General features: G+C 43.1%; 1 protein-coding gene across 1 annotated transcript; it reads right to left on the bottom strand.

The window, feature by feature from the left end:
- Positions 1–22,907: 22,907 nt before the first annotated feature.
- THBS2 (thrombospondin 2) lies at positions 22,908–68,129 on the bottom strand. The gene is made up of 22 exons (XM_081904747.1): positions 67,800–68,129; positions 65,132–65,206; positions 63,174–63,730; positions 59,292–59,376; positions 54,887–55,080; positions 52,915–53,058; positions 51,684–51,780; positions 50,087–50,257; positions 49,424–49,600; positions 47,531–47,704; positions 46,671–46,798; positions 46,373–46,525; positions 44,065–44,283; positions 42,656–42,763; positions 42,000–42,159; positions 39,715–39,833; positions 36,674–36,908; positions 33,184–33,411; positions 32,121–32,392; positions 31,126–31,223; positions 27,673–27,812; positions 22,908–26,425 (listed from the first exon to the last, which is right to left on the bottom strand). Exons 2-22 carry the CDS (start codon positions 65,199–65,201, stop codon positions 26,418–26,420), a joined length of 3,537 nt encoding a protein of 1,178 aa, XP_081760873.1. The 5' UTR covers positions 65,202–65,206; positions 67,800–68,129; the 3' UTR covers positions 22,908–26,417.
- Between the last annotated feature and the right edge of the window lie 3,960 nt (positions 68,130–72,089).

Here is a 72,089-nt window from a genome sequence, read left to right as displayed (position 1 = left end):
GCTTTGGGATAATGGTGATGGCTAAATCAGATTTTGAAGAGCTACTTGCAAAGGAAATCTGGGATGGAAAAATTAATTTCAAGCGTTGTCAAATATTGTAGCTTACAAAAAAAACAGCAAGCCACCATTCCTATTGGAAACAGGTTATTTTAATTACAGTAAGATTTGCCTTTGTGGAGTTCAAGGGATTTCCAGTGTAAGACTGTAAGAACAGCACTGCTGGGTTAGATCAAGGCCCAAGTAATCTGGCATTCTTTTGTCACTAGCAGCCAAGCCCATCCTTCCAGAAGCTCAGCAGCAGGCTCCCAAATGTGATGGCCCTTCTCCTGTTGTTTCAGACCCTCCAAGTGTCCCTATTTAGTGAAGCCATCTCAGTTTCTGATCTGATCCCAGAATGTCCCACTTTTCCTTAGGATGTCCCTAATTTCATTGGAGAAATATTGGAGGGCATGGAGTTATCTGACCCCCGAACCATCCGAAGGCAACCCTGTTTTTAAAAAAATGTTTAATGTTTTATTATGTTTTTATATATTTTGGAAGCTGCCCAGAGTGGCTGGGGCAAACCAGTAAGATGTGTGAGGTATAAATAGTAAAATAGTAAAATTATCAGTATGGAATGGGACGTTCCCATTTTCATCGGAGAAATGTTGGAGGGTATGCAGATCCCCTCTAGTCCTCCTCCTCAGACTTCTGATCTGGGAAGACGGGGATGGATAAAGAGAGGCTCCAGCCTTGGGGGAGTCCCAAAGACCAGATAGAGAGGGCTTTAAGGCCACATGTGGCCTCCAGCCTGTGGTTCCCTACTCCTGTTCTAGCTAGATTTTGTTACCACAGAATCAGCAGTCTGGAACTCAGTTGTGCATGCATGGTGGAATTCCTCTCTCAACCTATGAACTGATCGGGACCCTGCAATCATCATTTGGGGCCTTTCTTTTCCAGCTATGCTTCTAAGAATTTCTGGCGTGGAAGTAGAAGGGAGTTTTTGTTTTGTTTTTTGCTTTTGATCCCTCAGATTTGGACAAAACCAGAAAACTGCACAAGCAAATTCGCAGTTTGCAAATTGTGTGCTGTTGCACATTTCTTGTGTGGTGAAATGTTTTTCCTTTTTTAAAAAATCTATCTACATGAATTAAGCCTGTACTTAATTAGCACAATAAAATCATCAAATTAGAAGGCAGGGACAAATACAAAATGGTACACCTTCTGGTATGAATGACAAAGGCCATACAGTGGTACCTCTGGTTACGAACTTAATTTGTTCCTGAAGTCTGTTCTTAACCTGAAACCGTTCTTAACCTGAGGTATCACTTTAGCTAATGGGGCCTCCTGCTGCTGCCGCATCGCCAGCTCACGATTTCTATTCTCATCCTGAGGTAAAGTTCTTAACCCAAGGTACTACTTCTGGCTTAGCGGAGTCCGGTGTTTGTAATCCAAGGTACCACTGTAGTTTCTCTCCATATACAAATTCAAATACATGCAGGTGTGGACTACTCTAGTCTAATTTGAACAGGAAAAAGTGGATTAGCAACTAAATGATGCTCAAATGCGGACAAGTTCTATATCAGGGGTCTTTCTTCTGCCGCATCTCACAGGGCAAACTCAATCCTCCTGTCTCTTGGTCTGGGCAGTGGCGTAGCGTGGGTTGTCAGCACCCGGGGCAAGGCAAGTAATTTGCGCCCCCTAACCCATGGATTTGCGCCCCCTAACCCTAACCCCCAGATGTTGTGCCCAGTGCGGCCTGCACCCCCTGCACCCCCCACGCTACGCCACTGGGTCTGGGTCCCACAGATACAGGAAACGTCTTTTAGAAGAAGAAAGGGGGGGGGAGAAATGATTCTGGGAACCTCACTTCATTTTTTTAAAAAAATGAAAAACTAAGTGGGGAAAATTAAATCAGTTACATAGTTGCATTCTTTGGCACAATTTTTCTTCTCCTTCGCTAGTTCCTCCATGTGTGGAAAGAGAAGTGTTTATTTAATGTCTAATAATAATTTAAGAACATTTTCTTTCAGAAAGCTTCTGCCATCCTTAAATGTTCCACAGTGCCAATTTCAGCTGAAACGTGGAGGAGAGCAGTTTATTGCCATATTGCCTTCTGCATCTCTAGGATTATTAGGAAATGAGAGGTTGGTTATAACCCTGCAGGCTCACCTGCTTGCTCTCCTTATCCCTTGACTAGAATTGCCAAAGAAATTGGAAAAAGAAAATGTTTGGGGATATCCAGAACACATTAGAGGGCTATGAAGTTAATGCAGCAGGTGACATGGGCAAAATATGCTTGCATTGCAGCAAGGTGGAATTCTATGATTCTATGAAAGGCCACAAGCCTTAGTAAGCACACATGGAAGTAAACCCCATGGAAACAATGGAAGTTATTTCCAAGTAAGAATGGTTAGGAGTTATTGTGTGTACATGACAAAGGGAAAGGTGAGAGAACCGCAAATTAAATATCATTCCACAATATGCAAATTTATTTTATTATTATTATTATTATTATTATTATTATTATTATTATTATTATTATTCCCTGCCTTTTTCCCAGATGGGCATCTTAAAGATAAAGTAAAAGCAACTCTTGGCACCAGTGGGCTTCCTTTGGTCACCTACAGCCCACTGCCATTGTCTATCTCTCAGTCTACCCAACCTCACAAGGTTGTCGTGAGAAATGGAGGGAGGGGACACAAAGTATGCCACCCTGAGCTCCTTGGAGGTAGGGTAGGCTAAAAATAATAATGAACAGATGATGTTTTATTTTGGCTCTGTTTTTCTCTGGTAGCAACAAGGGACTTAAGCAGATTAAGCTACAGGGAAGGCATTCTACGTCATCAGGTCACAACATGAATTTTGTCAGGCAGCTCAGGAGTGATCTGGCTCCATAACTGGCACCGCACAGCAGTTAGCCTGACTACAGCATAGGCATGATTGAGGACAGTGATGCTGCACGACATGTGAGCTTAAACTGAGGTAATAATAGCAGAGTGGTACCTTGGGTTACAAACACTTCGGGTTACAAACTCTGCTAACCCAGAAATAGTACCTCGGGTTGAGAACTTTGCCTCAGGATGAGAATGGAAATCGTGCACCGGCGGTATCAGCGGGAGGTCCCATTAGTGAAAGCACGCCTCAGGTTAAGAACGTTTTTGGGTTAAGAACGAACCTCTGGAGCAAATTAAGTTCTTAACCTGAGGTACCACTCTACCCTCAATCTGGGATGGGGGTATATCTGGTGCTTATTCCACATGACTACAATTAAGGATTATCAGTATACAAGCTGAATTCTTGATAGGGAGCCCTAACATTGTAAGAAGGTTCTGCTAGTAACACCAAGCAGCAGCTCCAAAAGACACTATAATTACTTTCAGTTCAATGTCAGGAGGTGTGTGTGTGTGTGGGGGGGGTGATCAGTAAAATGTATATTGTGTTATTTTCTTTCCCTCCTTTTTGTGTTGGATGGGTATAACACCCAAGAAGGGGTCTGGCTTGTTCTCTCTGGCATTAGAAGGCAGAGGAAATGAGAATGAAATCCATTTCCAAGCTGACATGAATTACAGATCCTGGAAGAGCATTAGAGAGTGACAGAAAGCACACAACAACAATGAGGAGATCCTCAGGGGATATTGGAATGATATAATTCCATTACTTTGACTTTTTATGGTGCTTCGTCACCATCAAGGGCCTGGAGGCAGCACTGTAACAAGAACCTAAAACAAGTGCAGGAAAAAAAATATCCCGCTTCAGCATATCCAAGTAAATAAGACGATCGGCAAAGCAAAAGAGGAGAGATGCCAAAATACCCCACACGCTGCACCCTCTAATACACAATAAATAACAGTCAACTGCACGTTCAGAGTACCACACATCCATGGCCCAGTCTGAAATTGGCAACACACCTCGTCTCACCATTACTATAAAATATTTCACACTGAGTCCTGGATTTAAATTTTCAAAGCCTGATATGTTTTCCTGGCTTCTCAGCCCAGCCAAACTAATGGATTTAATTGAAAGATACAGCTGGGAGGAAAATCATCTTTCAGTGAGAAAGAAGGATTTCTGACAGTGCCACAGAATGTTCCGGAGAGGGTGCCATTTGCCTTCTTCCACAGTCTTCACCTTTGTGTGCCATGAAGAAAAATGAGCCCCTGCTCCAGTCCAGAACAGGCGGTATTCGTCCTGACTTTTTGCATCAGGCATAGCAAGGTTTGGAGGTGTTTACAGAAAGCTCAGATGACGCTCTGTGTGTGTGTCCATATGCCGAATTATATCCTGCTGTTTGACAACCAGTTCCCCAAGGAATCATAGTTCTGTGAGGCGTAAAGCATGGTTCTTTGAGGGAAGCAATGCACTTTGAATGTGCTTTACATGTATGGTGAATATGCAGCCAGAGAAACAAGGGGATAGAAGGTGTATTCATTGTTGTCATGGTAAATGCAAGAAGAGGCAGAACGGGCCTTTTCCCAGCCATGGCAAGGCTTTGCCAGGCAAGGATTGCTGGAGAAATGGGTTGGAAGGTAGTGACAGGCACCCAAAGCTGAGAACTCCAAAGGCTAGTCAGAACAAAATGGAGGCAAGCTGGTGCCTTCTGGCAACTGTATTGAGAGGAAAGACTCCAAATGATAGTTTGTCCTACCTGAGCCAATAGGGTGTGTGTGTGTTTGCCATAATCTCTTTATACATGCGCAGGGAGACTGATGGTGCACACTTTTCTGGTCCTAGCCCTACAATCCAGCTATTCAGCACAGCATCTGTAAAGGGGAGCCTGTGACTGGACTACAAAATGAGCATGACTTCTAATTTTCAGATATTGTCATTTGTGGTGGGGCCAGCAGAGCCCATTGGCATGATCCCACATTCACTGCATGTGGACAATGGGCAGTCCGCTCTGGTCTCATCCCTTCTTCTGAATCTACAAGGTGGGATTGATTTTTCTCATTGGATAGAAGAGGTGGAACACAGATAACTCACCTTCATTGTGGACTCACGTTGTTGCTTTACATATATTCTAAGGATTAAAAAAACCCAAAAGCCCCTTGATATGGTAGACCTGCCTCAGCACAGGCCATAACCCTGAAGAGCCATTTTGGTGTAACTGTGGTTGAAGACTTTCCATATCGTTCATTCTGTGGTTATGCAAAGTGTTTGGCTGCCTCGAGGGCTCAGAATGTGAATCTGGATCATCTGTTAATTAATTCACAGCTAATTCACTGCAGAAATTGTTGACTCCAACAGTTTTGGGGTGAGGTTTCTGCCTGGTGAGCACAATCTTGCCGGCTGGAACTCTGCACAATGAAGAGCTTTTAATAATGTCTATTTTTCCATTCTCCGTATTTAGAAATGTGCTCATGGCCAATTCTTTAACAATCTCCTTTAAACATATTGGATTAGAACCTTATCCACTCCAAATACTGACAAAGTGGATTGTTTATTCTTTTTTCTGGTTCTCATTATTTGCCTTCTATTTTGCCTTGGGTGAGAACGAAACGGTCTTTTGTCGTCTTCTTGGAGCTGTTTTCAATCGCACACGTTTCCATAACGGCCAGAAGATTCTGAAGCACCTGATCTCTTTTAAAACCTCAGCTAAAAGGCTAACATTTTACAAGAAGTTTCAGGGGAAATCTATTGTCTTTCAGCGGAATTCACATTAGGTATTTGGCTATTGATTTTCAGCTGTGTCCAACTCCAAGAGAAGGGCTCAAGTCCTATGGGGAGAACAATGCCCCTTTGAGGGGGAAGGACTCTTAGGGAAGAAGCCATAGATCAAGCAGTAGTGTACATGTTATGAAGTCTCAGGCATAGCTGACAGCTGCATCTCCAGGTAACAGGGCTATAAGAGGCTGGTGAGTTACATCCTTTAGATAGCCTGCCTTAGTATGTGACAGTTCCATAAATCATGTCCTCCAAATCATGGAGAGCCACGTGTTGTGGTGAAATCACCAAACTGCCTTCTTGTTTTGGTTTTTATGGAAGCCGCCCAGAGTGGCTGGGGAGGCCCAGCCAGATGGGCGGGGTATAAATAATAAATTGTTGTTGTTGTTGTTGTTGTTGTTGTTGTTTTGTTGTTGTTGTTGCTGGGGTGGACTCATTTGGATGACCTCCTTGCCCCATTGTTCGCCCCTGTGTTACTGGGGCAGATTTCTTTCAGTTGGGGTTTGATTGACACATAAGGGGCTATTTAAGGGGCTGCACGTGGCAAAGTACTTCCTCTTTCGCAGCAGATCTCCCGCCCTCCCTCCCTTTAATTTTAGGTTGTGTTTTTGACCTTGCTATTCCTGTCTAGGTATCATCTGTTTTTGGAGCAGGGGCCCAGTAGGAATTTTGCCACTTGGCTGATTGGCTGGTACCATTTGGTTTCTGCCTACAGTGTAGCAAATCGTCACAACTTTGTAAGGTTGGCGGTTAGGCATTGGTTCATTCTTTGGTGGAGGGGATTATGGATTGGCTGTGCCTGCCCCTCAATTTGGTTGCTGCTGCTAGGGAATTCCATTAAAGAAATCCAGGGGCTCAATTTGCTCTGTCCGATCCCCTCTCAGGGGTAGGGCCATGCCAGAGTTCCTGGGAACATCTGGGGTGAACTAAGAGGCAGAAATCCGCCTCTGTGCTCCCCCAGTATGTTTTCCCTTACTGACCTCTGGAGGTTCCAGTTGTCAGTCCTGTTCCTGCCAGCGCAGGTTCAGGTAGTCTGAACCAATGCCTAAGCAACCACTCACATGCTGTAAACAATAGTGACCAAATTAATGCCAAAAATCCTAAACAAATCTTCTGTTTCCTGTGTGATTTATTTTGGAGGGGGTTTGAGGGTCTTCACATGCAAGTTCAGCAACTTCTTCAGTTTACTACATTTTAAATCACAATTATAAGTGGCCTGTGCTTTAGAAGCTGCCAAAAAGAGTGAATGCATACGTGCTGACATTTGCAGGCAACAAGAGCACCTTTTTGATTTTCAGCCTGCAAATCTCTCATATATGTTCCATTTTAAAATTAAGGCACATCTGAAATCTCTCCCTCTCCCTCCTTCCCCCAAGATTCTTCTTTCGCATATTAATATTGTCAGTGTGGGAGATAATGCAGAAGGAAAACTGAATCTGCATTCCAAGCAAGGAAGATTCTGATCTGTCTTGGAATGTAAACATCGCTAAACTTGCATCGCTCCACTGTTCTGCCGAGTTTCCTTCAAGCACACAGACACAAAAATGATGGTGAATAGCATTTGCACCAAATGCTTTAATTGGAAACATAGTTGTGGTACATTTAATTAGTGCTGTTCTCCATCTGAAACAGTCTCCATTTCTTTCCTTTTTTAAAAAGGAAAGTGTTTCTATGTAAACATTGAGTGCCAAACCAAAAACTTCTATTTTGCTTCTTTTCTTCCAAATACAATTAAATCAAGTATGCTATATAGTCTAGTTAATTTGCATGCATATGCTGGCCTTCTCATTAGAATAGCTTTACGTTTCTCTTACATAACATACTTTCCTTTTTGCTCTTTTCCTTGTATTGCGGAGGCTTTCTGTGCATATGTATCTATCCATCTGCCCAACCACATCCTAAGGGACCCAGGGAGAGAGACAGAGACAGAGGGAGAGAATCTGTTTTATGTCTGTGCAAGTTGTTCCACATCTTCTCTTCCCAGTCCCGCAGTGTAACTGAAAACCTATTAATTTATGTTCTGCAGCATGTATTCCGATCCACACTAATTAAGAATGCCCTTCTCCTCATCCTTGACCACATGCCTGCAGGGCTATAGAAGCGGAAGCAATGAGGTTCCCTTTTTTGGCACATCCCTCCCTTTCTCTGAGGTTCTCTGCACATTTGGGACCCTCTGTGGTTATCTCAACAATTTTGACAAGGATGTTTGTGGCCGGAGTTTCATAGCTTGAAGGTGACAAAATGAGTAAAAAATAAATCTGTTCACAAATATTTTTAAGCAAGCTGTGAAACGATCCATTTTATAATTACGTTTTCCTTCACAGAAGAATTTTCCAGTAACAGCTAAATTTATCTTTAGCAACCTTTTCCTCCCTTTCCCCCATTTTCAGGCGGTCAAGGGTTTTCATGTGGCTGAATTATACATGTAAGCTAGCCCAAAGGCCCTTTTAAAACTGGAAGCGTCATTTGGGGAGGGACAGCTGAGATCAGAGAAGCAGCAGTGGAGAGAAGAAGTAGATAATAGATGAGATTCTAGTGCAGTGAGATGGGGAGCCAGGTACCAGCCAAGGCAACAAGAATTATTTAAATCCTCTAAGGAGCCATCCTAGATCTCATAGTCATTTATTGCCCTTACTTGAGATGGCACATTCTTTCCATTTGTATATTTATTTGAAAGCTTATAGAATGGGCTAGCAGTGAGGCTCTTTAGAACTTTAGTAAGATTGCATATGCACAGACTGGGGAGAGACAGAAGGTCTTTGTTCAATCCCCAGTACAGTGGAACCTCAGGTTATGTACCATCCTCCTTACCAATGTGTCAGGTAATGAGCTCCGCTAACCCAGAAGTAGATGCTCCTGGTAGCGAACTTTGCCCCAGGATGCGAGTGGAAGTGGCGCACTGGTGGCGCGGGTGCAGCAGGAGGTCCCATTAGTGAAAGCGTGCCTCAGGATAAGAACGGTTTCGGCTTAAGAATGGACCTCCAGAACGAATTAAGTTTGTAATCGGAGGTACCACAGTATCTTGAATTTTTAGGAAGGAAGGAAGGAGGTGATTTGAAATACCTCTGATAGAGACTCCAGAAAGCTTCTGCCTGTCAGAGTAGACAACACTGGAGTAGATGGAGTCTGACCTAGTACAAGGCAACTTCCTACCTACTCAAATTGCTCAGTTTGTAGAGCATGATCCTCTTAATCTTAAGATTGTGAGTGCAAGCCCCACATTGGGCAAAAGATTCCTGCCTTGCAGGGGGTTGGACTAGATGACCCTCGAGGTTCCTTCCAACTCTTCCAGTCTATGATTCTATGATTAAAAGGAAGCAACCCACATTTGCCTCTTTGCACCAGACCAGACCAAGGCACTGTTGGAATATTTTCCTATAAATGCATCTTGGAATCTAGGGCACTAGGGAGCGGCAGCTGCTGTTAAGAACCATGACTGGCAGTAGGAACCAGCAGCTGCTGGGTTCATCCATAACCTCCAACATTTCTCCACTGAAAATAGGGACAACCTAAGGAATTAATCTGATTTGAATTAATTTTGTAATGAAATGATTTTAGAATGTTGTATTTATTTTACTGTTGTTAGCCGCTCTGAGCCCGGCTTTGGCTGGGGAGGGAGGAATATAAATAAAATTTGATGATGATGATGATGATGATGATGATGATGATGATTAATATTAATGGAGGGAGTGGGACATTTCAGGTTCAAATCAGAAACCGGGACAGCTTCTGTAAATCCAGGACTGTCCCTGGAAAATAGGGACATTTTGTGCCTATATATATCTGTCCCTAATCAGAACATACTTTTCTTCTGACAAGGGATGGTGAGTTGGGATCCTGTGATGCTTGAAGATGCAACTAGATGTAAGAGAGACCCGACTGCATATTTTAGTTGGGTTTAATAGTTTATAACATACAAAAAAGACAAAGGTGCTTCGTCCAAATAGCAGCATTAAACAGTAATGTTTTCAGCAGGCCAAATAAGCTACATGACTATTCAAAGCAAGCTTAGACCACAAAAAGAAACAGACTCAGGAAGAAAAAGCTGGAACCTAAAACCTGAAAAATGATCTGGGGGAGAAGGCACTGCAAGAAGACATATTTCATTTTCAGAGAAGAACATTTTGGGAGTAAACATTATTCATACCTTCCCAGAATCACTACAGAGAGAAGGGATGAGGGAAAGGATGAAAAAGAACAGGAGCTGTTATATGTAAATACCTCAGATGTTCTCTGAGCAAGTTTGTATAAATTTGCAGAATTAAATGATCGCGGGTTTTGTGTTCTGCTTACTAGTCCCTTCTTTCTTCATCGGCCTCAGTCAATTCTCACTTCAAATTAATCCTAGTGCTTCCGCAAGTCCCCCCCCCACACCTTAAGCAAAATAAATGTTTTTCCCCATTCCAACCTATATCAACATTTCAGTAGACATGCTTTCATTTAAAAAACACCTTTTGGCTTTCAACAAAATGAGCACAGAATTCGTCCCCCAAAGTGTCACCATTTTGTGTGCATAGTTTGTGTTCCCAGATCTTGTCATGACCATGGTGAGCCCTTGGAGAAGCTGGGTTTGAACTAAATGCGTTTTACTTCAAAAGGGAGCACACTTGCTACTGGGCCACACAAGTGTCCATTTGGCATAGAAATCCATTCTATATAGATCAAATGTCAGATATACACACTCAGCACATCTTAAATAACTTGTACAGAGTTCCACACAGGAGTCCAACTGACTCTAATAAAGTGTTTGACATGTGGAAGACTTGCAAGATCAAGTCAATGATATCTGATATTGGAAATTTTGTTTTATAAGCCCATAGCAGACTTTTCCCCCCATGGCTTGGCTTTGAGAATAATTGAAAAAGTGCTCAACAATTATTTTAAAAAGCTCTCACAAAAGGAAAAAGCACAGCTGTTCAATAAAAAAATATTTATGATTGGCAATTTTGAAGTGTTCTATAATTTACATTTTAGCAGAATTTCCAAAGGCAAACTAACAACATTTTCTATTACTATTATTATTACTACTATTATTATTACTATTATTATTATTATTATTAAAATCTGTGCCAAGTATGTGTTTCCATCATCTCAATTCAAGCACAACATGGTTTTTTGGGTGAGGACACAGATGAAAAATCCAAAACAAAACCCAAAGCAAGTTCAACCCTTGATAGCATGGAACGGAAAAGTTAACCTACATTTGACTTGTTATTTTATCAATTTTGGTGCACCTGAAATGGATGCAAAAAGCCAGTGGCAGAGCAGAGTTTAAGACACAAGAATGAACAGTATCAGAGTCCATAGAAGGCATTTGAGTGCCAGGCACTGGAATGGGCGAATGCCGCCAACATTAACAATAATTTTTACATTAATTTGTTGTATTTCTATTCCATTAAGTGGAAAATATGTATAAACCATTAAAGCAGCCCAATGCTTTAAATTAAATAGCTGGAGCTAATCTTCAGCCCAGGTATAGCATGTTATTTCAAGCACTGACTCAATACCACTCCTGAAATATTGGTTCACTATTTTCAGCTTGTGGCCTTATATCATAATAATGGTGGGCAGTCCTTTCACATGCCTAAGAAGAACCTTTAGTTCATCTCTGTGGGAAATAATGCAGTTAGTAACAGGGCGCACATTGTTTGCAGCCTTCTGTTGGCTGTTTTAAAAGTTCCACTTTGGAAACTGGAAACAGTATTTATTGGGATACAGGCTGCCGTGTGTATGTGCATATACAATTCATCTATGGAAGGTATGCATGTGCTCGTTCCTCCTGGTAGCTTCACATCTCTGCTCTTATAAAACCGTCAGTTTTTCTATTGAAGACCTGCCTGTTTTCCTAGAATTTCTCAGGAATGTTCCTCAGTGGCTGCGTTTATTGTTGAGATGGAATATGTGCTACATTTGGTTATATGCTGCAATCGGGGTTTTTTCCTGTGGGTTTGCTTTTGAATTACAGTGTGCTTTTAAAGTATTAAAGGGAGCTCTGGTTTGCAGCTACTTCTGAAATAAGGCCACCATGTGTGAGGGGCCCATATGGCTGTTATTCTAAAGCACCAATGCTGCAGCAAGCAAAGGCTATAGCAGCCAAGTCTGCTGCTTGTGGCTGGAAAGCCAAACAGGAAGTTTGTGACTGTTGCCATGGGAACAAAGGGGCAGTCCATTCTGTACTGAGCACCGGATGTTAGCTCAGTGGGTTTGTCATATGACCTGTACAGGATGTACATGGGTGGAGCTGGAGTTTCTCTCTGTTTGTTGAAGAGAGCAGACATCTTTACTGTATGACTGCTAAAAGACACAAATAAAGACATGTAGATACGTTTCTGTCTGTGTCTGATTCCCCTCCCTGGGGATATGCAGGGAGGAGGAGAAGCAGTTGGTGTGTTTTCCTCACAGCCTGAGGAAAATCGCCGGAACGGACCTCGAGTATGTTGTTTCCTGCCGGGAGTCGCCGGAGGGAGGTCTAAAGAATTCAGCCGGTGCCTGAACAGATAGGCACATACCTCTGAGACGGGCTAGAATTCTAACAGTGGTAGCAGACGCCGGTTGCTGTTTTCATCGACCTCTGCATCAAGAAGTGGCCTCCATGGAAGCCTGAGGTGAGAAGGCTGATTCTCTGCAGCCAGACGCTGACCAGAAGAATCTGAAAGCCAAGCAACGGAGCCCAGGTATGCGATTTTCGGGCTTAGAAGTGTGAATGCAGATTGATTCATTCTCTGCTTCGAGGGAGAAACGTTTGGGAAAAACAGCTCTGAGAAACAGGAGAGCTCTGCATTCCAAACATTCCTGTGGTTTCCTGTTCAAGGGAAGGAATGTTGTTGCTTAGCAACGAAGGCCAGTTTCACGAGAGGGCTGGACAAGTCAGGCTTTTGCCTCGGAGAGGCAAAAACAAGGTTTTGTTATGACTTAGGCCCAATCAAACAAACTGTTGGAAAGGGACTTTCCAAAGCAGCCAGCGTTGAGAGCTGCCAGGTGGCACAGAGTGTAAACAAGCCAGCTATTGGATTTTAGAGGCTTGTGTTTGAGAGTCAATGCAAGGACTCAAAATGGATGCCAAGAGGGGGGGAGGCCTGCCTGCTCCAGACCTCCTAACCAGTGACAATTATGCATCCTGGTCTATTAAGATGAAGGCCCTGCTGCAGAATCAGAGACTGTTTGAGGTGATTGAGAACCCCATCCCTGCAGCACCAACGCGTGCTTGGGAGTCACAGAATGTGAAGGCCAGAACGGCTATAATTCTGTGCGTGTCAGATTCGCAGCTGATTCATATACAGGCTTTAGACCACGCGAAAGATGTTTGGGACACGCTGAGAAGGACACATCAGAGAGATGCAGGTTCTTCAGCGTTGCTGTATTTTGAGAAGCTGACCAACCTGAGGCTTGCGCCTGATGGAGATGTTCAAGCGCACCTGACAGAAATGAAATTTCTGCGTCAACAGATGGTGGAACGTAACTTCCGTCTGCAGGAGGAAGTGTTTTGCTTCATGGTGATCAACAGTCTGAATCGGACTTACAAAACGGTTGCCAGTCAGCTGAGGTCTCTCCCAGCAGCGGATCTCACATCGGAGAGGGTCTTTGCCGTCGTGCTGAATGAACATGACAGACTTGCCGCCCTGGAAGTGAAGGACAGGGGGAGACAAGAACGGAGTTCTGACACCCCCACTGCTGTTGCTACTGGAGAAAATGCTGTAGCTTTAAACGTTGTCCGATGCTACAATTGTGACCAAACTGGGCATCTTCAGCGGTACTGCAAGAAGCCACGTCAGAACAGAGGAGCCAAGGCGAGCTCCACAAAGTCTGAGGCGTCAGACAAAAGTCACACCAAGCCAAAGGCAAAGACTGCAAAAGCTTTGATGTCGCTAAAAGCCACACCAGAGGTGGGAAACTTCTTTGTCCTAGACACGGGCGCGACGGTTCACATGACAGGACACAGAGGACTATTTTCTACGTTTGAGAAGCAAAGCTTCGCTGTGCAACTAGCCAACGGTCAAGAGCTGGAAGCCACCGGGATTGGAACTGTGTATCTTAAAAGTCTGAACTTGACTATAAACAATGTTTATTTGGTTCCAGAGTTGAAGTTTAATCTGCTCAGTGTTTCGCAGATTGCCAAGAAGGGACTAAAACTGTCCTATGATGATGAGAACTGCGAGATCTACAAAGATGGAGAGCTGTATCTTTCTGCCAAAGAGAAAGATGGACTGTATTTGTTGACTTTTGATCAAAGTGATTACATGGAATGTAATTCTAGTGATTCTAACATGATCTCTTTTACAGGTGTAGCCAAGGAAAACGCCAAGCAGGTCACCTCGAGGGTCAACAAGGCATTTCAGCGGGTGTATGCTGATGTGATTGGTCCTTTAGCACCGTCTAGAGGCAAAGCAAAGTATTACCTAATATGTGTTGATTCTTTTACAGGTTTTGTCTGGATTTATCTTTTGGAGAGACCGAAAGAAGCCTTAGAAAGGTTTAAAGAGTTTTGTGACAAGGTTAAAAATATGCATGATGCTGACATAGATTGTCTTTGCACAGATGAGAAGCCAATTTTTCTTTTACAGGTTTTCCAGAGGTTCCTGAAGAAGAAAGGGATAAGACACAAAATTGCTAGTTCCGAAGAAGCTTGGAACAGATGTGTTTGTGTTAAGGTGAACAAAGAATTGCAAAAGGGAATGGAAGCGCAATTGCTTAGTTCACATCTGCCACATGAGTACTGGGCTGAATCGCTAATGTCATTTTGTTACACGTGGTTGAGAAAGTTTTCAAAAGAGTTGGGATGTTCTCCTTTTGAGAAACTGTTCCACAGAAAACCTTCTGTTGCCCATTTCAAGGTTTTTGGGTCTCATGTGAGAACAGAAGCTCCGGGTGGAGTAAAGAATGCCAGAGGCATTTTTGTGGGTTATGAAAAGGGTCTCTACAGAGTAATTTTGTCTGAATCTGGTCAGGTGATTCTCACAAAATTTCTAGAGAGTGCTCCTGAACAGGAGAGAGTGATTGTTCAAACATTTCCCACAGGTGATGATGATTCTGATGATGATGATGATGAGTTTGATCTTATTGAGTTCAGTACTACTGATGATGACAGCGATAGCTCAGACAGCTCAGTTGTCACGGTCGTTGAGAGGAAATCTCAGATAATGACTAGACCCTCAGAAGAGGAGGATGAACCACTGATTAAGCTTAGTACTGGTTCTCCAGAGAGTTCAGAGGCTGGACCAGAAAGCAAGGGAGAGCAGCACCTCTTACGTAGGTCTGAGAGAGCAACGAAGGGTGTACCACCCAAGAGGTATTCACAAGAGTTTGCTAACTTAGCTGTTGCTGTTGTAAACGACCAAGGTCAAATTGAAGCTGTGTCTAAGTCAGAGACAAAGGCACAACAGAGAGTTGCTAACCAAGGTAATGCAGAAGCACTCATTCCTTGGAAGTCACACAACCAGAGAGGTACATTGGTAAAACCAGTGGCGGGTAGTTCCAAGGGTGGAACTGAAACAACAGGGGAATGTTATAAGTATAACAACTGTTTGTTTTCTTCTCTGGATGACGCTTTGCTCGCAGCACGCATTGATACTTTAGGGGGAGTATGTTATTCTAAAGCACCAATGCTGCAGCAAGCAAAGGCTATAGCAGCCAAGTCTGCTGCTTGTGGCTGGAAAGCCAAACAGGAAGTTTGTGACTGTTGCCATGGGAACAAAGGGGCAGTCCATTCTGTACTGAGCACCGGATGTTAGCTCAGTGGGTTTGTCATATGACCTGTACAGGATGTACATGGGTGGAGCTGGAGTTTCTCTCTGTTTGTTGAAGAGAGCAGACATCTTTACTGTATGACTGCTAAAAGACACAAATAAAGACATGTAGGTACGTTTCTGTCTGTGTCTGATTCCCCTCCCTGGGGATATGCAGGGAGGAGGAGAAGCAGTTGGTGTGTTTTCCTCACAGCCTGAGGAAAATCGCCGGAACGGACCTCGAGTATGTTGTTTCCTGCCGGGAGTCGCCGGAGGGAGGTCTAAAGAATTCAGCCGGTGCCTGAACAGATAGGCACATACCTCTGAGACGGGCTAGAATTCTAACAATGGCAGCTTGCAGGACTCCTGTCTTGACAGATGGAGTGGAAACCAAGGCAAGCAGGAATTTGATGGGCTACTGTACTTCTCCTGGCAACAGAGCCTTTGTTGCTTCCTGTGGGTCAGACTTAAGCCCACGGAGAACTTCAGCATTTCTGTCCTTTTCCACTGAAGACAAGGGACACCTGCAAGGTGGTCACTCAGAAATAGGAAACAAGGACATTTATATGCTTCCATTGAATACTAATCTACTGGTGCCAGATCTGTCCCACCATTTGGCGCTACCAGTTGCTATGGACTGAAGCTACTTTTCTACCAAACCAGTTTGCAAAGTATATGCCTGCTAATATCCTCCCTGCTTCATCAGTACAGTGGTACCTCAGTTGTTGAACGTAATCCATTCTGGAAGACAGTCCAACTTCTGAAACGTTCGACAACCGAGGCACAAAGGGTTGGTTGCAATGTCAGTGGAGAAAATTGGGGGGAAACGCAGCGGAAGCTGTTCGACTTCCGAGGCACGTTCAAAAACTGAAGCAATTACTTCTGGGTTTTTGGGATTTGAAAACCAAAACGTTCAGCTTCCGAGATGCTCGAAAACCGAGGTAAAAAAGGCAAAGGTAAAGGGACCCTGTATTAACTTCTGTGTTTTAGGAGCTGAGGGGGTAGAATCTGGAAAATTCCCAGTTCAATCACTCTGTTTCATCTGAATTGGGCAAAGTGGTTCAGGTGCTAGCCTAGTGCTTGAAAGTGGTGGCAGGCTGGATGTGAAAAAATAGTTTTTATTTAAATTTATATACTGCCCTTCATCCAAAAATCACTTCCGGGATAGCGCGAACGGGTAATGGCGGATTCCCTCCGAGCTCCGGAGGGAATCGGCTCCGCCAAGGACGGGTCTTGCCGTGCCGGCGACACGGGGACCCTTAGAAACCGCAGGCGCGGAAGCCTGCGGACATGGTGACTCGGTGGGCACCTTAAGCGCCCTCTCTGACCCGCGAAGAGCCTTTTTAAAGGCTACGGAGTGGACCGGAGAGTGGTGTGGTGCTGAGAGTCGATCGCTGCCTTGGCGGAGCGGAGCCGCGAGCCATGACCGGAGAGCGCTATCTTTTTTCCTGAAATTCGGACTGAAACAAAGAACCCGTGAGTAGAAGGAAATTTTGGCACTAAAAGCTTTATACCTAAAATTGAGTACGATCGGGGGTGTGTTAAAAGGAAGTCCGCACTCCCCCCCCCCCCCCACAGAAAGACTCAAAGTAAGGAGAGGAGCACTAAGGCGGAAAAGACTTTGGTGCTTAAATAAATAGCTCTCATGAATTGGATTACAAAGTTACTGTGCTGGAGTGGAAAAGAGTAGAATCTCGGAAAATTTTCTTTTTTTTGGCAATCCCCCCCCCTGGACCCGGGAGTGCCCTGCATGTGAGCCCGAGGAAAAAGAATCAAGAGTTTGACAGCTGTCAAAAGAGCTGTCAAACGAGCGGTAAAGCGGAACTGTGTTGCCAGCATTTCTTTGGATTAAAAGAGCTACATTAAAATTGAACTTTTAGAAACAAAGTGACTGGGTATAACAAAGTGGCTGGAAACAACAGTAACGAATTGTTGGAATAGGATTATGATGGAAATCCCCTGGAGGGAATTAAAGATATTGCAATGGCTGCAGAAGAGAAACTATGGGCAGAGATTGAAAGGATGTTTTTTCTCGTGGGAACTTTACAAAAGCAAAGTACCACAATGAGTAAACAATTGGAGACCTTCGGTTTGGAACTGTGCAACTCTGCTAATGATACAAAGTTGATGGAAAAAAACTCTGCAGCTGCAGAGGATGAGATAACTTTGAAATTGGGGGGAAAGGAAGAGGAAGAAGGAGAGGAATCTCTGATGGAAAAAACCAATCAAAAGCCGATAACCTTTGGGAACAAAGGAAACAAAGAAAATGACAAGTGGACCACAAATCTGCAAAAGGAGGGAAAGAGAAAAGAAGAAGTCCCTGGAATAACTGGAATATTGGACTATATAAGAGTAAACAAACATGATAGGGACTTCTTCATTTGGCTGGAGCATGGGAGAATGAGTGGTCCTGAACAGAAACTGATATTGATTGACTCAGAAGGAGAAAAACATGAGGGGCTGATGACAAAACCTCCCCAAGAAGAGAGGGCCAACAAAATGGACTATCAACAAAACTGGTGGAGAAAGACTAACTGGGGCTTAAGAGCCTCTGACGTAAGAAACCCGGGCTAAAGCAGCCAATCTATTGGGACATCGGTTTGGGAAGGGACAGAAACCGGGGCAGGGGGGGGAGGGGAGAGTAGAATAGTTAATATCTGAGATTTTAGAATTGTTATAATATGATTTTTGGTGTAATATGGGAAGGGAGGAATTCATGGGAGAAAACTTAGGCCGCCCTTAGGGAAATGATTTACTGTGTAAAATTGGACAGGTTAAACTGGGTTAAGTAAAGGAGACAAATATTAAGAAAAGATAAGAAATATTTAAGGGATGAGAGGAAATAACTTGCTGAGATAATTTATGAAATTGGAATGTGGGAGGGAGGGTGCGGGGAAGTCAATGAAAGAAGGTAATGAAAGTAAGGTTATGAAATCATGCATGTTTTGTTCTGTTTTTATATGTTTGTCTGTCTGTTAAAAAAGTTAAAAACCCAATAAAAATTTTATTAAAAAAAAAAAATCACAGGGTGATTTATAGCATAAAAATACAAAATGAAAACACAAGATACATATTATCAGTGGGGGGTTTTCTGGAGGGACACAGGGGTATGCATAACCCTAAACATTTTGTGAATCTAAGTTTAGCCTCATTGAGGGGCAGTATTTCAATGAGAGTACCTCTAAACATTTTTTTAGGGGAAAAAGCACTGCATAATATCATAATGAAACCATAAACAATACCCCCCCAAAAGAAACACATTTGCAAGCTACATTTTCACCTGGCATATCCTTACATATCTTTAGGTGCCAGGAGAGAGCATTCCACAAACAAGGAGCCACCGCAGAGAAGGCCATTCTCATGTTGCCACCCTCAAGACCTCTCATGAGTTCAGGGTCCGGGTTGGTTCGTATGAAGAGAGATGGTCTTGAAGTATTACATTCCTGAGCTGTTAAAGACTTTATAGGTCAAAACCAGCACTTTGAATTTGGCCCAGAAACTCATTGACAGCCAGTGCAGCTGGGTAGTTGGGCCAGGATTGGTTTAATATGCTCAAACCATCTTGCCCCTGTGGGCATCCTGGCTACTGAATTTTGCATCAACAGATGTTTGTGAAGCATTTTCAGAGTCAGCTCCCATGTATAACATGTTGCAGTAATCTATCATAGATAGGCTTGCCACATGTCTGGAAAATTCTGGACATGCCAGGAAATTGGATGCCTAAAATGGCATCCTGGGGAAAATTTTGAATTTTAAGAGATGTCCAGAATTTCCCGTATTTTCTGCTGAGCAGGAAAAGGAACATACCCCCTTATATGGGAGACCCAAAGTGTGCTTGCTTTTTGATAGACCTTGTGGGGATATGCACTGAAAATACAGTGGTACCTCTAGTTACCAACTTAATTCATTCGGAGGTCTGTTCTTAACCTGGAATTGTTCTTAACTAGAGGCGTGCTTTCGCTAATGGGGCCTCTTGCCGCTGCGCCACCAGCACACGATTTCCGTTCTCATCCTGGGGCAAAGTTCTCAACTCAAGGTAACTCTTCCAGGTTAGCGGAGTTCATAACCTGAAGCATTTGTAACCTGAGGCGTTTGTAACTCGAGGTACCACTGTAAATCTTTTCTTCCTGACATGTAGGCTGCCTATGTACAAACCAAATAGAAAAAGATGCATGGGAGGAGCTGAACTTTATCCCATCCTGAATGTAGCTCACAGTAACTCATGCATCAAGAATCCACGTGGCAAAACTGTAATGTTTGCATATTTATTGCCCACTCCAGATTCAGGTAGTGGAACAACATGTGTGACTTTAATTGATGCAACCTCAGCTTCCCATGAATATGGTAGTAGCAACCTACTTCAAAGGTTTCTTGTGATACTTGAAGCTGATAAAAATGGTTAACTCAACCTTTCTCTTTTTGTGTGATATATTGACAATGTCTCAGAGACAAACTATGAGTTGACAAGCCTCTATATATACAGTACGCCAATTTGGCTAGCTCCTCTGCATTTGTTTCATAATGTAAACTTTCATACAGTGAAATGAAAACAGATGTGGGGGGGGGGGGGAATTCCATCACTCAAGTTTCTGAACAGTGACCTTCAAAAATATATATGTAATGATTGTGTATTGGCAAAAGGGGGGGCAAAGGTGCTCTGAGAAAGTTGTTTCTTCTATAATTCTGTGTTAGCGCTCTCCAAAGTTTCATATTTTTTAACAAGGATTACACTACACTGAATTTGTTGTCCCTAATGACCATTAAGAATGATGGAGGTTAGTACTCTACAATCTGAGAGTATGTGAAAATGACTAATACTTGTCATATATCCAAAATTATGCGGGCCAAACATTTGTACACTAACCAATTTGGCAAGTATTTCCAGTAGTAATAACTTTTGCAGTGCCAAGAAACAGCATTACTGTATTCAGTATGTTGTACTTTAAGAATAGTATGCTTGCATTATCAGTTCCTATCCGCATTGTCATAAACTATGCATTTGGATTTCTCTAATGTCATGAGGGACAATTAAGAACACAGCAAAGAAAAGCATATTAATGATTTCCAATGGTGATAGGTCTACACATTGTTCTGATTCTTTTTCAGGCTCCCTCTCTGTGTGCCAAGATTTTTAACATTATAATATATTTTAACAAATATATTCTCATACACAACATACTTAATTATTGTTTGTTTAGACTTTAGGTAACAGTGCTGCCTCAGCTGTTGAACATGTTAGTTATTCTTGGTCACATCTGGAACATCTGCAGAGCGAGTTCCAATGGTTAGAAGATTGCTCATAGTAGAATACTCGTTCATTTAAAAAAAACAGACAGCTGGATATGTGACCACTTCAAGCTCTTTTCAGGTTATCAGTCTAGAGTAACAGGGTTTTCATTTTTATTGTTGAAGCTGAACAAGACTGGCTCTAGAACAGGATGGATGGGAGACTACCTGTTAGCCATTTGTGCTCTCCTAGAATTGAAGTTATAAGTGTGACTGTGCGGGTAGAAGTACAGTGGTACCTCTAGATACGAATGGGATCCGTTCCGGAGCCCTTTCACATCTAGAGGTAAACATAACTAGCGACGGCACGTCTGTGCACGCGTCGCTTTTCCCCGCTTCTGCGCAAGCGCATGACGTCATTTTGAGCATCTGTGCAAAACCTGCGGCGAAACCTGGAAGTAATGCGCTCCGTTACCGAGGAGCACAACTCGAACGCGCTCAACTCGAAGCGTATTTAACCCGAGGTATGACTGTAGCTGTGAGATTGGCTGCTGAATCTTTTCAGGATCAGGTCTATGGCAGTACTGGTCCTACAGTAGAGCCAGAAACCAAGTTTCTGAAAGAAAACAACTTGCTTTGTGGTACAAGGAATCCTGTGGACAAGTCTACCTCCCAGCTCTTTCCACACCCATGTGCAGAGATTGCTGGGAGGCTGAGCCCAGTGAGGCCCAGGCAGTTGCTTCAGTCTTTGGTATAACTCAACTCAGCTTAGTGGGGCAAGAATCATGCATTTCCCTATCCTATGCCAATGGAGAAATTGTTTTGCTTTATCTGGATTTGAGGATTTTTGCAGGGTGGCAGCCAACTCCTGGCTAACCAATACAGTGGTACCTTGGGTTGCATACGCTTCAGGTTACATACACTTCAGGTTACAGACTCCGCTAACCCAGAAATAGTACCTCGGGTTAAGAACTTTGTCTCAGGATGAGAACAGAAATCGTGCTCTGGTGGCATGACAGCAGCAGGAGGCCCCATTAGCTAAAGTGGTGCTTCAGGTTAAGAACAGTTTCAGGTTAAGTACGGACCTCAAGAACAAATTAAGTACTTAACCCAAGGTACCACTGCATATGTTTCGAAAGCATAAGATTTTTCTGTGTCGGGCTGAGTTTAGTTTCTGATAGTGCGTCGACTTTAGTGTTGTGCAGGCATCCTCACAGTGGCGTAGCGTGGGGGTGCAGGGGGGCCGGCCGCACCGGGTGCAACACCTGGGGGGCGCGCTCGCACTCGCAGCTCTCTGCCCCTTCTAAAATGCACGGGTTAGGGGGCGCAAATTACTTGCCTTGCCCCAGGTGCTGACAACCCACGCTACGCCACTGCATCCTCGGCCCTCCAGCTGTTTTGAGACTACAATTCCCATCATCCCTGACCACTGGTCCTGTTAGCTAGGGATAATGGGAGTTGTAGTCCCAAAACAGCTGGCGGGCCAAGTTTGGGGGTGCCTGCTGCAGTGGATTGTGAGGTTAGCAAAGTTGGTTGGAGCATGGTATTGAAAACCACAAGGCTGCAGGTTCGATCCCCATTTATGGACAGCTGCCTATTCCTGCCTGGCAGGGGTTTGGACCAGATGATCTTCACGGTCCCTTCCAACTCTACAATTCTTTGATTCTAGGTCTGGCTAAATGGATTCTGATAAACGTGCACAAATGAGAGCAGTTTTCATACTGTGAACAACAAACCTTAGTCATAGAGAGGAGAGGGTGGGGTGGTGGGGTGGAGCTGCCATTCTGATGCCAGTATCACTGCTGCTTAGCAGGGTCAGACTATGTGAATATACCAGCAAAAGTGCTGTCCTGATTCTGCCAGTACACCCATGCATCCTGAACCTTACCACAGCCCAGCTAGCTGCAGCAATGCCTGTGTCAGAAGGGCAGCTCTATGGCACCATGCCAGCTTCTGGGTATCTGTTCAGAAAAGATGAGCTTAGGGAAGAAATCCATCCATTGTGCAGATGCTGATAAAAAACAACTAAAGCTCTTAATCTTCTGAGCACTGAAAAATAAATAAAGGAAATACTGTCCACCACAAATGTCTCCAGCACGAGTTGCTTCCAAATCCCTGGGGTTCCACGGGAGGATAATTCTGACATTGGTCAATCCTCACTGGATATATAATAGGATCAAACTGAATTCTATTGCTACCAATTCTGGCTGCTTAAGATCATATGTTTGGTTTCAACAATGAATTCCAAAAGAGGGGTTTCTTGGGTTTGGTTGGTTGTGGTATATATATTAAGCTATGTGAAAGTAAAGAGAACACTTTGAATAAAACATTTTTACAGTTTATTGTCTATTATTAAAATGTATAAAAATGAAGATTTGAATAACTGAGGGACATTAAATGGTGAAATTCTATCCGTGCAAACAAATAAATAGTTATTTACAGTCTTTGGCAAAACAGAATGTTAAGTCTTGTTGGCATCTTGTGCTTATCCACATATATTCTTTCTCCCCTCCCCACCATCTCTCTCTAACTCTCTCTCTCTCTCTCTCTCTCTCTCTCTCACACACACACACACACACACACACACACACACACATTCACACATACAAAGGAAAAAGGAAACAGTCATAAATAATTTACATAGTATAGGCAAATATGGTACAATCGAAATATTAACATCTTAGTCCCATCGCTGATGTCTTCTGTTTATTTGAAGGATACAATAAGCATTATTACATGAATGAAATTTCCCTTACTTCTCTCTGGGACTTGGGGCTACACTTTTAGAAATACTAAAAATATGAATTGCAAAAAAACACGCTGAACAAGCTTTTTTTTAAAAAAAAAATCTCATTAAGAGGCCTTTTAAAAAGGTTGTTAATATGGCAAAACTAAGAATGTGCAATAAAGCCAGAAGCACTGGGTTCTTGATAAAGGTATATAACATCAAAATCGATTTAGAAATTGGTTTGAAAACAAGCCTGGCTGTGAGTTCAGCAGCTGAGATGCTAATGTAGAAGCCTCAGCTACAGAAGCTGCCGCATTCATTCTGATGCAGCGGTAGGGACAGCCCTGAGCTTGAATTGCATCCTTTTGCATCCATGTAGACGCTTTGACAATTGTGTGACTGGAAGTACTCATCTGTGGCTGAATTCTTTTGCCACAGTCCTTCTTGAGACATCCACATGCATATCCCTGGCTGGCTGCAAAAGCTTGCACGTGATCCCCCAGCGTCACCAAGCAGCCAGCGCTTTAATACATATCTTAATGTGGATTCCCACATGGCAGCTGTTTTTGACAGAGAATGGATTCTGCACCCTCCTGACTCCAGCCCAAGAGCTGATTGGCAGGTTTCTAGATTCTTCTTTTGCAATCCAGAGATACATGCAGCAGAGTGCACAGAGGACTCAGCAACAAGGCCATTGTTCTCTTCTCTTAGTAATGCTCATCCATGAACAAAACCACACCAGCAAGTTTACCTCATGGGCAAAGTTCATTCAATTTAAAATAACAGAGTGTTAAATATGTGCATACTATTGTATAATGGAATAACTGTTGTATCTGGTTAGGATAAAGGCTGACATACCTTCAGCATTCTTTTCTTTAAAAGTCCTATATACAGCAGACATACGTAAAAATTAATAATACAAAAATGGTGGGCAATAGTAAATATCAAGGTTCCACTTAGAAGGTCTCGAGGGCTACTTAATTATTTGGCAGTTTTCAGAGCAATTTAAGATTATTGTCACATATAATTACATATATAACATATATTCACCGGTTGGACCATTAAAGGCATTATTTAGTTATCTCTTCTGTGAGTTCTTCCATGGCTAATGTGCTCTATGGCATGCTTTCAAATAAATTACTGGAGAACGTAGCTGCGCATCGCAATAAATAAATAGCACCAACGTCCTTATAACTGGAACCGTAATATGTTACCAGATTTTGTTAATGGTAGCATTGCCACCTTATCAGAAACCCGGATCAAAGTTTGGGGTTTCAAAGTGCTTGCTGCAACAGCGTCAGGAAAAAGGTTCCACCTGGCCAGGAACCATTTTCATGGGACACCTTAGGCACGCTGCTGTTCATCAGGTCAATTAGTGCACATTTAAGTTCTCACCATTGCTAATCTTCCTAGACAAAATTCAAAGGGCTGATTATACGCTTTATATGACAGCCACATTTTCTACTTTCCCACCCTCTGGGTTATAAGCAACCAAGTTTTACTCAGAGTAGACCCACTACAATGAATTAGTCATGCCCGTCTATTAATTTCAGAATGTCTGCTCTGACTGTGACTACTAGCATGCATCTCCATGGCTCCCAATGCGCACTCATGGATAAAATGTCTCTAAATGCAATGGCCAAGCACCAGGAATCCCCCCATACAACCTTTCGTAGTACACTGCATGGTATACAATGATATGCTGAGTGTGTCTTTGAGGCAAAGGCTGAATTCATATGGAAAAGTGGTCATCAAGTAGTTGAACCCATTTTATAAAAAAGGAGCATCTACACGTTTTGGCTGACATTCACAACCTCCCTCCCCAATTTATTACAGGGCAGTCCTAAAGTCACAAGAACAGATCCAGAGTATAAGATGCTAAGCTTCATATAATGCCAGTTTCCTCCAGAGTGTAGCATATGAAGATGCCTTGTACTAAATCAGACCATTGGTCCATCTTCATCCGTCTACACTGGCAGGTTGCTCACCAGTGACTCAGATGTCCTACGCAAAGATTCTGGGGCATGAACCTGGGATCTTTTGCATGTAACACACATGCTTTACCTCTGAGCTGCAGCACTTCCACTAGAAGTATTACTTTGGAGACATATGCAAAATAAACATTTAATAATGTTGGGTTGTTGATGCAGCTGCCCTGCTCCACTCCCCACAAAATTATATGTGAGTAGGATACTAGATGCCTGCCAGCTCCTGCTCATGAGGTATCAAGATTCCCTGATAGTAACATACTTTGAATGGGCAACCCTGAAATAACTGGCATTTTAATTTGTATGCCCCCAGGAGAATAATGCCAAATTCACTTCTTTAAAACAGAATTGGATACAAGATCTCAAGAGCCCTATTGGATGTTAAGCTGTCGTCGTTCTCTCTGCAGCCTGCTCACGTGCTAGTATTTGTCATTAGAAGAGAAGCATTATTTTAAACTTCAAGCATGTGGCTTACCTAAAAAGCTGTTAGAAGATTAGTAACATTTGAAGTTTGTGGAGCCATCTTCTTGGGTGGCCGTTGCCTTAGTTTTCCATGGCTTCTTAAATGAGTAGGATATTTAGGGTTTGGTCCTTCTCAGTTTTGATGAACTATATCTCCCAGATTTTGTGTCACCAAGGCCCAGCCCTGATCTGAGCAAGTAATGTGGCCTGAAGAAGTGGTCTTACTTACAACCACTTCCTCCCTCTTGATGTAAGAACACCCCCCTCACATTCTTCCATATCTATATCCATATAAATACATTAAGTAATTACACTTTTACACTTTATATGTAAACGTCATTTTAACAACAACAACAACCCTAAACAAATGACTGAATAAATGTGTCTGCCAAGTTTTCACTCTATACGTCAATCAGTTTTTGCTTCCGTGGTGGGTTTGATGGTCACATTTAGGCCCTGTCAGTCCAAGCTCTTAGAAGGCACTGGGGTGTAGAATCGGAGGGATCTCTCCTGGCTGAAGGGAGGCACAAGGTCTGGGGAACATGCCAGAGTTGAAAAATAAGTGAGGGATTTGGAGTACCAGGATGAACAGAGGTGTCTAGTTGAACGGCATCTACAGTACTTTGCTGGTTTTGCAGCAGCTTTACCTCAGACATCTGCAACAGAAAGAAGCAATTGCTAAGTACAATTCCCACATTTGGATTGCATTGCAGTAAACATGGGGGGGAGGAGTTACTTGTGTTTGGACATTTAAATCCCATCTTTCGAAAAGCAAACTTTATAATGCAATAAATATGTACAGTAAAAATCAGGTAAAAACCAATGGGTTCCAATGGGCTGTTATTTATCCCATTTGCATCTTGCCCTTCTGTCAAGGAATACAGAGCAGCCTGCACAGTATTGTCTCATTATTCTTACAACAATACTGTGATGTAAGTTGAGCTAAGAGATAGTGACTTGCCCAAGGGTCACCCAAATTAATGACTGTACTGAAATTTGAACCCAGGTCTCCCAAGTCTGAGACTCTACTCGCACCACTACATTGTCTCTTGCTACTTGTGTTACTCCAGTCCTTTGGACTATATTGCTAGCTACAGAATATATGGTTGATTCTCTGGTCTTGGGTCGCAGGCGGACCCAAGGTGATCACGACAAGAGCACTACCACCATGCAAGTATTGGGTAAACGATTCAGAAATTGGTCCCCAAATGCATATTTGGGTTAAAGGTGGGTCCTGGGTCTGAAAAGGTTGAGGATGCCTAAGTTAACTGATGGTCAGGGAAAATGCTTAGCCTTATGTCATAGGTCATATTTGCTTGGGGGGGGGGGACATCACATATGAGGAGTGGCACATGCAAGTCAGGTTGCCTATTGCATGGAATCTGGCTCTGATTATGACAATTAATTATGCTCAATGCTTTTTTCGGAGGACAGGGACGCAGGGGTACGCATACCCCTAAACATTTTGTAAGTCTAGGTTTGGCCTCATTGAGGGGCAGTATTTCAATATGAGTAGGAAAATGATAGGGGAAAAATTTTAAGGGGAAAAAAGCACTGATTATGCTTGCTCTCGCCTCAAGCTGGATACACACAATTGCTATTCATTGCTATACACATTTGCTATTAAGAAAGCTGTCCCACTGAATCCATTTTCATTCATAATGTAGATTCATATATATAAGATTGTTTAATAAAAGGAATCAAAGGCACTCAGAGGGTTGCTTCACAAATATATGGCCAACACTTGATACTGCAAAATCGGATGACCTGCAAGTTTGAATGAGTCATAAAAGCCTAAGACCCTCTGGATCAGGTCCATGGTCCCTCCCATTGAAAAAGTCGGCAACCCCCTGCAAACACTAAAGTAGTTATTACCATTATGATGATGAATGCATTAACTTACCTTTGCATTCATACTTGAGGTCAGAGAAGTATACCATCTCTTGTGAAAAGACAAAAAGACCTAATCGCCCACCAGCATAGGTTTTGTCATAGATTGGTCCAGAGTCTGCCATGACCTGCTTTCCTTCGTACACTAAAACCCTTTGAAAGGGGAACAAAGTCTAGATTAGACACCATTCTTGAAATGATACACTTTCTTTCTAGTGGCGGTAAAAGCTCTTATAAGAAAAACAAAGTGACATCAGATTCACACCCAGGTTTGTCTACAACTTCTACCTATCTAACACACAGTCTGCTCAAACACTCCTCACAGAAGTAGTTTTATGGACACATCTGAAAAAGATTTCCCAGTTCTGATTTAGGCCAGCCAAGTCCAATGAAGTGAATCTATACTGAGGAGGGGTAAGATGCATATTGTGTTGGAAGCTGCTCAGAGTGGCTTCCAACATTGTTGTTGTTGTTGTCATGAACACAAGTTGAAGAAACAACTCTATAGTCTTGAGGTCACATTGTGCACTGTGTGATCTCCGACAGCTTATGTTATTGTGCATTTCAGCTGAAAATTGCTAAATATTCCATAATACATTAGCCTGTTTTCATAAAGAAACATTCCCGCTAACCTCAGACAGTTAATGGTTGGCTTATGCAATGAAATAAGTGGTATACGTGTTCTATTTCAAAGCCCTAGGTTTTGCTGAGAACATAATTATTAGGATTTGTTTGTGGCACTGCTTTCTAGATGTGGGAGCATGGGAAAATATAGCTGTCAAAGGAGGGCTAATTGAATGTGAGAGAAACTCACAGATTATATATATATATATATATATGCAGGTTTTGGTGTCCTCGGGTGTCTTCCCGTGTAAAAGTTGGGGTGTCTAGGCGACGTTTCGACGAGGTCTCACTCGTCATCTTCAGGCTGGTGCTTTCGGCTTCTTGTTACTGGAACAGAGCAGGATCTCAGTGTTTGAGTTCCTATAAATACTGTTGAGGGGGTGTGGTGTATAGCCTCCAATGTTCTGGGCAGAGAGGAAGTTCCCAGGCTAGTGTGCCTTTTCTTCTTTTGTTCCTTAATTACTTGAGGGATATCTTGAGTGATTTCTTGAGTGATATCCTGAGTACCACTTAGGTGGGTCATTAGGTGTGGATTAGTTGCTAAAGTCTTTGTGTCTTGACCTCTTGAACTTTGTGAAGAGTTTTTCTGAGAAGATGGCTGTACTGCACTTAGTTGTGCTCTGGCTTGGCTTCGTGTATAGGGGCGAGCTGTGGTTTTGTGGCCTGTGTCAGCCAGATCTGTGTAGGGATTGCAGGGGGGTGCAGCATCCGGAGGTGCCACCATGGTTTGGCTACTGGATGGTGTCTGTAATTTATCTGTGGAGAGGGTCTGGGTTTGGGTCTGGTGTGGTTGATTGGTGATGGCGTTCTGTGTGCCTCTGGATCTGGTGTCAGTTTTTGTGGGGAGGGCTAATTTCCAGATGTCTGGCAAGCGGGATGTGTCGTCACGCTTGTTCATGTTGTGAGGGTGTTTCTCTATCTCGATGGCTTCCATGATTATTCTCTTGTGGTGATGTTCCATGTTAAAGAGCAGAGGCACACAGAACGCCATCACCAATCAACCACACCAGACCCAAACCCAGACCCTCTCCACAGATAAATTACAGACACCATCCAGTAGCCAAACCATGGTGGCACCTCCGGATGCTGCACCCCCCTGCAATCCCTACACAGATCTGGCTGACACAGGCCACAAAACCACAGCTCGCCCCTATACACGAAGCCAAGCCAGAGCACAACTAAGTGCAGTACAGCCATCTTCTCAGAAAAACTCTTCACAAAGTTCAAGAGGTCAAGACACAAAGACTTTAGCAACTAATCCACACCTAATGACCCACCTAAGTGGTACTCAGGATATCACTCAAGAAATCACTCAAGATATCCCTCAAGTAATTAAGGAACAAAAGAAGAAAAGGCACACTAGCCTGGGAACTTCCTCTCTGCCCAGAACATTGGAGGCTATACACCACACCCCCTCAACAGTATTTATAGGAACTCAAACACTGAGATCCTGCTCTGTTCCAGTAACAAGAAGCCGAAAGCACCAGCCTGAAGATGACGAGTGAGACCTCGTCGAAACGTCGCCTAGACACCCCAACTTTTACACGGGAAGACACCCGAGGACACCAAAACCTGCATTCCTGTACCCGTGAAAATCTACGAAAGCATATATATATATATATATATATATATATATATATATATATATATATATATATATATATATATATTCCTGCCAGAGAATGGTTACACCACGACAGACTTTAACACCAACCCAGAGAATGTTACCATGCTTGAGCCACATTAAAAGTCAGCCATGATTAACTTAAGTTTCTCTAACTCCAAAAGGTCAAAAGGATGACAAATTTTCCTGGGAACTGGTTGTCCATACTTGTGTATTCTGGGTGCTGTGTGACTCACGGAGATTGGATGCACATCAGAACGCATCTGGTGTGCATCTGACTTCTGAAAAATGCTCAATTATTCTTAAGAGTCAAATTAGAGTGCAAAAACCTACATGAATTAACAAATGTTACAAGTTTAAAGGTTCTGGATAAGCAACTGTTCAGCAGTGCCAAGAACAGATGGAAGCCTTGCATTTGGCTGTGTCCTTTGGCTAATTAAACAATACATGGCCTTTTAAATGGGGGGGGTGCTATAGTGGTTGTTTGTTACTATGTTATATATTTTTGCGCTTTTATATTGTAAACCACAAAGGCCCAAACTATATACTATTTCTTAAAAACTTGAATTTGCCTAAAGGACCCATGCGACTGACTTTACCAATGACAAGAATGTCTGTTTTATTTACTGAATAGGCATATTGCCTGCACCATTCTCACACAATGTCACATTTGCATGGGAGTCCTGACACTGCAGGCATTTTATCATGAAAAAAAACATGTGAGAATGGGGGTATTTCACTGAAATAATTTGTGTGAATAAATGGCTGCATGTCTGCATTTAAGTTAAGACTGGCTTCAGATGGACAAATCAGAGCTAACATCACAAGTCTACGAAAATATTCAGAGTTGCCTTAATCTCAATTCCCTTTAGTTCTAAGAAGGGGGAAATCAGTTCTTCCAATCTTCATTTTAGCTTTGTTTTGACATTTTTCTCCCCCCCCCCCAAAAAAAAAATTCAGATTAGTACAGAAAAACAGTCCAAAAATTTGGAGGTATCCTTTTTTTATCTAATAATGGCTGTGTTTATATGAGCCATTCGAAGGAAATTGAACACATCTGATGGCGTGGAAAGCTGGGGAACACTCCCAAATCTTCCAGTGCCGAAAGTCTGCCATAAATGAAGTGACAGTGCTGGAATTTGGTTACAAACCACTAAATAAAACCTCATTTATGATCAGATGGAAAAGCAATACAGTGTATTACAAGAAATGTCATACTTTATTAATCCCGTCTTAGGCCTGTGGACCAAATGCCACCTGTAAGCAGTGTAATCTTTCCAGCCGATATTCTTGGGGTCGTGCCACAAGGTACGCACCTGTGGAAGAAGTTAAAAAACAACACTTCAGTGAGTGATTTGCATTAACAAGTGGGGCAAATCCAATTCCTATAAACTCTGTCTTTTCGATAGAAACCACAACCCACATTTTAAATGCGCTGCCATAGTTTCTATGCCCCCCTCCAGTTTGGTCAGTTAATATGAGATGTTCATTCTGCAGCTTTCCCAGCTAAATGCTGTTGTGATTAGACAGGGAGCAGAGGGAGTGTTGCATATTTTGGGTAGCTGTAAAGGGTTCACTGTCTTTCTATACAAAGGGACCCCTGGGCTGCTCAGGGTTGGATAAAAACCCATTTGGCAAAAGTATTCCCAAGCGCAGTACAGTGTTACCTCAGAAGTCGAACGGAATCCATTCCGGAAGTCCGTTCAGCTTCCAAAACGTTCGGAAACCAAAACACAGCTTCCGATTGGCTGCAGGAAACTCCTGCAGCCAATAAGAAGCCGTGGAAGCCACCCGGGACGTTTGTGTTCCAAAAAAAGTTCATAAACCAGAACACTCATTTCCAGGTTTGCGGTGTGTGGGACCCAAAACATTAGACTTGCAAGGCATTCGTGATCCAAGGTACCAAACTGTACTTTCTCCTGCAAAGAGCAAGTGACAACAATTCACTAATATGGGAGAAAATAATTGGACACAGGGTCACTATTGAAGTCAAACCTGGAGGTGGAGGCTTCTTGGGCCTAATCCCGGCCAAAAGTTTCCAAGACAATATCCAATTAAAAAAAAATTGAATGAAATAAAAACTTGGCCATTGATTGATCATTATAATGAAAGATAGGACCAAAACAATGGTTTCCAATGCTATGTCATGATGGTATATGAGAAGGGGACAATTCGAAGAACACTTAGCTGAATGTGACTCATACATCTCTTACCTGTCCAGGTGTGTTTCCTGTATGCCAAAGGGCATTTCTCAAATGTTCGCCAGTGCCAGTTGTAGAGTTCACTACTTTAAGTGATACCCCTGAGTAGCCATAAGCTCTGGTGGGCTTGTCCTCCCAATATGTCTGGGAAATTTGTTTCCACATCAGGACATAGAAGCGACTGCTGGACTGGTAGCCAAAGACAAACCCAGCATAGTCATCATCCCGGTCTGTGTTGACATAGAACGTACCACTGAAGTCAACAGAACTGAACTCATCATAACCTGGAGGAGGGTAGAAAATGTACGGTAGGTGTTCAGTTCCCAAAGGGATTGCTGAGAATTTGGGCAGAAACAAGCTAGACATTTAGTCTCAGGCACTTGCCATTACTTTCTATTTTGATGCTATTTGATTTGGTTCACCCCTTCTTTCTCCAATCATATTATCAGTTCTTTTTCTAGGCTTTATCAATTACACCCTTTCTGTTACTTCATACTTGCTTTATAATGAAATCATTTTTAAATAGGCATATTTATTGATGCACATATGGACCTTGATATAGGAAGGACCTTCACATTTTTCAGTTCAGTTCTACAGCCATGAAAAACAAAACTTCAAAATATTTAAAAAGAAAAAAGTGACAATTACAGAATGATTTTGAAATGCTTGTATACCACATGCAAGAGCAATATTATGGGTTATGTCCTACAGCCTTATGCAGAAAGATTAATACATTCCATCCAGTCACACACACACACACACACACTCCAATGTAAATCATCTATGAATGCTAACTTGTTATTAGGCAGCTTTTTATTATTGCCAAACATTCCTCAGAAGTTATCTGTGCTTCCAACTTTTCCAAATCCATTTCAGAATGTTAAGTTTAAAAGAGATTCTTAAACTGAACATATAAACTGCCTCATAATATGCTATGAGGGTCTGTTTCAAGAAAACAAAGTCCAAAAAGCTACTGGGTTCATGGAAGCCCTTGTGAAACACTAAACTCTGTCCTCTTGGTGTAATTCTGTTCATATCATCAATTAATCAATTGATTAATTTGAATCATACTCACCTACAGCTATGCCAGGATCTGAGTTAGCCGTCTGTACCAGTTCTTTGCCCTGATGTCGAATAACCCAATTTGGGTCAATCTGAGCTGTTCCTTTAGGATCCAATGGGACCATCTGGAACTTTCTGAAATCAGTTTCACTAATGGCATCATTTTCAGGACAAACATCAAAAATATCTGGGACTTTGTCATTGTCAAAGTCATCTTTGCAGATGTCACCTCGGCCATCACCTAAAATGCACACAAAACATTGAATGATTTTCACGTTATATTCACACATCTCTCTTTCTGTAGGAAGAAGCCATGTTTGACAGGAAGGAAGGAAGCAGCCATGCCACCTTCTTAGACAACAGAATTAAATTTAAGGGAAGAAGGGCTACCATCTTCCATTCCAGGGGAATGGAATGGATAGCGCAGTGGGTGAGTTGCAAGGGACCTTGGTGGGTGACTACTCCAACCTTCTGTGCAAGATGGGATCTGCAGAGCAGACAGGACTGTGCAAATCTGGGGATGGGCCCAGGCCATCTGGGAAATCAGTTGCTGACAAAAACAAATGACTCCCTTATAACCTAACAAGCCAGGAGAACCACAATATTAAAAAGGAGCTTTGGAATTTTAAAACTCCATATTATCTCCATGTCATCAGATGCCTTCAGCATTGTTCTGTCATGAATACTTAAGACTGTGACCATGTACTTTTGTCACATCTGTAGCAAATGAGTGAAGAAGGCATTACAGTAAATCATATTAAAACAGCTCTTGGCTACTCTTTATTTATGAGAGACTGTGAGAGAGGGAGGGAGGGAGAGCAGTGATAAGCTATGGGATAAATAATAATTCCCCCCCAAAAAAACTTGGAATGTGGCTATAATGAAATCTTGAGTGATTAATGTGGTGTTTAAGACAGAGTCATTCAAGTGAACAGAGACTGCAACCACCAGATCTGTTATAAGGAAGCCCTGATGTTGGCAATGTGGTAAATAATTTGCAAGCTGTGTGTACTAGAATGTTATATTTATACTGGTTTGGGTTAAACAGTTATTTGGGTTGAAGAACAGTTGACATTCAAATAAATGTCAAAACAACAAAACTGAAATGTCACAAATATGTTTTCTGTGTTCACAGACAACATGCAAATCCTGTTCCACAAGTCCTTTTTAAAGGCGCGCACACACATTCTACAACATTTTCCCCAAACTTTTTTCTTTGATAAGGAAATACAATTCCTGTGTTTCTCTCCAATCATGAGGACACTAAACTGGGGGGGGGGGGAATGATGAGAATCTCAGCCAATTATGTTTATGCAGATTCCCTTATTGTTGTCTGCATTCATTTCTCTTATCAATAGAGACTCATACCACATGTTTCGCAGGCATGTTTCATTAGAACACTGTCTCTCTACTCCAATCTTCTATTCTAATCCTCAAGGACAGACTTTGTTATGGAACTGCCAAAAAAGTTTTTTTTTAAAAAAATACAGAGTCAAGCATCTCAGATGCTTTTTGTAGTTCATTCTGTGAGAAAATGGCTCCACATTCCACGGACTGACTGGCTGGCTGGTTGCCAAGTTGAACTCCAAATTCTGACCAGCTGTATGCTCCTGAACGTGTTTATCTTTACACTTAAGGGGGAAAGTGTATGTTCCCAGTTTTATTCTCTTGCCAACATCAAAGAAGCAATTTCTTTGTCCAAATGAGGTTTTAATTTTTCACCACATATGTTTCTTACGTTCCCTGTGGTGCTGATTGCTGACAAGGCTGTTTTTTCATCAAAAAGTTTAGAAAGCATCTGCCCCACCAGCCATGACCACAGGCTCCTTGGAGGTCTGCTTTCTGGAAGATGGTTGTTCAGGACACAGTAAAATTCTGCCTTATTTCTTGACCCTAGATTCAAATGACACTGCAGAGTATCTGTCACAGAACAGCTAACTGGTGAGAAATCTAAGCTCCACCTGCTCTGTGTGATTAGAGACATAACTGGGCAGAATACGTAAGTGGGCAGGATCTGTTGTGGTGTTAACCCGAGAGCCAGTGTTGTGTACTGTCTGCTAAGAAGCAGGGAGAGCCAGATTCAAATTCCCCACTCAGCTATGAGGTCACTGGATGACCTTGAGGCAGCTGGCTTATGGATTGGCTCACTCGTTTTCAAAGCACTACTTTCAAATATATTCAAACTAGTTAGTAAGATTACTCCAGGCAGAAAACCCTCATAAAGATTTCAGCAAACAGATGTGTTTGGGTGTACCTTTGATGAGCTAAGGGATGCTAAACATATTCTTGCATAACTATTTGACTTTTAGAAGACATCTGAAGGCAGCCCTGTTCAGGGAAGTTTTTAATGGTTTTTTTTTAATTGTATTTTTAATATTTTGTCGGGAGCCGTCCAGAGTGGCTGAGGCAACCCAGTCAAATGGGTGGCTATTAATAGTAATAATAATAACAATAATAGTAGTAGTAATAATAATAATAATAATAATAATAATAATAATAATAATGCTACTTTTATTAGTCATCTCACTTCAGTACTCTGTTCGAGCTATAATTCTTTGCAGAAGTTATTAATCCCAGTTTTCTTTCTTAGCTTCTCAAAGAATATTTTATGAAGATGTCTCATAAACAAGCTGTACGGATGTTTTTTCATTACAGTATTGTCAGATTCTACTACAAAGGGATGCTCTGAGCATCACAAAACAGTCATGGCCCTCCTGCTTGATCACCTACAAAATCAACTTGCTAATGCCATTGCGCTTAAAAGAAGTACACCATTAAAAGGAGACCACCTGTGAATTCTCCAGACCTAGGAATACTTTCAGAACTGGATGCAACACTACAGGCATGCCAGCAGCTGGGTGCAAACACACCTGGACAGACTCATCTGTGATAGAAACAAGTCAAACTTTGATCAGCTTTCCAACACATATGCCAAGCAAGTAGCAGATGCTATGGTAGGGCTGCACTGCTGACCTCCACTCCCTGTGGATGAGTCACTGCTGCAAACCAAGATGGATGGAGAACAAGGCAAAAACACTGTGCAAATACACTGGCTGAGCCAACCTGGCATTTCTGCTGGCATGTTTTCACTAGGCCAACCTCGCCGCCACCTCCGCTGTCCTGCTCTCAGTCCCAGTATGCAGCACCGATTCAGCTGGAGAGAGATCAAAGGCACCACACCATCTACTGCTGGGCTCAGCTTGGATTGAGAGGACCATCTTTAGTCTTCACTCAAGAAACCCCCAAGTCTATGGCACTAACAAATCTACCATGGCATAAGCTTTCATGGACTGCAGCAGGAAAGATGGGCTTCTGGCCCTCTAGATGTTGTCAGCTTCCAATTCCCAACAACCTCAGCCAGCATGGTAGAGATGATGTGAGTTGTAGTCTAGCAACATCTGGAGGGGAATAGGTTCTCCATCCCTGGAGCACACCATTGTATGCCTGAAGGTGACTGTAGTCCACAAAAGGATATGCCACCGTATATGTCTTTAAAATCTTACCATCGGAATCCTTCTGGTCAGGGTTGTATGTGAGTCGGCAGTTGTCCCGGTCGTCTGGGATGCCATCGTTGTCATCATCAGAATCACAAGCATCCCCTTTACCATCTTTGTCATGGTCAGCCTGATTGGCATTGGAAATGTACGGACAATTGTCTTTATTATTCTGGTGGCCATCTTCATCTATGTCTTGATTGTTGTCACACTGATCACCAACCAGGTCATTGTCCACATCAGTCTAAAGGTGGGGACAGGAAACAAGATTTGAATTTTTGAAACAGTGAACCAAAAAAGGCGGGGGAACCACATGATCACACTGTTAATGGTTCCCTTCAGAAATGTTAATGTATAATGAAGGCAATCTGAAAAGTAATATTCTATAAACATACTGAGATATCCCAAATTTGCAAAATAGATTCTTATTTCAAATTCCTCATTTAAATCTACTGACTCTTAAGCCGATACCCTTAATTACTTACTTACTTTTATTTACCTTTTGTATTTATATCCCACTGCAGGAGGCAGTGGAAGACAGGAGTGCCTGGCATGCTCTGGTCCATGGGGTCACGAAGAGTCGGACACGACTAAACAACTAAACAACAAATTTATATCCCACCTGGGACACGGGTGGCGTTGTGGGTTAAACCACAGAGCCTAGGACTTGCCGGTTGGAAGGTCGGCGGTTCGAATCCCTGCGACGGGGTGAGCTCCCGTTGCTCAATCCCTGCTCCTGCCAACCTAGCAGTTCGAAAGCACGTCAAAGTGCAAGTAGATAAATAGGTACCCCTCCTGTGGGAAGGTAAACGGTGTTTCCATGTGCTGCTCTGGTTCACCAGAAGCAGCTTAGTCATGCTGGCCACATGACCCGGAAGCTGTACGCCGACTCCCTCGGCCAATAAAGCGAGATGAGCACCGCAGCCCCAGAGTCGGTCCCGACTGGACCTAATGGTCAGGGGTCCCTTTACCTTTACATTTTTTAGTCCTAAAAGCAAACAGATGCAAGCCCATAGGATCCCTCCAATTTTAATGGAAGGACGAAATGTGTCATTTATCAGAAGTTTGCGAAGTATGGTTTCTATGTGATTTCTTGCATAGAACAGAGGCTGGCTAAACTGAAAAAGTAGATTATCAGGGTAGGTGGTGGTATGCTTGAAGAGATGTTTTCTAACTGATCTTTAACTCATACAATTTTTCCAACATAACATTAATTCTTCCAGAATCGTGGTCTTTTCTTTCTTTTTTGCATCTGTTTTCATACTGTAAGCATTTGGCATCTGCCCCCAAAGTATCTGTTAAGAAGAGTGCAAGATGAAAATGCAATGCAGGCATTTTAATGAATGAAATTGGTGCCAACACACAGGAAGACCTTTGACGTCCTCAACAGATCTCAGTTCTAGCCTTAGGCCCCTTTGTAAGATTTTGCAGATGAGAAAAGTGGCGCTGCTCTCGTGAGAAACTTCTCTTGCCTAGGCAGCATTCTTATGTTATGAGTGACTGCTATTGACCTCAGCTGCTTTCGGGGTTTTTATGTATATATATGCCCCGAGAAGCCAACGGCAATAACTTTGCGCAATTAGAAATTCCAGACCATTCACCAAATCAAAGGCAAAGCTGTTGTGTCAGAGCTTTGAAAACTTGAAAAGCTGAACTCTTTCTTTTTTAAAATAACCTGGGCATTCAATTTACCTCAAACCATGCAGTTTGCCACCAACATTTGCCTTTAATATAAACATGTGCCCTGTGACTGAACAGAACCATATTAATTCTACGTAAACTGGGTGGTTTCCCCTCCCACTTCCCGAATAGAATTACAAGTAAGTCTAGAACGTAGCATTTCTGAAATGCAGAGCTGGAAAGCCCATTGTGGTCTGGGAGTTGTGTTACCCATTTTAAAGTGCCTGGTGGGCCAAATAAAAAAGCACATACATATACATAATCTCTCCCAGAGGCACACAGTTTGTTTCACACATAAATCTCATGTGCTCCCCACCTTCTCCTTCATCAGAACCAACCTGGCAAGAAACTAGTGACAATCAGAAAGGGGTGATCTCTTGTATATATTGGGGCTTAATTGAGAAAGGGAAATGGGTGACACTGTGGTCTAAACCACTGAACCTCTTGGGCTTGCTGATTAGAAGGTTGACAGTTGGAATCCCCATGACAGGGTGAGCTCCCGTTGCTCTGTCTCAGCTCCTGCCAACCTAGCACTTCGAAAGCACACCACTTCAAGTCCATAAATCGGTACCACTGTAGCAGGAAAGCAAACAGCATTTCTGTGCATTCTGGTTTCCGTCTCAGTGTTCCATTGCACCAGAAGTGGTTTAGTCATGCTGGCCACATGACCCTGAAAGCTGTCTGTGGACAAATGCAGGCTCCCTCAGCATGAAGCAAGATGAGCACCATACCCCATAGTCAAGTTTGACTGGACTTGACCGTCCAGGGGTCCTTTTTTTACTTTTAATTGAGAAAATAGCAGGAGATGTTCCTGGGGTGAAACTGGGAGTCAGATTTTCTGAGTTGACATGCACAGGATTCTAGTGGTGGATGACTTGGAACTGAATGTGTGAGCTGCCTCCATTGAAAATATTGCAGGCTGGGAGTGGAATCTCCACATGTGGTGTTGGATGTATGATGTCACACATACAAGTCATCACCTCACAGGGTGGTTGCTGGATGCATGTATGAACTCAAACTAGAAGACTCCCTGTTAGGAAGAGGGATGGAAGGCTATTCATGAACAAAAGCTCTTCTTTATTCTAGCTTCCCTGCATCTTGAAACAATCTACCCCCAAAAGCATATAATTGGAACACTGAGTATCTCTGCAATAACAAAAACCTTGTTTACCCCTAAATCCAACCAGGTATGAATTTAGATCTTGAAAAGGGGAGAAAGGAACAACAAGCCTTGCTGAAATATCCCTCAAAGCAGGCAAAAGGCAGCCTGTGTTAATAGTACACAGTACGGTGTAGTGGTACCTCTACAAGGGTGAAGGCAGAGGTTCTTCACATCCATACAGTCGTCCCCCCATGTATATGCTACTTACCTGATCAGGATTGTGCACCAGTGGGCAGTTATCGCAGTGATCACCAACTCCATCTCCATCTGTATCTCTCTGGTCTGTGTTGTAGACATATGGGCAGTTATCGCGTTCATTGAAAACATCTGCCAGGATGGGAAAAAAGCAATTCAAACAAAAGCGTTATGTACAGATTCCACTTGCATCAAGCAACATGCACTGGTTTCCAGGAAACTAGCACAACCATGAATGAGAATTTTCCCCATTTCATTCTCACTGGAAACTAAGTGTGTCCAAGAGACAATGATGGGACCATGGTCACCCAGTGAGCTTTTGTATTTAAGCCTGGTCTCTCCATGCTAGGTGGCACACATTATATCTTGAACTGATAGCACTACTGCTTTGTCCTTTTCTTGTTAACTGGGGTGTGCTTGTCTTGCTGTGCCTTCCCTAAGTTACAACCCCTTTTATACAAGGCTATAAATGCTATAAAGTCTGTAGGGTTGTACTAGCTGGTCCCATGGTTGGTGAAATACTTTTAGGATGGCTCTTTCCCTAATTCAGCTCTGTGGTGACCCCATTCTGCCCAACTCTTGGTCACATAAAAGATTTGCCTGACACATTTTCTGGTGACAGTGAGAAGGTAAGAACAAAACCATTCTATTTTGTGACAAATCAATTGATGACCTATGAGCTTCCATTCTCAATTGAAGGTAGTCGATTCATCCAGACCTTTCAAGATAGGGCAGTCCAACTTTTCAGATTTTATCCAATAGTGATTGGGAGAGAGCAATACTCTGATGGGCAGCTTATGAAACAACTTGGACCAAGGCAAACAGTTTCCTGAAGCAGCAAAATGAGGTCTGATCCAAATCTTGTGGTTTGTGCAGTCCCCTAGAATATTTTTATTGTTTGAACTCTGTGTAAACAGTCCAGAGGAATCTGTTGATTAGGCGGTCAACAAATGTCCTAAATCAATACTATAAAATTTACTATGAAATGTATCCCCTGACCTGCCCTGAGGTTTATGCAGTTTGTTTTAGATTTCAGATTTCATTTATTTTTTAGTAATAAAAGTTTTTGCTGATTCTTACAATATTTGGAGGAGATGAGAAGAAAACCCTTTCCAGGAATACTGGTTTATATATTTTTATTTTTATTGCAATGATATATATTTTGATTGTAAGCTGCCTTGGATATTTAGATATGTCTAAATAAATAACCACGAGGGTTAATGGAAACTCCATACTATGGAAAACCTTCAGGGGTTTTAGAGATCTACTGATACACACACCCAACACTTTACACATTTATTGAATCAAATCTGAGGCTTAACAGGTTTTTTTCTCCAGTGCTGAAAACTGGGATTCATCTGCCAGGAAATGCAGCAGCAACATCCCTCTAAGGACACTGAAGCTTCTGCTTCCAAGTCATGCCAAAAACCACAAGCCTAGAGGCATTCCAAAAACACCAAAGATATTTAGGTTGGTAGGTTTTTTTCAGTACTGGGCTACTGTTCAGGTCAGGTTTGCCAGTTTAATAACCTGAAATGTCACTGTTGGTTTTTTCCTCCTTCCTGAGCCAAAAATGTAACTTGGGATCCTTATTATTCTAGCATCCAAAAGAAATTTCCTTTTTTCTCCTAAGGCGTTTTGGCAAACACATTGGGTGAAGACATTTGATTTGGCTGGCGATTCAAGTGTGGCTCTTCATGCCAGCATATTTGACAGCATAAATAATTAGAAAGAATATGGGTATTGCTGGGCCATAATTTTCATTACTTCTGAAATTATTATATCAAGTGAATGTTATATTCTTAAAAATGGGACCTGGGTTCTTAAAGAGTACCTTTCCCGTTATAAGATCATTAAAGATTTGTCAGAGAGACTATGCAAATAGTCCATTCTGTTCCAGAACTGGTTTGAGGAAATGGCAAAAACTTTACCATGAAATTATTTGCCCAGTAAACCTCACCAAACCATAAGTTTTAGGTACACCACTAATATTTCGTTTGATTAAGAAATCCTTCATAAACATAACTGGTGGTTGAAACTGCTTGCTTTCCTCTTCTCTTCTCCTGCCCCCCTCAGCAATATATCACAGCTTTTATAGCTTACATATAGGAGGGGTGTTTAAAATGAGAGTCATCATAGCGTCCTCTTTTTTGCAAATGAGGCAACCCTATCCTTTGCCTTCAATGCATGGATTGATTTGATAGAGTTGTTCACAAGGGTGAGAGCAATAGCTTATTTTGAACCAGTTTCTCCCACATTGAACAGAAACAAAATATATGAGAATGAATAAGAATTTACCATCGCCATCAATATCCACGGCACATGCATCGCCCTCTCCATTATTATCGGTGTCAATCTGAGCAGGATTGTGCACATAGGGGCAATTATCACAGCGGTCACCAACTTCGTCCTTGTCATAATCAAATTGACGGGGATTAAAAATCAGGGGGCAGTTGTCCTAAAATAGGGAAAAGATTAAAGAAAAGATGTGTAAGCATAGCTCAGAGACCATTATATTTCCAATCAACCTTTTCCCTTTCTGTAAATCAAATAGCATATACCTACTGGGGTTCCCAAGGGTTTCATGTAAATACTGCTAATAATAGTAAATTAGCATCAAATGAGGCATATGTAAGACTATCACTCTCTCACACACTCTGCTAGACTCAATGTCTTTCAACCTTTCCCCATATGAATACGCCAACAAAACAGCTGTAAAAATCCCATAGAGTGTGCCATTCTTTGAGAATTTCTGTTGGTCTGAAATGTGGAACAAGTAATGATCAGCGACATCTGTAAGCAATAGTGGTATCCCAAATGGTACAGTTTAAATTCTGATATCTGACAACAGACGTAGAGAAATGAGAATGCAGCAAATATACCAACAACTTCTTAATGGTGTCCATATTTATTTCCTCTGAAAGGAGAAGATGGGTTAATGAAAACAAGCTTACTTTATCATCCTCAACACCATCGTTATCATCATCCTCATCACAGGCGTCTCCCTTTCCATCTTTATCGAAGTCTTCTTGTCCAGAATTAGGCAGAAGAGGACAGTTATCCTGTAAAAACAGACAACCCCAGATTGGCACACGCTTCTATTTCACAAATTGATAATAATGCCAAACTCTGACTAAATGTTTGTATGCCTCTCCGGAGACTAAAATACGGCACTGGGCAAATTCAAAACGGGAATTTTGAAGTCTTTTCTAAAGTCAACATGCATATGTATTCAATTAATTTTCACACACTTTTAGGCAGCCTTTGGTTTGTGTTGGATTATATTGCTAAAGTGGAATGATATCCGATGATGGTTACCACCTTATATTTTTGCTAGATTGCTTTAAAGGAAAGCATTTAACCTTTATTAAATCAACATATGTACTACAAAAATAATGGGTTTGGCTTTTGGGAAGAACCTCCCCTAAATGAATTCCGCATGTTTGAGTTTTGTTTTTTGTCTTTTAATGAAAGCAGTTCCTGATTCTTCTTGAATCAAATGAAGTACGTCCTGGTGACAGGAATCAAAAAGAAAGAAAGAATGAACCATATATGCTGAGTTGGTCACATTAACAAATGAGCAGACATTAGCCAGGGCAGAAAGAATTTGACATCTCAATTGTATGCTCAAGGAACATTTAATACTCCCTCCCTGTTCATGGAAAAGCAGGAAAAGAGAAATCCATTACTAGATCCATCCCCCAGGCTTATAAAGTCACATTCAGCTTCAAGTTACAAGCATTTCTCGCAGTTTAAAGTAAGTTTAAATTAAGGCACAAAATTCTGGTTTGTTTCGATTCACTTGCTGTTGGGGTGTGATATACTTTGGTGCTGTATTGTTTTTGACTGTATTGGTTTGATAAAGGGTGTCTTCAGCACTTACTCGTCTGCTTTTCACTGGTTTATTTGGTTAACCTGTTGAGAGGGTATGTTATCAGTAACCTCACTAAGCTGTATTTTGTGATGAAAGGATGGTGTAGCAAGGTGACAGAAGCACTGCTCTTGCATGAAGCAATGGGCTGCCCCGAGACCTCCGGGTATAGGGCAGTATATAAATTCTAATTCTAACAACAATACATTGTGCATTCAACTATTTCACTGGAATGATCCCAATTCTGACATGTCCATCCAGTCATATCTTTTTGGTGGATCATAAGAGGAATATAATTTTGGTAGACTAGGAGCCCAAAATGGACAGATTCTCTAAACTGAGAGACCTACCAACCTTGGAAAAATATTTATTTCAACAGTGGCTAACAAATCATTCAGAAAATGATGGTCACCGGAGGCTATCACTAGACTTGCCCTTCATCAACTGCCCTTCATTGAGACATTTATGGTGTTTCCATTGCTTCTTACTTACTTTTATGCAGTGATAAGTTGCATTGGCAGCACAGACCAAGTTATGATTGGGCCATCCATCCAGATCAGAATCTTCACCACAAATGAATCCATCACCAGCATAGCCTGTCCTACATTCACACTTGTACATGGGGTCACTGAAATGCCCAAGGTAGATGCACTCGGCTGACCTGTGACAGTTGTGTGTCTTGTCTTTGCAAGGATTGGCAGGTTCACATACCTGAAAAAGCAAATCATCATCATTCAGACCATGCTTCTGTAGGGGCATAAGGGTCTGGGGCTAAATTAAGCTAAATAACTGCAGCACCAGACCCAGCTAAATTGGAGGAGGAGACAGTGATGCTTTGATGCAAGGTATCCCATTTTACTTTCTCTAAATAAATTTATTGTGAGCTACAGGGACATGAGCTTGTTTATTATATATTTGCTTTGATGTCATCCTCATCATAGCAAGTTACAATACTTGAAAAGAATTCGCAGGATGCTTTCTGCAGTACAGGTGACTTTAGGAACAGGACAATATATGGTGGCTGGGACCAGGAAAACCTGCCTGGAATGGCTGGGACCACAACAGTATCTGTGGGTGAGAATTGTGCTAACAACACAAGAGAAGAGATGCTTAGGAGGGCAAGACCTACTCAGTTCCACATAGTGCTGGAAAAACCATTCAAAGCCAAATTTGAATTCAACTAAGTTGGCCCAAAATGTCTGTTTTTCAAATGCCTTGTTTTAAACAGTTTTCAGTACCGATAGTCAAGCAGGCAACACACTACCCTCAAATGACACATGAAGCATCCAAAATATCTGATTATTCAGAAGAGTAGATAAACAGCAGTTTTAGTTTCCCATAATATTGTTGAGCTTTGAGCCACACATCCTTTAGCTGGGCCCAGATTTAACAACCTTTTATTAAAATCCTGGGCAGAGCCTCAAGGAACATTTCCTTGCTGACTGAGCTAATTAGCTGCACACGTTTGTCAATGCAGTAATTATGAGTAATGCTTTATTTAACTAAAGAGTCGCCTTAAGCAGAATTCACAAAAATTCTCTTACATTTGCTGATTCTGGATGTCATTAACTAACGTAAATCAACCCCACCCATTTCCTTTGCAGCAGTTTCAGGATGTAGCACCAAACCAGCTATTTAGCTGCCTTTGGGTTTTTGTTTTTGTTTTTACATAGAGAGACAGCCTAATGGACTGTGATTTCTTTTCCACAAGTCCTGACTGGTACTTCTGTATTGCTATTGTTTTGATTGACAGCTTTGCTAGAGTAGTTTAATATTAACGGATGTTTCACATTTAGACTTCACAGACCGTGTCAGCCAGAACATGGAGAACTATGAAGGGACTGAGTAAAACCCAATGAAACTATTTTAAAATGAGGGTGGGGAATGTCTTTTTATCAAATCTAATTTAGTTGCATTTTCTCGTGTTCACTGAATAAAGATCTCCCCAAAATGACCTATTTCATACAGAGTGTGTCAAACAATCCCTTATATTAATTGTGCTGGTTCTCAAGTGCAATGCATTAAGAATATGTTAGTGAAGAACCTGTGGCTGAAGGGCTAACATAAGAACAGGCTTTCTGGATCAGACCATAGACCCATCTGCTCCAGTATTTTGTTCTCACAAGATGAGCATGAGAAGCCCAGAAACCAGTGGCGTAGCGTGGGTTATCAGCACCCGGGGCAAGGCAAGTAATTTGTGCCCCCTAACCCATGGATTTGCGCCCCCTAACCCGTGGATTTCCCTAACCCCCAGATGTTGCGCCTGGTGTGGCCGCCCCCCCCCCTGCACCCCTCACACTACGCCACTGCCAGAAACAGAACATGAGCGTGAGAGCACTCTCCCTGTTTGTGTTCAGTCAGAGAGGCATATTGCCTTTGTTACCGGGGATAATGTATAGCTATCACAACTAGTAGCCTTTCCATAGATTTCTCTAATCCCATTTTAAAATCATCCAAGTTAGCAGCCATCATTACATTGTGTGCTATGTGAAGAATTAATCACTTGCCTCTTATGCACTGTTACACCTTCTTGGCCCTTTTCAATTGGCCTTTTTTTTAATATAAAGAAATGACTTTTGAGATAAATTTATTAAAAAGTTTGGAGTGGTTTTGAATGCCAGGTTTCCAATCTAAGGAGTACATTATTAAACATGCAAGCTGCACTCTTGCTCATTTCGAGATGCTCCAAGACAATGAAGTCTTCAGGACTGATACTTCATCACCCTCTTTGTGCCATACTTTCATAGCAGATGTATCACATTTTCCATCCCGTTACTGGCCTTCGTTCAAGAGCACTTACTTGTTTTTCTTTCTTGGCAGCCTCTAGGCCCACCCCATAAGGCTGACTTCCTTTGTAGCGAGGAGGGCATGGCAAGCAATGGAATCCAGGATTGGTGTTTACACAACGGTGGTTCTGATTTAACTTAAAGCAAACGTCTGGCACTACTGCACACTGCAAAAAACAAATACACACACACACACACAACCAGAAAGAAGTATTGAGTTATATCACTGAGGAACCTCCAACGAAGTTGGCTAAGTGTTTCCATTGGGTGGGGTCAAAACAGCATTTCTGTATGAACCAAAACTGTGTCTACCTCATCAAGGTCTTCGCAGACTGTTCCGTTTCCAAGGTAACCAGCAGGACATGCACCACAGGACCAAGAACCATCCGGGAAGCTGTTGCATTCTGCTCCGGGAAAGCAAGGGTTTGACAAACATCCATCTGCCAAAGCAAGGGGAAAGAGCATTAATTGTGCCAGTACTAAGCCAATCTCCTTATCTGAATACAGAGGAAGAAAAACAGCTTTACATCATTTCTATATTAAATCTCCTCACCCACTTTGAAGCAACTGTATTAAAATTTACTACAAATATATTTTATACCAGTCCCAGATCGACGATGCCCAAAGGACAAGTTGTATACGAAGGCACAGCAGTAAGGATGGAGTATGTCTGAAACTGCCAGCTCAAAATGTCTACTCCAGACTGGAAGCCACTCTCCAGTTTCAGGCAGGTGCCTTTCTTAGCACTCTCAGCCAAGATCCTTCTAACTGGCACTGACTGAATCTCAGAGAAGGAATTCAATATAGCATTAAGGAAATTGTTCTGTCAGGCTTGTGCTAGCGGAGCAATCTCTCCTCTCCTTCCCCTGTGCACTGTTCTTGGCGTTCTTCTGACACACACATCCCAAGCCAATCAGTGGGAGTGGGGAGAAAGCCCCATTGTGCTGGCAAGTCCTTGTGTGAGCTTCCACAGGCAGGACCCATTAGCTGAACCCAGCCCAAAGCCTGCTGCATACAAATCCTATGTTCTGCCACTGTGCAGTTGCTGCTCCAACAATCGTAGGCTGGTCTAGCAGAATGGTTTGGAGTACCAGATCCCATGTGAGACATGAAGTATACTTGGGTATCTTTGTTTAGAACACAGCTAACTATCCAGCACATTCCACACTCACCTATTGGACAATCCTGTTTGTTGCACATATCATGCTGTATGACATCTCCCATACATGCCTTTCCACCATACTGAGGCTCTGGGCTGTTGCAGAGACGAGATCTTTCCCGAATGCCTCCGCCACAGGTAACAGTGCATGCAGACCAAGGAGACCAAGGGCTCCATCGACCATTGACTGGAGTAGGACAGGCAACAGGAAAAATTAGCATGGGCAAGCACAGTACAGTTAAGAAAACACTGACCACACAGAGTGGTGTCATTCAGTGATGTCAAGAAGTTATTTCACCTGGCCACTTCACTAGTACAATGAATACAAATTGTCTTTCTGGTCTAGTCAAGGAACCTGAAAAGAATCTGCTCAAATTGCAAATCTGCTCAAACTGCAAATTCTGTTTTGGTCATAATCCACAATCCTCCTACTCAGAAGTACCCCATTCACTTCAATGGGGTAACTAAAACAAATGGGTTGTAGATGGCAGCCTCTTCAGTCCCCTGAATCCAATAAGACAACTGGCACTCCGGAAGGAAAATGCAGTGCAAGAAAGAATGCATATTTTTGCCCACATAGTAATCTACCCCAGGTTTCTCTCCACATGACTTTGCCCATGCATATATACAAATACATGCAACAAATCTGAATTATGTCATTTTCATAGAAAAGACTGGGTGTGATTTTGCAAGTGGGATTCAGATGCACCCTGGCAAATTCAGATTGCACAATCAAAGAAGATTTGATGCTCTTACACAACAAATCTGCTTTACCCTCGCATCCAACCCCCCCCCCCCAAAAAAAACCCAATACATTTTGCAGTACAGAAATTGATGGAGGAAAGATCTGGAAGATGCTGTTATATAGCCTCCTAATCAGAATGAATGCTCACTATAAAGCTGACATTGTCTAACCTCCCTGAAAACTGTAGGCAAACAAATCAGGAAGAATGATCAACAAATAGGTTGTGAAGAAGCAATTAGTAGTTGAAAGGTAGATATCAGTTTATGAAAACATTGCACATCCTCAGGCTATAGCAGTTTCAGCCCATTTTCATTGAAATAAACATAATAGGAAGATGCAAATTTCATTACATAAGATTGAGGTTCTTCTATTTGAATTTCATTACTGGTTACATATGAAACTGTAGACTTCACTCTCCTGCTAGAACATGCTTTTCATGTAGATGTTAAACTCAAATAATGAGAATAATGTTAGGCTTCCATTATAGAACATCAATTATAGAACATCTACACTATCCAATATAAACCTAGGAAACCTCTGAGCAAATAGTGGACCCCTACATAGGTGAGTTCCATTGATTTCAGTGTGACTTACTGCCTCATAAATGTGCACAGAAATGCAGCCTAAGTCTAGTAGAATGTTATGATATTCTATTCAGTAGTGGACCATGTGGTGGAGCACCATGGGTCACCTGACTTCTGCATCACTACCTCTTACCAGAAATTGGAGGCAGTAGAGTGAGTTGATCTGGTGTTCTCACTGGTGCATTTCCACCATGCCAACTCATGCTTCCCCCCTCTACCTCCTGGTAGACCAGAGGTCAGATGAGTGATGCCACCCACACCACCTGTTACATAATTTATTTATTGCCTTGCTCAGCAACCAGCTTTCCAGAAGGGGTTCTTTGAAAAGTGAGTAAAAAGTTGCCCGTTCAAGGCAGACCCTCTAAAATAGTGTGCCGGAAAGTTCTACTGCCATAGATTCCTTTATGGCATGCATACTTTTTATCACTTTATCTGAAGTGCCAAGTAGATGTGGATTCAGTCTAACAGAGCCCCAGTTGCTGATCCCAAATGTATAGGTTAGGTTATTTCAGCTTGAGTAATGTTGACATCTAGACTGCAGCCTTATCAGAGGCTGAATGCAAACCAAAACACTTACTCGGACATGGGACACCTTCACATTCTTTTGTTTCCCTTCCGCTTCCTTTGCAGCCTTTCCCACCCATCTGTGGGATGGGGGAATTGCAGAGACGTATGCGAGTTATGTTGCCTACCCCGCAGGTCACAGAACAGGAAGACCAAGGGGACCAGTGGCTCCAGCCGCCATCTTGCCGTACTGATCAAGGAGAGAAAAAGAATCACAGTTCAAGGCCCTGTCCCTAAATCCTCAAAGGCTCTAATGGAAATTCCCCTTTAATGCCTAGCAACGTAAGGAAAACTGTATCTGCGGTACAAATACCACTGGCAGCTGTGATTATCTGACAGTCCACACCAACTTTCAGCCATGTCTATCAGTGTCAAAGTGGCCATATGTTTACTGCCCCCATGTGCTAACCATAGCTGGATAGTTCTATGTGGGACACAAAGAGAGGTGTCCTCACCTGTCAATTATCTATTATCTACCTCTTTGCCTTGTGGGTAAGGAGAGTAGTTCAGGTCACATCTAAACATCTGATGAATCTAAAAAAAAGTCACACAAGCTCTTTCATGCGTGGATGTGTTTCTTTTGCATACAAGATTGATTCCAGGTGAGTAGCATTTGCTTGTTTGAGAAGCAAAGGAGAAGTTACAAAGATAAAAGCTTGACATTACAAACACTCACTGCGATTGTCGCATTTCCCGAGGGAACAGGTTCTTGTTTGAATGGAGGGCCCTCGGCAAGTATTGCTGGTGACATCGCAGGACCTTCCTCGTTGCTGGGTTCCAGATCCACAAGTGACAGAGCATTCTGTCCATTCAGACCAGGGTGACCAGCCTTCTTCACTGTCGTCAGCTGCAAATCAGAAGAATCATAGAGGTGCCCTGAACGGTCTTGTTCACATGTAAAAGCCTGCTGGAATTTGCAGATACATTAGGGAGCCAAAAAATAAGCCAAAATAAACAGGTGAACCAATGCATCTGTTGGGTTAGCTCTTCAAAGCTTAAGCCCATAGACAGCCTGAAGCACTGAATAGACACAGCCCAACTAGCTACACATTATTATTGTTGGCATTGTTTGACTTACACATCACTATCAAAGCATATTGTCCATTTGGTCTGTAAAGCTATGTGCTCCAATAGTGTTCTGTGTTGGGGCTGCTCACAAGTATTCAAATTCTGGACAATTGTCAAGAAATGACCAAAATACTCAAACATCACATTCCAGCCTCACTGCCACTTTGTTTACAAAATCTATGGGGCAAACAATTTGAAAGGTTTCAGCTCTCAGGAACTCTTGACGTGGCTACTACTGGCTGCCAAAACCTCAGTTGCCCCCAAATGGAAATCCTTACAGGACTTGTGATATTCGCTTTAGTATAATAATATGTGGATTTTAGCATTAACTGGGGGAAAAACAACTCATAAATTACATGTTGCCAAAGGCTTCATGGACCCTGGAAAAATTCTATGTGGTTTGGTGGGAATTTATTTTATATACAACCAAGGCAGACACAAAGGACTCCCTCTGCACAGTGCAATGTGATATGTAGATTTCCTAATGGTCTTAAGTACTCTACCAACTTAATAGTAAGTCTCTCCCTGATATACTGTGTGGCTTTTTTGTACCTCTGTTATTTTTGTTTGATTTACCTCAATAACACCTTCTTTTTTAAGTGTCCCATTTGAAAATTTGCTCTTCACATGCAAATCTCTCTCCTCTCTGAGAGAAAGGTAGTTTCTCAAGGCTTCTCACCGATATACTTGGTTTGTTCACATGGAACGTGAGAATCACACAGCAGTAAACCGGCAACATCTTCCCCTTGTAAAAACTGAAGTGGGAAATCCCTGTGTGAAGATGATCACTTCAATGTGGACTACAGCTCCCATCAGCCCTGACTCCTGGCCATGCTGGCTGAGGCTGATGGGAGTTACAGTTCAGCAATAACTGGAGGGTCACAGGGCCCCTGCCTTAGCAAAATGGCAATCATCCCAGAAGTCAGAATCTTGCACCTCTCCTGCTCCTCCTTCTGTCATATGTTATTCCCTGCAGTAGTTTCCTCAAATGAAGAAAATGATGCAGGTGGCAAAACATTCAGGGATCACCCAAGCAGTAACAGCACATAATGTATAGCTAGTTGAGTGTGCAACACTGACATAGGAAGTCTAGATGGAATCACCTGCAGCCTTGCTCTTTGTACACCCAGCAAGAGGTATTCAAGCTGAGACTTCCCTACTATGCAAGCTTTTAACAATAAGCTATCCTTGCATGCCATACTTACAGTGAGAGCAGACAGGGCAGCACTCGCCATCAATAAAAGTGGGGCTGACACAGTGAACAGCTGGGCATGTGATTTTATTGCATATCGTTTTAGAGTTCTGTATGTGCAAAGGGGGAAAAAACACATGGAACCATTACTCCAATATCAGTCAATCTAAATACCCTATCTTTTGGCAGGACATTCTTGAAATGAAGGAAAAAGTAATATAATCATAGAATTGCAGAGTTGGGAGGGATCCAAGGGTTCTCCAGGCCAACCCTCTGCAAGGCAAAATGTTCATTGCAGGAATTAGGCTTGAGTACCTAAGTTTGCCTTACTGACAAAAAATGCACATCAAAAACTGCAACTGGCACCATGCTATTTTCCATCAGAGACTCATGCAGCTGACAATATGAGATGTCACACAGAAGAACGGGCTATAACACCCTCTAGTCGATCAATAATAAAGCTTGTAGTTTTGCATCAGTGACAGCAGGTGGGCCAAACTGTACAGCTGCATCCCCATTAGGGTTGATGACGCCAGATTTAGTTAGTGGTGCAGCATGAGGGAGAGAGGACGGCCCTGGCTACTAAAGGCCAAGGAATTCAACATGGGGTGAGGTGAGCAGATTTCCATCCACACAATGGGAATTGACCTTCTTCGCCACTCTGCAGCTCCTTACATTCCTCCAAAATCTGCTCTGGAGGGTTATGGAAGAGGAAGGGGAAATCCCATTGCGTGAGTGGCAGTCTGCTCCACAGATTTATTGATTCAACCCCAAGAATATGCGGCCGTCCATCATAACAGTTTAGCAAAGGCAACCTGCCAAATAAATAATAATAATAAATTGAAATTACAGGGCAGTGCAAAGCCCAACAGAAAGAGATAGATGCCTATTAAAATAGCCCATTACAGTGATACCTTAGTTCCCGAACAGCTTGGCTCCTAAACAAATCGGCTCCTGGATGTCGCAAACCCAGTAAGTGTTCCAATTTACAAAAGTTTTTTGGAAGCCAAATGTCTATTTCAGCTGTTGGCATTGTTTCCGGGGCCAATCAGTAAATCAGAATTCGCGCCTTGGTTTGCGAACATTTTGGGGCGATGGTTTGCGAACGTATTGGAAGTCAAACAGACTTCCAGAATGGATTGATTTTGGGAACCAAAGTACCAATGTACACTTGATTGGATGCAGCTGAAAAGAAACTCCGTGTGATTGGGTGGGGAAGGGTAAATGATTCATTGATGCTTTACCTGGCAGTGACATTTCGTGCAGCTGTCCACAACCCAATGTGAATTATTCATAAACTCACGGCCATCTTGCCAACAAGCCGACTGGTTCTTGAGTGTTTTGTTGGGGCCAAGCAGTTCCGACACAATTTTCTCATTCACCTCAGACTGTACAATGAAACAGGTAGCAATGAGTTGGCCTTTTTGCAATGCACCATAGTCAGAGAAGGGCGAAACTCTCACTAACCCTCAGCATAGAAAGCTAAGCTGCTCAGAACAGATTCCTTCTTTCACCCAGCTAAACTGAGCCAGAAAAGAAGCAAACAATTCAGTGAGTGCACTGTTCCTCTGGGCGCAAACGTCCCAGCTAATGTTACAATCTGGGCTTGCAGCACTTACACAGATCTCCATAAATTCTACTGAAGAGATTGTAGAGTATCACTCATCTTCCTTAAAATGGAAGATGATTTCACTCTTGAGACATGTGCTAGACTACTTCAGGTCTTTTTCAAATATGTGAAGTTGATTCATAATGCAGACTGAAGCAGACAATGGAACAAAAGCCAGGCAATGACAAACAAGGCACATTCATGTATTTTCTATATGATTTATCAGGGTGCCTGCATATGCATTAACACCGTGCAATGATCAGGGCTGGCCTGATGACTTCGTGAGGTGGGGTGAAGCAGCCACCTCAGAAGGTGGGAGCCCCTGAAGGCACCCCACCTGCCCCACCACTTCCACCACTGGCAGAGAAGTGGCGTGCAGTATCAGTGCTGATTTGCTGTGAGATCTCACCAAAAGCTTGCGAGATTTCACAGAGCACAAGAGATTTAGTGATTTTCAGTGAACTCTCATGAGATCTCGCTGGATATCTGCCCCTGTGACGTTGTCCCAGAAGGCACAGCTACCTACCAGCAAGTCCCTGCGTCCCAGTAATCAGACTCCTAAATGCAGTTGCTGGAATGCAATAGTTGCACCAGCAAGTGCAACAGTACCCCGCATGTGGTGGAGAGGGCAGTTTTGCCAGTGTCACACAGGTATCTAGATGGTGCCAAATCACCTGGCACTAACCTAACCACACCATTTGAGCACGGAGGCAAATCTAGTCCTCTCAATTGTCACCCTCTCTCTCCACCCTTTCTCTCCCCGCCCCCCAAACCCTGGGGCCTGTGTGTTCATACTTTCTCTGGCAACTGGAACAAAATATCATCCAGCTGTCTCCCACGACAAAGTATTGTCTCAGCAGCATCAAGGCTGTCCTTAATGTGGTTCACGTGAATCATTCCATGTGCTGAAAAAACATATGGAAGCCGGTTGCGGAGCCCAGCAGTCTAACTCATCATTGCCATGCTCTATGGATGTCTGCTTGTTCAACAGATGACAGGAGTTCTCCCCGCCTACAGATGTAAGCTGATAGAGCTCCTTCTCGTGAACAGGGACCCTGCCCAATGAAGGTCCCCCTCCTTGCATGGCTGAGATCTACCTGTGTACATAGGTACCCACATATAACACCTTGCAATGTCTTTCAACTTGTGTGTTGAGCAGCACACAAACACACTCAAAGCCCCAGCAGGCTAACTGGCTGAAGATTGCTAACTGATTGTTGGGTGGGGGGAGAATGGAAAGCTGAGGGAGAGAGAATGGAATGGAACATCCTCGAGAAGGGCATGGCTGGATGGCTAGAACCTAGAACACAAGCCACTCCACCCTTTCACAGCACTCAGAATTTTCTACCTAGTGTCTCCTCCCATAACATGGGAATCTCCTGAGGTGACATCAGAACTAATACACCATCCCACTATTCTCAGACAATTTTCATACAATATTTTGGTATGTTTCCAACATGTATAAGTGTTCTCTTTATCAATGTCTGGTAGATACCCAAACAAAGGGTTTATTGTAGTGCCAGTGACTTGACTGTTCATTTCACCAGTCAAATGAGCTGCAAATGAATGAGCAGACATCTAGAGCAGAATACACTGGTGATACCTACCACTTTTTCTAACTTTTCTGTTAAGCTGTTGACAACAATACGCAGTCCAGTGAGTTCCGTAAACATAGACCCCAGCTCTTCACAAGAGCGATCACAGAATTCTGCCTTTTTCTCTGTGTTTTCACCAACATACTCTGTCATGACAGAAGGAAGGTGAAGGATCTCGGTGCTCTCGTTGATTGTGTTCACTTCAGCTGGAAGGGAGGAAGTAAAATAAAACCCATTACGTATATGCAACAGCTTTTCCCTGATTACAACTTTTGGCTCAAATTATACATTGGTACTAAAGGTGGATTGTAACTATATCTCTCTTGGAACAAGTTTGATGCCAAATTATACTCAAGGGTATAACAGAAGGATTGGATGTCGGCCCCTTCCAATTATAGTCATTCCTTTTCACAGTTTAGATTCCAGCTCTCAAAGAGGTCTGCAGGTTTAGAGGCAATGGAAAAGTCTTTTAGGAACACAGGACAGGGCAATTGAACATATGCAATGTTAAATACTATCCACTTAAAAGCTTAAGTATAACTGTTTGACATCTGATGCCCTTTTAAATGTGTTGTGGGAAGGGGGATTATTAGTTTGCTTTTGTTCTTATTTTTATTATGTATTTTGTGGTTTTTATATTGTAATTTTATGTTGTGAACCACCCTGAGATCTAGGGATAAAGGGTGGTATACAAATATGATGATGATGATGTAGTATCACATGTTCCCAGGGTTTCATGATCACTCTGGCACGGGGGCAAGAATGGGTTGAATGCTTGTTGACATTTTAGTCCCAAAGAATTATAAGAACACAGTGCTGATAAGAGGAACATTTTGGCTTGATTAATTGAAAGCAATAGCTATAGATATAAGCAGTGGCAAGAAGCCACGAAAAAGGATGAATTAAGACTGCAACCCTATGCACCTTTAGTTGCGAGTAAGGCCCATTAAACCAAGTGCAACTTAATTCTGAGTAAATGTGCCTAGGCTTTTCCTTGCAAGGTTCTTTTTTCAGGGAATGTTATTCTCTCCGAGCACTACTTTCTGGCTTCCAACATCAAGGAAGTAAAGGTTCAGCACAGCCCTACGCAGCACAATTTATTTTAAATGTGTTTCTGAAGGGAATGAAGAAGCACAAGCAACATAGCTTTTTCTAAGCAGACGCATTTGCAGCAGATGCTTTTGCAGGCAGCAATATACGTCAGTCAAAGCATACTTGCTGCTGGCACAGTGCTTATGCCAAAAGAGCATGTACTGACAACATAACCAGACTGTAAACTCAGGGACGCTTCCTCCCCTAGTTGTTATGTTTCTTGGCCAAAACCAGATCACTGAATGGGAAAAGAGTAGTAAGCATTTCCTTTGCACGCACGGAGCTGTGTTACTGTCATCCTCTTGGAGTCTCAGCCACATATTTAAAAATAGTGCAAATTCAGATGACATGCATCTCATTGTAGATATGCAAGACGATACTCTGATACCTTTACATCATTATGATTTTGGGCAACTTTCAGTATGACTTATAGGAGCTCATCTTTTATTGTTGAGGTGGTCATTTCCCACATTCTTGGGAGCCACTGCAGAGAGCAGTTGGGGGGCTGAAAGTTTATTCTGCTGCACAAACTAACCCCCTCAGGAGTGGAGAGACCCTACAATAAAATTGGCACAATTCGGCTGTAAATGGAATGCACATCATCAGGTACAGCATACTATATACTAAATCACAAGCAGAAATAAAATCAGGGATCAGGAACTTGTGGACCTCCAGATGTTGCTGGACTTCCAGGTGTTGCTGGACTTCAACTCCCATCAGCTCCAGGCAACACAGCCAATGATCAGAGATTATGGGAGCTGGAGTCCAACCACATCTGGCAAGCCACCCCTGCTGTGCTATTGGAGCAAGTTGCGCTCCTACCACTCATCAGGTTGAGGGCATTGAATACTTCATAGGCCACAGGCAAACATGGCCATCCCCATTCTATGATGTCAGGTAGATGCTATGCATATGTACCAGAGAGAACGTCCTACTGAAATTGGTGTGTGGTATATAACTGCTGTGTCCCATCAGTGCAAGGATCTCCATTTGTGTAACAGGACTTTCTGCATTCTCCTCCCCACAGCGTGTCCCATGCTTTCCCCAAATGCTTGCTCCAGAGGGGAACCCCTAGAACAGATTTAGGGGGAAACAGAGGGAGGAAAGCAGGAAACATCCCACTTTCCAAGGAGAAATCTTTGGCCTGACGGAAGGAGAGACTTAGCACTATATTGGCTTCCACCCACTGGGACCTACTTCTGAGTAAGCATGTAGGCTTGATCTGCGCATCATACCTCACATATTTTCACTAAAACTAATGTTCCTTAGGTACCCTCAAGAAATACTAAAGCAGCCATATGTTTAGTGGTGGTGAACAGAATACAAACTTATTTACCAAACGGCATTGCATTATAAAGGCCTCATTCGCAGTAAGGATTACCAGGACCACACAAACGTGTGGTCTCCCAGAGAAGAGCTCATAGCTACCTTGCTGATCTCTGGTCTTTTTTACCCCTGCACTTTGCTGAGCTAAAACAAGGTTTGGCTTAGCATGTTGGGCAAACCCAGGCTCATCGTTTAGCTCTCTCCTTGCGACCCATGAGCTGCAGCTAAGAATAAACCTTGACGATACCTTGGACTTAGTTAGGAGAGAGCTTAACCACAAGTCCTGGTTCAGACAACACAGGATGCCATACCACGGCTTAGTTTATCACAGTGTGGGATGAGGAACAAGAAAGACCAGGAAGGAGCAAAGCAGCTGAGAGCTTCTCTTGAGGAGCCTACCCATCCATGTGGCCTCAATAAGCCATAGTTTGGCTTACCATGTCATGCAAACCATGCCAAAGCCATTGTATTTTTCAGTATTACAACAAAGGGAGGAGCCCACTCGAGGGTGGCCCTTAAAACTTGCTCATAAATCTGTCACTCTATTCCTTTGCTTGTACTATCAATGGCACGGTAACAAAAATAATCGAAGAAGGCCATGATCTGACTTGATGTATTAATGTAAATCAGGAATGATTCCAGGACAGCAAATAATATTATAAAGGGCAGAACTGCATATTAGATCTGAAAATAAACAAAGACATAGAAATACAGCTAAAGAATCGACAAAAAACTTTGGGCAGGGAAATGATGAATTGCAGCTAATGGAGCTAATCAATCTAAACATGGTGACAACAGTTAAGTAAACATTTTCCAAAAGTTTATAATGAATTGTTTCCAGAGCTAAGAACTTTAAATATCTTGGCTGTAGACCGGAAACTCTAAAAATGCAACACAGCACAATAAAGTAATTTATCATGAAATGCCACTTGTTTGAGTGTCATCTTGACTCAATGAAAAGACGTATTCTTGCCATGAAAATTTATGTAAGTCCCACATGTGACACTTTTGTGATCATTAATTTCAGATTTTGAACTGAATGTTTTTAAGATTACTAAAGTCAGTGCAGTAGCTTTGTTGGCACAAACTATGGCAGAAGCAATAAGGGCAGACAGCCTGTGGAAGTGAAAGGCAACATCTGGGACCAGCCTATGATGGGAGTCTTGCATCTTTCCACTTTCTGGTTTTTTCCCCCCAGTAGTAAACACGATTTACTCTGAAAGTCAAAATGGTTCCAAGTGGAAATGCTACTACTAATGAGCAATTTTATTTATTCATATTGAAAAGTAGAACCCGGCCTTTCAATGCAGCTCACCAAATACTTCACATTTGATCACAAATGTTGACGCTCACTTGTCTCAGGCTTTGTGTCTTAAGAGAGAGGCAAAAAAGGGGGGAAGCTTTAGCCTTTTAAAATAAGTAATAAATAACATGTCTGGGGAGATGTTTGGACCTAAAATCCTCTCTTGTATATGTGTGTCAAGGATAAATGATGCTTCTTTAAAGATCAGCATTCATACAAAAGAGTCACCTGGCAATATCATTCTTTATAGTACAAAGGAGATACAAAGCCCTGAACAATTTAGGTCCATTGTACCTTAGAGACAGCCTAAACCAGGCATCCCCAAACTCGGCCCTCCAGATGTTTGGGGACTACAACTCCCATCATTCCTAGCTAACAGGACCGGTGGTCAGGGATGATGGGAATTGTAGTCCCAAAACATCTGGAGGGCCGAGTTTGGGGATGCCTGGCCTAAACCCATCCTAAGCTCCATCACAGAGGTCATCTGTAGACGTGATTGGTTGTCGCCCCAGTTGGTGAAGCTCATCTGACAGCAGCATGAAACTGAGCCTTTGCAGAACTCTCTGTCAGTACAGATTTTAATTGGTTTCTTCATTCTGCATATTATCGGAAGGAGCCAATAGAAACTGATGGTATGTGTGGCCACTCCCTCAAATTACTGTGAGCAATAAGAATGGCACTTTTTCTTCTTCTTACCGGACTGGCTCCTCAGGCATCCTTTGCTGCGCAAGACATCCTCTATTGATGTTCCAAAAACTAAATGAATATTTTGGAGGAGACCCTGCAAAGAAGACACACACACACACAAAATGTTTGTATCATTTAAGGTAACAGCAGATCATTAGTCTACTTCCCGCCTCCTTCAGAACTTCTTCAACCTTGACTGAATTTAATCATGCATAAATTGTTTGTTTGTTTTATTCATTTAAATACCATATATTCCACCCTTCTTCAGCAGAGCCCAGGGCTGATCACCCCATAATTAAACAGAGAAATGAAGCAAAAAAAAGTCCTGCATAACAACCAATCAAACGCTGTCATCAAAACAGGTCAGATGTCACATTACCCACAGGCCTGGCAGAAGAAAAAGGATTCTAGCTGGCAATGAAAACCATGGTGCCAGCCACACATCTGTCATTGGTTCCACCTTGCCATCCCAATGAAAACCATGGTGCCAGCCACACATCGTGGGGGGGGGGGGTATTCCAAAGTCAGGGTGCCTTTGCTGAAAAGACCCCCTGCAAACTATGAGCCTCCCTTAAATATAATTCTGCTAACAGGACTGCCAGAGACAACCTTAAACCTTGCATTTTTTCAGGTAGATGGATCCAAAGTCAGTTAGGGATTTTTACATCAAGTCTAAAACCATGAATTTGGCCCAGTGTCTAATCAGCAACCAGTGCAAGTGTTTAAGAACAACTGTATCATGAACTCACACATACAGCCCCACATACAGTGAATTACAGGAATCTAAGCAGGAGGTTACTAGAGCATGGGTCCCTGTGACCAGGAAATCCCTGTGCAGGAAGAGCCATAGCTGGTGAAGTAGTCATAGCTGGAAAAAAGCACTCCTTGTCACTGTGATCACCTGGAACTCAAGTTTCAGAACTTGAATCCAATAGTTCCTTCAGACTTTGCACCTGGTCCTTCAGAGTGAATGCAACCCCCTACAGAACAGGCCACCTTCCTAATTCCTGAACTTGGGACCTTTCTGTCTTGTCAGAATTCAGCTTTAGTTTGTTGGCCCTCATCCAACCTAGTGCTGCCTTCAGACACTGGTCAAGCATCTTCACAGCTTCATCTGAGGCCAATGTGAAGGAGAAATCTGTCATCTGCATAGTGATGACACTTTCCCTCAAATCTTCTAATGACTGCTTTGAAAAGTTTCCTATAGATCCCTAATGCTAATAGTAATATCTGAAACCAGAGAAACCACTGAAAAACCCTACCTCCTACTCCCAACTCACAGAGTCAGTTCAGGAGGAGACTATGGTCACAAGCCATTGTGAGATTTGAGGAGCATCAATATGGTTGTACTCCCCTTGTCCTCCCCTTGTCAATCAAGGTGGCCAAAAGCTACTTCACTGCTAAAACAAAGCCTGAAGCATAATGGAATTGGGTCGAGATAAGTGGCTTCCTCCAAGCACGCCTGCAGTTGCTCAGCCTCCACCCTCTCCAGCAACTTGTCCAAAAGCAGGATACTTGCTACTAATTGACAGTTGTGTCTTTAGGGTCCAATGAGGGTCTTTGGAAAGGGGATGTATTGGCCAAAGACTCAAATTCCTTATCCATGTTCCTATGTCTCAAACCAGCCAAGACAGTGCTCTAGATGCCTCCAGCAGATTGCATTAACAGTGGTGTCAAGGTCAGACCAAATGTGTGTGACTTTGCCCTCAAAGTGCTTTGCAGCTTTTCAAGGTAGGTTTACAAGGGCTCCAAAAGTTCCACCAACCAGAAAAGCTCTGCTGGGCAGTACTCGATGACACAGTCCCCCAGAGCATTCAGGATTCCATCAGATTCCACCAGTCGTCAAGCACAGACAATCCGAATAGGTCCTCCATCCCTGCACAGTGACCACATATCCAAATTGCTAGAATAAATACTATTGTTTGTAGCTAATACGTTGGCTCAGGGCAGTAATTTCTCAGCATGGGATAAAATATTCCACCAGCTCTCTTCAGCATTGCCAGAAGTTCTAATTGTCAGTTTCCCCAGCCACTCTGGGCAGCTTACAACACATAAAAAAATTGAAAAACATCAGACACGGGCCTCCTCAATCCTCTTAAGAAGATGACATCTTTGCTCCAGTCAAACCAAAGGCAATAAACGAAGAACAAACCTTGTTTACAACTCATGATTTGCCTGAAGTGAGGCAAACCATGAGCCCAGATTTGAATGCAATGCTATGCCAAACTTTGACTTAGTCCTGAGTAACAAGGCAGCGGCAGAACTGGAAGAGTGCAACAGTCACGACTTTTGCTGTGGGAACCCACATGGATTGGCTTAGTGTCACATGCAAACCAAAACCCAGTATTCAGCAGCCAATGAGCATCAGCCAGTGAGCTTCAGTAAAAGCACTCCAAACCATCCACCTATCCACCTGAACTCTGGTTAATTCAGGTGAGCAGTGGAGGTTGGCATGTTAGGACAAAGTAGCCACTGGCCCACCAGCTTCAGTCTGTCTTCAGCCAGCCCCCACCTGTTTGTTTGTTTGCTTCCTTCCTTACATCCAGGCCATGGGATGACACTGCCTGTCAGCCTCCTCCCACTGCCCCTCAGTGTTGGCCTTGAAAAATTTCATCAGGGAAAAGCAAAAGAGAGAAACACAACCAGAATTTGCTGGCTCCATCTGTCATTGGTTCCACCTTGCCATCCCAACGAACACTGGCCCCTACTGCATTAAGTTAATTCTTTAGTCATCAGAAAGTGGAGCTCTTGGCTCATGCTCTGAGGAATCATCCAGTTGAACAAAAAGCAAAGGTAGCATTCTAATAGCCAAAAGATAGAGTGGCCATGGTCAGGTTTATTTTTACCTGACCATGACATTTGCCATTGAGGCCAGAACAAGATGCAGTGCAGAACAATGGTTTCCTGCCAAAAACAGCAACCCCGTGCCTCCCTCCTCTCCTCACAAGTGTAGCTAACAGAATGTGTGGCTGATATTATTGAGTCATTCCCCCATCCTACCCCAGACATGACAGCCAGTGTGGTGTAGATGTTAGTGCAGCAAATCTTAACAGAAGCTGCCAATGCAATTCTATACACTTCTCCTCAGCCTCACTGACTTTAATGGAGCTTACTCCCTGGTAAGTGTGTAGAGGACTGAAGCCTATATGGCCTCCATGCTGCCAATCTACAACTCTTGGTGGACATTCAGAGGTTTGGATATAGCAAGTGGGCCAAAAAGTGTCAGGGTTAAAACACTCCTTCTCCCATCTTGGAGTGGCTTCTGGACAAACAGCTGAAGAGACTTGTTGCATAGTGCTCACCCACCTTTATGGAAAACATCTCCATTTTCACTTCTGTGACCTTGGCACAGAGCGAAGATGAATCAAACAGAGATACCCCTTCCTCACTTGGGGCAAATATTCCTGCATCCCTTTACAATTAGACTAAGTATGTGTGAAGAGTTGTCAGAAAGAGGACAGCACTGTCATTGCACCAGAGTCAAGAGAGAAGCTGGTTCTCCAAAAGTGCCAATTGAATCCCCTCTAATTCTGGCCTAAGAGTTTACATTGTTAAGCATACATAAGGCAAACTAAACAGGATCCAGGACCAGCACAAGACATTCTTCTGTCTGAGGCAGAGCAGTCACCATTTCACCACATTCTTCCCTTGCCCACAGATTTATCCCTCTGCTGCGCAAATTTGCCACCCTTCCCATTGCACAGTCCAAGACAAAAGTCTCAGTGGGGCTACTATGTGGGCTGCCTTCTGTCAGGATCTCATTATAAGGCTGCAGTCTTATTCACACCAACCTCGGAGGAAGCCTCACTCAATTCATTACAACCCCTGAGTAGATATGCACAGGGATTGAACTGCACGCCATTGACCTCACGGGTGTTGTAGGTTACCTACCCGAAAGTGAGTTTCTCTGGCAGATCCTTTTGTCACATACATTCTACTTTTCTCCGCTTTCAGGTTTTCATAGAAAGGCTCCTCCAGGCTCACACTGTCAATGAGGTCGCAACCAACATAGAGACTGTAGTTTTCCCCGGCTACTTGTACTGTGATGTTCTTCCATAGTGAATCGGCTAGGTCCACGTCTTCCAAAAGATACTTCTTCCGGAAGCCATCTACCCAATAGGAAAGTTCGAGTGAATTTTCTCGGCCATTGGAAACAATCTCAAACTGGCGCTGAGAGGTGCCAGGGCCTTCCAGTGCCAAGAGGGTGCCCCTGGCCAGCCTGTCCTGCCTGAAGGTGGCTACAAGAAGGAAGCCCTCGTTTCGCTGGATCAGTTTAATAATCTGCTTTAATTTCTCCGAGTTAACCGGAGGTATGTGATCAAACCGGATGAAGCGGTATGCTGGGAGGCTGGAATTGCTGCCCCGAAATACTTTTGCTCCAATTGTCTTCCTGTTTATGTTGCTTATTTGCAGCAAGTCAAAAGTGGACTCGTCCTCTTGGCCGTCATCTGCAAAGGCAACAACATGAAGGAACATGATTAACAAAGAAATGTAAGGCATGGGGTGATCTCATTCACCCTCACTTTATGAGGCAGGTCACAAATACTCCAATTTTCACAGATGGAGTAAATTTAAGTTAATTTGTCCAAGGACACTCAAGTCTCCCTGATCAAAATCCAACACACTTCCAATGAGCCACACTGACTTAAATGATGAAGAAAATGATCTGAAGCTTAGCGTGGGTGCATGCTCAGGGAACCATCAAACATTATAGAGAAACAGTAGTAGCAGTCCATGCACATGAGTGATCAATCAAACTTGGCAGTCCACCTAGCCTGACAGTCCTCTTAAGGGACTTGTAGAAGATTCTCTCCTAGCCCATCTATCTGAGATTGAACCAGGGACCACATATAGGCAATCTTACGAGTCCTACCATTGAAGCCCCCATCCAATTGAGATGCTTGCAGTCTGAAAATGGTGGCTCTTATGTGTCTTTGCCTATTACTTCTTCCTAATGGGATGTGAATAATGGCTGTTCATTTGGCACAAACACTAAATTCAGTGACTCCATCTACTTGGTACTGCTTCTTGGAAAATATCCTTCATGAAACTGAATGGCTTAGATCCAGAGATGCCTCGCTCAGGTTGAAATATACATTTCTACTTGTGCATGACTGCCCCAACAAATTCTCCTAATTTCTCTGTCTTGCTGCAGACAGAGGCACAATCATGTGCCTCAACTCTCAGGATTGATTGGGGGGGGCAGAGGTGATACAATAGAGTGGGCAAGAGGGGTGCAGGAAACCCTACTGTAGGTGGAAGGGAGCCAGGAAACCCCACTGGCTGTGTAGAATTCTTCTCTGGATCCAGTCCAACAAAATTTCAAATCAAACTGTCTACAAATATCCAAAGTGAGAACCTGGATGCCATAGGGATGCCATATATAAGCTGCTCTGAATATTCTTAAGGAATAGTAGGGTATCAATGCAACAAACAATAATAACAAAGCATTTTTTTGTAGTTTTTCAGCTTGCTAGCTGAATCCTAACTTCCAACAAGGAGGACCAAAATATAAATACATTTTAGCCAACTAAGTAGTTGGTGCTCTAAAAGGGGGAGGTCTTTACACCACAAATTAATTTGACCAATTGATGCCAAACCTCAATTTGATCTACATACATATCCCTCCACTTTCCTTGATGCATTTATAGTAAGGTATATTATCTACGCAGGCTAGTTTCATATTTCAGGCATGCTGTGGAAAGAAATAATTGAGCAATTATTCTCAAGACCAAGCCAAGTGAGTGAGCAGAAGCCAAGCTCCTTTTAAGCATCAGGCTATGGTTGCCAGAGCTTTAGTCCACTCTGGAAATACTTGGCCTCAATGCTACAGATATTTAAAGACCTACCTTGAGCCTCTGAGGAAATCCACAAAGCTAGCAAGATCGTCAGCCACAACAGCCAGCTCCTGTCCTGCATAATGCCTATGAACAAAGCAAGATGTGCACATTGTTGATACTTTTGTCTGTTTTTAAATTTCCCCATGTCTCCCACAAGCTTACAACAGAAGCAACTATTTTGAAAGCAAATGTTGGTCCTGTCAGATGCTATTTTATTGTTTATGTCACCTATTTCTAAATCGTCCTTCATCAATTAATTGCCATTCTATATTTATGTTTCGCTGTTGTATTTTTAAACTTGAAAACCAGAAAACTTTCACTGTTGTGTGGTAGACAAAGATTAAAAATCAACCCATCATTGGGGCATTTTTTAATGAATCCTGGTATACACTGTAAACAGGACATTTATTACTTCTGACAATGTGTGAGAACCCAGGTGCTTGATCCTGACTTGATTATGATAACATTAGTGAAAGCACACACTTTAAATGCACGGGGAGGGGGAGGGGGAGGCTGAAGTGTTTAATATCCTTCCTAATAAATTCAAGGAAATATATATGATACAACCAGAATTGTCTTCAAAAGTTTTCCATGAGACGTCTGGGCTCTCAGATAGTCTACTAGTTATTGCATCTCTTAAATCCACTTTTGGCAAGCCGTGGAGCTACATTCTTGAAAGATAATGGTATTTCCAGCAGCATTTCACATGTAATTTAACTTATATATTAAGCTACAATAGCAAATTCCAGTCTCTCCCTGTCTCAGTCACACTCATTCACACATACATACTCTCTTACTGCTGGAAAGACAGAGACAGCCTGCTTCTCTATACCAATTGTGTCACATCAAGTTGAAGTGATACTGCGTCTCCAATCCAATCTCCAGTTACCTGGGAGTAAACCTCATTGTAGTTGGCAGCATTTACTTCTGAGTAGACACTGTTAGACCTGCAGCCCAAATCTTAGGGAAGTCAGTGGGATTTACTTCTGAGTAAACAAGCACAGGGATGGGCTACACATCTGTCCTGTGTCTGAATGGACTCAGGAGAGTAGACCTAGCCCTCTGCTGGATACATTTCTTGATGATTTCTATACATCCAAACTTCTTGATGAGATGCAAATTTAAATCTCACGACCTGCTCTAGCCAAAATTATAGGTTTGCAGCTGCAATCCAGAGTAGATTCACTAGGTGTCCCATTGAACTAGGTGGAATTTGTTTCTGGGTAAATCTTCCCCATCCACAGCTTGGATCATTATTTGCTGCACTTTCCCAAGGAAGACACCAAAACTGGGTATTTTTGTGCAAGGTGAATATTTCCAGAAGTGGGGTTGTGCACATAATTAATTCCTCTGCTTTATTATGGTTGGATTGTACGGGCTACAAGGATTGCACCATACTGTGAAGTCACCTTATCAACCCATGCCCTTATCATAAGAAAATCAGTGCCATCCCTAGACACAGAAAGTCTCCAATGATGCTATATAGAGTGGCAAAGGCCAGTTTCCCCTTAGGAAGCTCTGCTGTCCTGCTTAAACTCCAGTGAAAAGAAAGAGTTCCCATCACTCTCACAGAGGTTTGTACATGAGAACTTCCTCGTGACAGAGCCCCAAAGGAGTTCCTGCATCTTAGCCTTGAACACTTTTTCTGGAAGCTATCTAGGGTTGCACCGTACAAGGCACTAGACAGTGGCGTAGCATGGGGGGTGCAGGGGGGGCCGGGCGCACCGGGCGCAACATCTGGGGATTAGTGTTAGAGGGCACAAATCCATGGGTTCGGGGGCACAAATCCACGGGTTCGGGGGCACAAATTACTTGCCTTGCCCCGGGTGCTGACAACCCACGCTACGCCACTGGCACTAGATATTGATCAGACAATACATTGGCCCCTGTCCTGTCAAGCTGCTGTGAGCATTTGCTTTTGGTGTGTGTTCCCAGCTGCCATTCCTGACAACGGGGCTTGCACAAGAAAACTTCCCAGTGGTGGGTGGTGCCCTTTCTTCATCCTAAAGATCTACGCCCTTTTTGAGCCCAAGTAAAAAAAAAGCTTTCTTTACAAGGAAGAATTAGGGAAAGAATGAAAAAAAAAATGGGAGAAACTACCCAAGATTGTTGACAAGAATCGGGTCCAGTGCAAGAAAAGACAAGAATCGGGTCCAGTGCAAGAAAAGACAAGAATCGGGTCCAGTGCAAGAAAAGACAAGAATCGGGTCCAGTGCAATCTTAATTGTCCCATTCTACTGAATGGCATTCCCATACGATTTACTCAGAACAGGCGCACTGAAATTCACATGTTTGAGTTAGGTCCATTCATTTCAATGAGCCTACTCTGAGTAAAATTTAGCTGCATACCACCCGCTGAATTCAATGGCCCTTACTCCCAGGTAAGCGGAGTTATGATTGCAGCCTTAGGCACCCTTCTAGGTTGGAAAACTGCATACGTAGGATGCTTGCACTTAATCTCCTTTGAAATCAGTGGGACTTAGGTCCTGCGATCTCGCCCCCTTGATTTGGCTTCAGCCCATTTTCTTTATTTTTAAGACCACCCTAGGGAGCACGTCTCCTTTCAGTCCTTGGAGGTGGTGCTGCCTGGGTCTCTCGGGGGCGTCCCTCTGTTGACCCCCACCCATCCACCCACAATCCGGCTCCAACCTGTCCCCACTGGTCCCAGGGTCGTTACCTGGCACGCAAGTCCCCCGCGATGCTCTTGAGAGCTGCTGCTTCCCAAAGCAACTCCAAGCAGGCGGCGAGTTTCCAAAGTCCCGTGGCGAGAGCGCGAAGCCAAGTCAGCTCCCTGCAAGGGCAAGTCCTCGGCCGGGGAGGTGCGCGCAAAAAAACCCGCTTCGCTTCTTAGCCGGGCTGCCTTTCAAAGCGGCGCTCGGCTCGCCAGCTTTATATAGGTTCCTCTCGCATGCGAGGCCTGTCAATCAGCCAGCGGAGGAAGCGCTCTTGGAAGGCGTCCCTCCGCGGCAATGACATAATTCCCCATTCCGAGCGGACAATTTGCTCGCTCGCCTACCTGGAAGGCGATCCCACATCCAGCCACATCCTGAACCACAAGAATCCCCCCTCCTCCCCACCCCACCCCAATTTGGCAGCTCTTCGTCTGGGGAAGGGGAGGAGCGAGAGGAAGAAAGGAATGAGGCATCGTCACACCTCCTCCCCATTCCTAAACACTTGGGAGGAACTTGGGTGTTTGGGGGTTTTTGCCTTTGTTTTCACCCAGCGATTTGATGATCCCGTTGGATTTCCTGGTGGGACAAAACGGGTCCAGATTCTGGATGGCCGCTTGGAGAAGAAGCAAAGGATGAATGCTGAGGAACAGAGAGTTACAAAGTAATAATAAGAATAATTTTATTATTTATACCCTGCCCATTTGGCTGGGTTTCCCCCGCCACTCTTCACCCAAAGCTGAAGAAGTGCCTTATAGGCCAACTCCCCATCCCTACTTCTCAGTGTAGAAAAATTTATGCATTTATTGCATTTTTAATCCCACCCTTTCCCCTTCAAGTTGCTCCAGGTGGCATAAGTGGTTCTCCTCAATTAACCCTGTGAGGGAGGTCAGGCTGAGAAGCAGCGACTGACCTGAGGTCATCCAGTGAGTTTCATGGCTGGGTGGGGATTTGAACCCTAGTCTTCCAGGTCTCATTCCAGCACACTAACCACTGCACTATACTGGCTCTCCACACGGAAGCTACAGCAGCTTGTGCCAACGTAGTGCCCTCAAGATGGGGCTAGTGGGAGTTGTAGTCTAAAAGCTCTGGAGGGCACCAGATTGGCACAGATGGATTGAGCATTCCCAAATCCTTACAGATGGCTGCCCAGCCTTTTTCGGAAGATCTCCAGCAAGGAAGAGCTTTACATTCTTCTGCCACACAGCTGCACACAGGAAGTGGGAATAAATCCTCATTTCCTCCATGGGTACAGCACATAACCAAGCACAGCTTCCTTACCCCCCACCCCAGGAGGAGAGAGAGTCAGTCTCAGGATATTATTATTATTATTATTATTATTATTATTATTATTATTATTATTTGTACCCCACACATCTGGCTGGGTTTCCCCTAGTCACTCTGGGCGGCTTATAGCATATCTTTAAAATATAATAAAAATATCAGACAATAACCTCTTGATACAGGGCTGCCTTCAGATGTCTTCTAAGAGTTGTGTAATTCTTTATCTCCTTAACATCTGAAGGGAGGGTGTTCCACAGGGCAGGTGCCACTACCAAGAAGGCCCTCTGCCTGATTCCCTGTAACTTCACTTCTCACAGTGAGGGAACCAACACAAGTCCCTCGGGGGAGGACCTCAGTGTCTGGGTTGAATGATGGAGGTGGAGATGCTCCTTGAGGTATACTGGGTCAAAGCCGTTTAGTGTTTAAAATAGGCATAGGCAAACTCGGCCCTCCAGATGTTTTGGGACTACAACTTCCATCATCCCTAGCTAACAGGACCAGTGGACAGGGATGATGGGAGCTGTAGTCCCAAAACATCTGGAGGGCCGAGTTTGCCTATGCCGGGTTTAAAAGGTCAGCACCAACACTTTGAATTGTGCTCGGAAACGTACTGGGAGCCAGTGAAGATCCTTGAGGACCGGTGTTATATGGTCCCGGTGTCTGCTCCCAGTCACCAGTCTAGCTGCCTCATTCTGGATTAGTTGCAGTTTCCAAGTCACCTTCAAAGGTAGCCCCACGTGGAGCGCATTGCAGTTGTCCAAGCAGGAGAAAACCAATGCATGTACCACTCTGGCAAGACAGAGTGGTCATCTTTCTAAGTTCTTTCCTTGCATATAGGAAAGACTAAGTTAGGTACTGTACTTGTTCTTGAAGAACAGCTGCCTACCTGAGCCCTGCACTCATCCACTGTACAAAGGTGATGCTGGTGGGTGCAGGATGGGGGAAGAACATCAGACTGTTGCTAGACATTACTGTAGTATCCTGCGACTTCATCCTGTTCACACAAGGACCTTCCACTTGCACTAGCTGCCCATCTACTCCTGAGCCAAATCTAAGGTCCAGGACCATTTCGCTGAATACAGCCCAGTAACTTCTACCTCTCTGTTCTCTGCTTTTGATGCTCATTTTATGTAGTGTTTGTTAATAATAAAAAATGTTTTTTTTAAAAAATTAAGTCCCCAGGATGGATAGGCATTTCCACACGCCGTTTACAAAATTGTCCACACTGACTGGCAGCAGCTCTCCAATGTTTCAGACACAAGAGACATTCCCAGCATTGCCTGGAGATGCCAGGGATTGAACTTGTGACCTTCTCCATGCAAAAGTTCTATTACTGAGCTACGGTCCTTCCCCAGTCACCCATACAAGTATGAAGGAGCCTTTGGACAGGATGATGCAGCCAGCCACCTTTTTATTTACAACTGAACATGAGGAGGCATTCAGAAGCAAGTGCAGAGGTAGGTATTATATATCCATTGCAGGGAGGGGGAGAGAGAGAGAGAGAGAGAGAGAGAGAGAGAGAGAGAGAGAGAGAGAGAGAGAGAGAGAGAGAGAAGGGGTTAGACTAGATGGCCCTTGGGGTCCCTTCCAACTCTGCAATTCTATAAGTCCCAATCAATATCAGTCTTCTACCTCCAGATAGCTCTTAGCAACACACACTAGTCCGGCAAAGCTACTGTTCTGGAAGAGAGATGTGCAGAGACCTCCATGCTGGCAGGTGGATGTGATTGACGGGACATTCCATATGCTTGGAACAAGGACCTTCTTGTTAAGACCTAAGAGTGCTACTTGTCTCTAACTTGTCAAGTTTCCTAAGATTGCTCCTTGTCTCTAACTCTGAAGAACAGGATTGCTCGCGGTGGTACGCATGGTCCGATGTAAGATAAAAAGGAAGACTCTCTTTTGAGAACCTTCAGAGGATGCTTCTTTCCCAACCAGCTTGCACATATTATCAGTAATATGGGAAGGCTTCTAGACAAGAGTCCCGATAAACTTGTACTGTAGTACCCCTCTTTTTAGACATTAAACACTGGGTGCCTTGTGCCTATAGAGCAGGATTTCAGTCATTGACAGTGCAATCTTTTTATGCATGCCTACTCAGAAGTTAAAGCTATGGTTTTCCCAGTAGTGGTGTATGGAAGTGAGAGCTGGACCATAAAGAAGGCTGATCGCCGAAGAATTGATGCTTTTGAATTATGGTGCTGGAGGAGACTCTTGAGAGTCCCATGGACTACAAGGAGATCAAACCTATCCATTCTTAAAGAAATCAGCCCTGAGTGCTCACTGGAAGGACAGATCGTGAAGCTGAGGCCCCAATACTTTGGCCACCTCATGAGAAGAGAAGATTCCCTGGAAAAGACCCTGATGTTGGGAAAGATGGAGGGCACAAGGAGAAGGGGACGACAGAGGACGAGATGGTTGGACAGTGTTCTCGAAGCTACCAGCATGAGTTTGACCAAACTGCGGGAGGCAGTGGAAGACAGGAGTGCCTGGCGTGCTCTGGTCCATTGGGTCACGAAGAATCGGACATGACTAAACAACTAAACAACAACAACAACAACTCAGAAGTCAGCCTCATTTGCTTCGATGGGACTTCCTCCCAAGCAATTGCATATAGCAGTGTTTCCCAATTGGTGGTCCACAGACCCCAGGGGGTCCATGTAACCCACCCAGGGTCTTCATGGCACATACCAGTCAACTTCAGGGACATCCTGTTTGGGGGGGGCTGTGCTTTTGTGTGAGAGTATAGTGGCCAAAAACATGTGAGCCAAATGCACATCTTGCGCTAGTTCGTGGCGCCCCAAAATGCTGCCATACTCTTGTGTGGGTCACGTGACTCACACGGGACTGTGGCCTGGAAGATGTGCATCCCGGTTTTGTGCTGGGACACCTCGAAGGGTGTGGTGGCACTATTCACATATCAAAAACTTCCACAGAGACATCAACATTTTCAAAATGTCCATGGCTTGGCTTTTGAAAAACAGGGGATTATCAGTGCTTAGCTATTGGGAGCC

This window comes from Podarcis melisellensis (genome assembly GCF_964234715.1).
Source record: "Podarcis melisellensis genome assembly, chromosome: 3".
Lineage (NCBI taxonomy): Eukaryota > Metazoa > Chordata > Lepidosauria > Squamata > Lacertidae > Podarcis > Podarcis melisellensis.
This window is presented reverse-complemented; position numbering and strand designations above follow the sequence as displayed.

What these genes read in the sequence shown, in the direction of transcription:
- THBS2 (XM_081904747.1), bottom strand. Translation starts at nt 65,201, where the DNA reads ATGCAGGACAGGAGCTGGCTGTTGTGGCTGACGATCTTGCTAGCTTTG. An exon ending in ATGCCTGAGGAGCCAGTCCG is followed by an intron (nt 55,081 to 59,291) that starts GTAAGAAGAAGA and finishes CCTCCCTTCCAG; the next exon opens with CTGAAGTGAACACAATCAAC. An exon ending in CGGGAAATGCGACAATCGCA is followed by an intron (nt 49,601 to 50,086) that starts GTGAGTGTTTGT and finishes CTCCTTGATCAG; the next exon opens with TACGGCAAGATGGCGGCTGG.